Source organism: Thamnophis sirtalis, unplaced genomic scaffold, assembly GCF_051295495.1.
Source record: "Thamnophis sirtalis isolate CommonGarterSnake01/CBP01778 unplaced genomic scaffold, rThaSir2_p1.2 scaffold_6, whole genome shotgun sequence".
Lineage (NCBI taxonomy): Eukaryota > Metazoa > Chordata > Lepidosauria > Squamata > Natricidae > Thamnophis > Thamnophis sirtalis.
Window position 1 is genome coordinate 80,106,836 of NW_028261386.1, and position 72,089 is coordinate 80,178,924.

General features: G+C 40.4%; 2 protein-coding genes across 5 annotated transcripts in view; one reads left to right on the top strand and one right to left on the bottom strand.

The window, feature by feature from the left end:
- Positions 1-720: 720 nt before the first annotated feature.
- IPCEF1 (interaction protein for cytohesin exchange factors 1) lies at positions 721-44,578 on the top strand. 4 transcript variants are annotated; one of them, XM_087718269.1, is made up of 13 exons: positions 721-801; positions 3,370-3,470; positions 5,932-5,993; positions 10,625-10,674; positions 22,121-22,157; positions 22,706-22,875; positions 30,313-30,386; positions 30,694-30,765; positions 32,246-32,307; positions 33,821-33,912; positions 37,383-37,767; positions 42,827-43,017; positions 43,865-44,578. In XM_087718269.1, the coding sequence occupies exons 4-13, from the start codon at positions 10,651-10,653 to the stop codon at positions 44,057-44,059; spliced, it is 1,302 nt and encodes a 433-aa protein (XP_087574395.1). In that variant the 5' UTR covers positions 721-801; positions 3,370-3,470; positions 5,932-5,993; positions 10,625-10,650; the 3' UTR covers positions 44,060-44,578. The 4 variants fall into 4 exon arrangements, with proteins under 4 accessions (XP_087574395.1, XP_087574397.1, XP_087574393.1 ...); XM_087718271.1 differs by lacking the exon at positions 22,121-22,157; XM_087718267.1 differs by lacking the exons at positions 721-801; positions 3,370-3,470; positions 5,932-5,993; positions 10,625-10,674 and having other exon boundaries at positions 21,923-22,157.
- A 13,877-nt stretch (positions 44,579-58,455) lies between these two features.
- The window catches only part of OPRM1 (opioid receptor mu 1), a 20,101-nt gene continuing 6,467 nt past the window's right edge, over positions 58,456-72,089 (bottom strand). Inside the window, exons 2-3 of the mRNA XM_014055144.2 lie at positions 64,779-65,131; positions 58,456-61,737 (exon numbers count right to left, since the gene is read on the bottom strand). Of these exons, the coding sequence (XP_013910619.1) occupies positions 61,211-61,737; positions 64,779-65,131 (880 nt within the window). The 3' untranslated portion in view covers positions 58,456-61,210. The remainder of the gene's footprint in view (positions 61,738-64,778; positions 65,132-72,089) is intronic.

Genomic DNA, 72,089 nt, shown 5'->3' on the forward strand with positions numbered 1-72,089 from the left:
ATATCTAGTTAAATAATACGGGAACCTGCAATCTGTTTGTTTGGTTCTGGGAATAATTGTCCGATAAATAATTGATTATCAAATTGTTTTTCTTAAGACCATACCCTTTATTCAGTGAATTAGTTAAGCCAATTTCTCACAAGTCTAGTGAAAGTGATAAATAACAGATAACACTTCTTCCTTGAGTTCATTATAAAAGCAATGTCCTTTAAAAAAAAAGAAACCTAGAAAATATACCTAGCTGTACCATAGAGCGTGTTACAATCACATTTCTCAATTGTCAAGAAGACTCGCTAAAAGCAGTATAAATTTTGTAGTTCCCAGATTTAGAAGTGATTCACACCTTCGGTGAGCCTGAAAATAAACTGTAGTTTTTCTTAAGAAGTTTGAAACAGAAGTGATCTTAAAATATTTGCAACTTTTTTTTTCCTGGCTCACGTTGAATCCTGAAAAGCATCACTTGTGTTTTAATGAATAATACTGAACTCCGGTGCTTGTTCAAATCTGAAGTGCTTCTTCTGCATCTTTGGGAATAATATGAACATTTCATCTCTGTTAATCTAAGTGAAGTAACGTAATCAGCAACTTCCTTTAATAACATAATGAAGAACAAATATTAAACTCTTGGATTGGATTGTGATCTTAAGCAACCTGCCTTCGTTAGCTCACACAAAAGAACTCTAACAAACAGCACATAAGCAAGGAATGAGAATGCACTTTGAATGCACAGCATGAACCTTGTGTCATTAGGAAGATCACCGCTTGTCCTTTGCTTCCACAGACAGTTTTGCTCTTCCACAGGTTAGCAAATTACTTATCTCTAAGACATTTAACAACAGATGCTTTAGAAGTACTGCCAGGGCACAAAGCCTTGCAGTTCTGGACACATGGCAAGAAAACACAGTGCAGCAGTTTCTAACTGCCGTGCAGTGATTTTTGTCACAGGCTCGGGAAACTGAAGGGCCTCAGATTTTCTGTCTTGGTTAGGGTTAGCACGGGCACGGGGGTGGGGGAACGGCAGCAGGAGCTTACACGGCACAGCCGGTCTCCTAGGACCTCCTAGGCGCCGGCTGCGCCGCTCATTACCGTCAGTCGCCCCGTGTTCATCAAAGCAAACGCAGGGAATTCCTTTGCAGGTGGCTAGAACTGGCCGCCCGCAAAGGATCTCCCCAGACTTGTTTTGATGAGCACGGAGCGACTGATGATAGTTTGCACTGGCCGCGGCCTCTCAAACTAGTGTCAGTCACCCCGTGTTCAGCAAAGCAAGCCCGGGGTGGTCCTTTGTGGGCGGCCAATCCTAGCCGCTTGTGACCAGCGCTGCAGCTGAAATGAACCCCCAAAGCCCCCGCCGCCACCAGAATATCTGCTGCCGCCTCCTCCTCCTCCAACAGCACTGCCGGATTTGCCGCCCGATGCTGCAGCTGAGGTGAAGCCGCCAAAGCTCCCGTCAGCACCCGCGCCCGTGGCAGTGGTGCCTCTCCCTCCACGCGGAGCACCTGAGCTGACCCCCGCATTATCCCTCCCCCTTCCTCCTCTGCCGTGCTTTTGAGGAGCCATGAGGCCGCGAGAGCTAGTAGGAAAGCGGCGGAGGGGGTGGGAGCAGGAAAAAAAGGCCTCATGGCTTCTCAAAAGCACGGCGGAGGTGGAGGCGGTGGCAGGGGTAACCCAGTGCCCAGCTGAGGTGCTCTGAGTGGAGGAGGAGGAGGCACCACCGCCACTGCCATGGGCGGGGCGCCAGCGGGAGCTTTGGTGGCTTCACCTCAGCTGCAGCGCTGGGCAGCAAATGTGGTGGTGCTGTTGGAGGAGGAGGAGGAGGCAGCAGCAGTTATTCTGGTGGCAGCGGGGGCTCGTTGGCATTATCAGTGGCAGCCCTGCCCCCTGTGAAAAAAAACGAAGATGGAGCAGATCCACGCAGATGACGTCTCTGCAACGTGACTGGAGGAGGAATTCTGGGAGTTGAAGTCCACAAGTCTTACAGCTGTCAGGTTTGAAGAACCCTGGTTTTTTTTTTCCTAAAGGGTTAGGGGTGCGAGGGTCTTGTAACTTGACAGCTTTAAGACTTGCATGCTTCAAATGCCAGACTTTCTCAGCCAACATTTTGGTTGCTAAGCAGGAGTGTTGTTAAGTGATACTGATATTATATAACACTTTTAATTAAGCGGGTACCTTGAATAAACATAACTTTGAGTTTCAAATAATACTGATTTTGTTGTTGTCGTAGGTGACATCTGTGAAAAAAATTCAGGTGCTCAGGCATGAAAATATGTCGCTCAAACACTATACTTTTCCGCTCACACTGAAAAAAAAATAGAGGGAACATTGGTCCTGGAAAGCCAGTTGTTGGATACAACTCCAACTTCACAACATTTGGAGAGCTTTTGATCTCCCATCTCTGCCAGGGAGCATATGCTTTTATCCTTCTTCTGTACAAAGTATTTTGATTGCACTTCAAATATTAACAAACCTCTCTGGGTAATTTTAAAATGTTCCCTCATAACTAAATTATGGCAAAATGTGGTTGGAGAAGATGACGCAGCAACATGTTAATTTAAAACCTGAATTGTTTTTGTTGTGTTGCCTACCAGGGAAATATAGTAAAGAAAATGTGCATTTGATTATTCATGTAATAACTGCGACTAGAATTGTATTTGCACAAAATTGGAAAGATGAAGTAATCCCTACAGAGGAAAATGTGATTATGAAAATATTAGAATGTGCAGAAATGAGCAGATTAACACTAGCAATTAAAGGAAAGGAAGAATTTGATTATTATAATATATGGGGGTTGTTTTATCATTGGCTAGAAACTTAATATGAATAAAAACATTATAAAATTAAATAAATTAGGAATGGAAACGTTATAACAGGAGATACGTTATGTTGTAATGTTAAGATAAGAATAGATACACGTAAAGAATATGGTGGTGAACTTTAATTATTATGACACAAAAATTTGGTACTCAGGCGACACACTGATTAATGAATGATGAAATGTTTGTACTAAAGGAAAACAATAAAAAACTTTTACAGAAAAACCCAAAGAAATTATGAAGAGTGGAAGATGACTGTTCTAATCTTAGACAAAAAACTGATTAATAAAACTAGCTGCCAATCTTCTAAAGAAAACTCTTTTTTTGGTCTTAGGTTTGTACCATGAATGTATCATTGAAGTGAATGACAAATGAATTGTTCTTGCATTTGTTTCATCCAACTTTGAATAAGAAAACTCCATGCTATGTCTTCATTTGGAGCAATAAGCTTGTGGGTCAAATGGTTTTCTATGGTTGTTATACCAACGAAACTATTGTCTTTGGTTTGCCTACTCAAGACTTTTCCTCCAGCTTCCTCTTGTGTAATCTTTCATTGCAGAACATTTCTTACTCAAAGAAATGAGTGAAGTTTCCTGTCTCCTTTGAGAAAGAAGAGAAGGTGGGACCTCTGGCAGATTCTTTAGAACTCCTAGCTCTCCGGTATGTGCAATTTGCTCCTTTTAAAACTCAAATGCCATTCTGGTGTTTACTTCAAGTGTAAAATAATTGTTTGGAATTAATGATAGAGAACAGGCATTTGCTCGGTTTTGTTGCTGTTTCCCTTTTTTCAAAGATCAGTGTGACTTCCTCTTTTCCTTTAGTTCTGCAGTGCAGATAAGGAGCGAGAAGATAGGGCATGGCCCAGAAAAAATTATACCTTTTACATTCCCACTGATTTCAAGGAAAGAGATTTAAATAAGTCAGCTTCTTTGAAAAAGGGGCTTATTTCTGAATTACTGCCTTCAATGCACATATTGAAATCTAAGGACATTTACTTTGGGTTTTTATCCTGTTCATTGGACTCAGATGGTGTTTAACATTCATAGTGAAATATAGGAGAAATGCTAACAGAACAGTTCAGGTTCAGAATAAAGATGTTATTATTGCAATCAAAAGAAGTACAAATGAGTATAGTCTTTGTTTTCAGTATCAGTAATTTGCTTTTAAATCTAAATATATGCATATACTCATGTTTTTGAATGATTGTCTACCTCAATTGTATTTAACTGGACTTGTTGCTTGTGTTTTGTGATATGTTTGGCTGATTGGGAAAAGGTCCAACAACTGTGCATTAGAAACTTTGATTAGATGTATAATATTATACATTATTATAATATCCATAGCATAAATATAGAAATATAGCAAGAGCAGCAAACCAGGCCTCACCTGTCAGATTGCACAAAAACAAATTTACACACCAAAGGGCACATCTCAATCTCTCTTGAATTTTGCTTCAAATTGTGGATTGTTTTTCCACTGTGGTTACCTCCAGCCTTGATAGGAGTAAAACTATTCAGAACTCAGAAGGGCTAGGCAGCCTGACATGTTTCTTCATAGATCCTAAGACATCTCATAACAACTGTCCCAAAACTTTATATAAAACATTCCTTAGAAGTTTGGAAAAACTGGGAATGATGTTTGTCACCATTTCCGGTACTCCTATTCCTTGATTACCCCAGTTACTAAGTTAAATATGATCAGTTCACGGGAGGGAGACAGAGAGAGTTTGCCTCCTGATGGGAAATTTGGCTCTGCTTAATGTACTTTGCAGAAGAATTGATTACAAGTTTCAAATGTTTTGGCAAGTTTACAAGAATTAATTCTAAAAATAAAACGTGTGTGGTGCTGTTTCCTTTAAAAATTAAAATCTTTCTAGTTTTCTAATTGGAACATATTATCATATGTTCCAAATTGGAACACATTATCAACTTTTGGGGCATTCTCAATTTTATTTACAATTTTAAATAAGGGAATAAGAAATGAGGAAAAATTAAAAAGTACAGAAGAATTTTTGCTAATCGATTCTAGTGCGATTTTACTGTTCATTTTCATCTGGTTGAATACAGTGGTGCAGTACAAGAGGTTAATTCAATATTTATTGTTATGCGTCAGATTTATTATGTCAGAATATTATGAAACAAAAGTACAGCTTTTCAGCAATCATGCAACACAAAATTTAATTAAAAAATTCTGAAGAATTTTTAAATTATACATTCTTTTATTCAAATTTGTTTTTTTAAATGATATTAATGAAGTAATCTTATACAGATTGCTCCTCTCTATATTATTTTTTCAAGACATAAATACTGATGTTTTGTACTTCTGCTTAAGATTGCAAACATGCTTAGTATTTATAAATATATCTAATTATGCATGCTATTTTTTCTTATGGCCTTTTGTCTAGTTTCTGTTTTCTTGTCTCGTTTTTCTGGGTTTTGTAAAATTTTTAGTTGATCACAGCTTAATTACTCTTCAAGAAACAGAAAAAAATCAGGAGGTCATAATAGTTATTCCAATTAATGAAGCTCATACCTATTTATCTTCTTGGATATAAACTAGCAACTATCTAGTAAAGTAATGAATAGACACCAATTTCTTATGTGTTTGTCAGTTTCACATATTATGTCTGAATTTTTTTTTTACAAATTAAGCAACTGGTGAAAGCCAGCCTCATAGTGCCCTTACTTTTTTTTTTTACCATACAGAAGGAACAAATGAATCAGGAAATAAATGAGATCAATTTTAAATGCACATTTTTGTTTTTAATTCAGTTTTATGTATATGAGTTCATACCCCTCATTTCTTAGATAATCATCTTTTTTCTGGCTTTTGATGGAAAATTCATCTCACTGTATTTATAATAAATTCTTTCTATTTTATGAAGACATTTCATTTTCAGTTCATCAGAATAACCATTGTGATCTGATCGGTGCATCCCAAACCTGAATCTCTTCATTTAGCCAAAGAGTAACTTCAGCATGTGCACAACAATCTTTCACTGTGATGTTGATTTGTGCAATTAACAGGAAATGCGTTATACAAGTTACTTCCTTTCCAGTATTATTATTTCTGATTGTTCCACAATGATTCTTACTCTCTCCTTCACCCCTATTTTTTCCAGGTTTTTACACTGAAGCAAGCATTTTAGATGCAATAACAAAAGCGTATTTAATTTTGTTACAGGTAAGCAATTCATTAATTTGATTTATTCTTTACTATTGACTCTGATTCTTAAGTAGTAGGTCTGTTTAGGAATGTTTGAGTGGCTTCTTCTCAATTCAAGAAAGCTTTTTCTAATTCTGGCATTTTTTTTACTTTATCTGCACCCAAAGATCAACTTTTACTTTCTTTCCAAGTTAGCAGGGGCATTGGATATCAATCACACTTTAGTGGTACATGTACCACTAATCAATAAACCCTACAAAATCACAGATAATTGACTCCTCTTTATCTCATAATAATACTGCATTTCTGCCATCTGTTCAAATACTTTAACAATCTTTTTGTCAGCTTTGCTGAATATAAAAATCAACATGGACTTCTTGACCTAGAAGTAACATCATCTGCCAAAATAGAATTCTTTGCAGGACCGGTAAATGACAATATAAATATCTATTATTATCCACTCCAGTCCCAAATCTGTTTAAATGTTATAGTTGGAAACATGGATCAAAGGGATATGTATAGCTATAGCAATAGCATTTAGTCTTACATACTGCTTCATAGTGCTTTACAGCACTTTCTGGATGGTTTACAAAGTCCTCATTTTACCAACCTTGGAAGGATAGAAGGGTGAGTCAACCTGTGTGTGTCTGTGTGTTTGTTTGTGTGTGTATACATGCATACACACACATATATTAAATACTTACTTTTTATGGAAATGGTGTTTATTAAAAAAGGTTATTCAAAACAGTAACTGTGGATTTCTTAGCCAAAAAAAAAAAAAAAAGCCTGATGAGGCAGGATGATGTTATCTAGGATCATCTTGGAAAGTTTTCAAACAAAACGTCTAAGAAATATCTTCAAGGTTACCACCTGTGTTACAAATGTATACTTTGATGGGAAGTGGGAGTCAGTTGACTTGGATTTAATCTCTGGATAAATATCTTTACCTACTTGTTAAAATTATGCCCCAACCCTAATAGATTGACCCATCTAATATCGTATTGGCAAACAACTATAAATCTGTCTGAAAGGTAGAATAATTTCTAGCTTCTCTTACAAGAGCTGAAACCAATGTTAACAAAACAGTGATAGGTTTCCCTGCCCTTAATAGTTACATAGTGAAGTCCAAATTTCAGTTCTTACCTGAAAATTCATATTTAGATTTGGCAAGGGGATATTTTCAGATGATCCAGGAAACAAAGGCTTTAGTCAGGTCTGGATGGGCAGCTGAAGATTTCGTGTGTCTGAATGTATGGAAGCATTGGAAATTCAGGCAGTTTCAAACATTCCTTACTATTTGAAGGATCTTTCATCATGCTACACTGTTTTATAAATTAGTTACTAATATAGTCAAAGAGCAATGTTCAGAGAATTTTCTCAAAGTTGCACAGGGAAACATATGCATTGTACTTTATTCCAAATGATAATTAGAGAATTATAGGAATGGAATATTTCAAGCCAGGACAAGCAAATGGATGCTCTGGACTGGCATAGCCATAATAGCTGACATTGGCTATGATAACTGGGTTTATGTAATTGTAATAGCAATAGCACTTAGACTTATTGACTGCTTTACAGTGCTTTACAGCTCTCTCTAAGTGGTTTACAAAGTCAGCATATTGCCCCCAATAATCTGGGTTCTCATTTTACCCACCTTAGAATCATGGAAGGCTGAGTCAACCTTGAGCCTGGTGAGATTTGAAGTGCCAAATTTCAGGCAGCCGGCAGGCAGCAGAAATAGCCTGCAGTACTGCACTCGAATCACTGCACCACCGTAATCCCAATCATCTAGATGGCACAATGTTATCTTTCCCCAAGACATATTATACATGCCAGGCTCAGATAAAATTATGGGAGCCTCTGATTTCATAAAGTTACTTACTGACAGTGATCTAATACAGCCCCAAGCAATCCATTGAGTGTTGCTGAAAGCAAAATGGGCTATTTTTCTCCAAACACATCAGACACCAGACACATCACTAGAAGCTAAAATCATAAGGCTACATCTGATTTAGTTTGGCCATGTCAAGCGTGCAAATCCATTGGAGAAGGCAACGATGCTAAGGATGGTTAGTGGAACAAGAAAAAGGGGCAAGCAAAGAACATGCTGGCTTGATAGCATCAAATCTGATACAAAGTTGAACGTCCAACAATCGAAAGAACTGTGCTTGACAGGATAGCTTATAAAGTCATCAAGAGTCAGACACGATGAAATGGCTAAAATAACAACAGATCTACAGAAAGATGTATGCCAACAGAAATGACCAGGTACAGTTTCTCAAGAAAAAAGAAAACAAGTCAAAATGAAGGTTTCACTTAATTACTAAACTTCACAAGATGGACCAGGGATTTTTTCATCTCTCTAAATCTTTTAAAAAGCCTGGTATGCTTCTGGCAGCAAGTGATCTTTTTGCAGATGAGAATCTTCTCTGCATTTCCCGGTTTGGTCATTTGACTTCATGACATTGCAAATTCACATAGTCATTTCAGGAAGGCTTGGAGAAAGGAAGAAACTTCTCTGCAAACAGCTGAGTTTCTAGAGGTTAAGCAAAGCTGAGTTATTTTACATAGTAAAAAAATGTAAATATGATTTCTATCTGCTGCCATGGAGTCTGGGGAATCTTCTTTCAGATTCTTTTGTAGAATTCCAGACAAACATAGCAGATCTGCACTAATCCCCTTATAACATTAAGTAGGAAGTGAGTCCTTGATAAATTGGGAGAAGCTTTAGAACTCTTAGAGCCAGATGCCATCAGGTATGCTAGAAACACACAACTATAAGAGCTGTGGTGGTGCAGTGATTAGAATGCAGTATTGCAGGCTAATTCACTGCTCACTGCCAACAGTTCAATTCTCACCTGCTGAAGGTTGACTCAGCTTTTCATCCTTCTGAGGTTGATAAAATGAGGACTCAGATTGTTGGGGGCAATATGCTAACTCTGCAAACCTCTTAGAGAGGGCTGTAAAGCATTGTAAAGTGGTATATAAGTCTAAGTGCTATTGCTATTGTTGTTTTGGAGGTGGCAGTTGTAACTTCCCTCTCTTGGTTGCAATGGGAATAATACTTCACTATAGTCCACCTTTCTCTTTACTGCTTCTTATAGGTTTTAAGTTATGATAATATTGTTTGTTACATTATATCTCTTTTTCTGTTTAACTTTTGTTCTTCCTTATAATGTATATATCAAAGAAAGGATTTCCTATCTGTCTGCTTGGGATCCAATTTTTATACAGCACTGAAAATGATTTTTATAGCATTCCTCTTCATTTGTTGAAGCCTTATTTATAGCCAAATTTAACATCTCTATTATTTTTAATTAATTATAGTTAAATATGTTAAGCCGAATGTTTTGATCTATTGTTAGCCATGATGATTTTTTAAATTAAAAATAATGCTTCCAAGTTGTCCTCATGAAACTGTCTTCTTCAAATTCAGGGTTTTGAGGTTTGGACGTGTGTGTCTGTGTAAATGTCCATCCATAATTTTCTTTTTTGTTAAGTTAACTTTCCATTCCTTAGGTCAAATATTTTTGAAAAGGCAGAGAGAAATATTTTTATGAAGAATCTTGGAGTAATTGAGGCACCTGTGGTCTATCAAGTTGTGCTTCAATCCTTAATATCAAATTTAACTCATGGGAATTGCTCAAAAACCAGTTGGGTGGATTGGTGCAGTATCAGAGTTATGTCACTAAATAGATGCTGCATCAGTTATGCCTCCTTTCAGTGCCATGGGAGAATTGGAGACAATTTGAAGAAGCACAAAATTAAAATAAAGACATTTCTTCATCAAGGGTGAAGGTGGCAATCAAAGATTTAATTTCTAAACCGTAAAATTTGGAGCCTGCCTTTGCAGAGCTATGGGTGAAAAAAAATACACCCAAGCTTTCTAACATCACAGTGTGCACTGTTGTGTGCCTTGTGCTCCTGTTTTAAGCACAGTGGATATGTACTCTATTTGTTGTTATTGCCCATTGAGCAAAAATTACACTCGGAACAAATATTCCTGCAGCAGTGGCCCCGCACATCAAAGGATTTCCTACTTTGCAATCTGAGCCTTTGGATTCTAACTCAGAGTGTTGGGTGTAGCAGAGAGGAAAATGTCTCATGAAATATTTGATTCCTGTCCGAACAATCAGGGAGTTCTACCAGTGGTATAATTGTGAATCCCTGGAGAACTTTTTCCTCTTCTTTACTGTTTATCCTTTGTCCTTTTCTCCTCATAGGTTTCAGACTCCATATCGTGCTTCCCCAAGCCACATCTTCTATAGTCAATTACCGGAAGTGGAGGGGGCTATTCATTTTTAGCCAATGTATACAAACCCAGTTAGGGCTAATCCATTGCGTATCAACCAAGCAATTTCTAACTACAACAAACTATGATTTAAAGAATTCAAGTTCAGTGCTATGTATGGAAGGAACCCCTTTCTTTCTTTCTGAGCTCTTTCTTTTGGCTGTTTGTGTTTGGTTCCTTAGCTCAATCCTCAACCATGCCTGCAGGCCTGCTATTTAGAGAGCTATTTTCAATTCTGTTGCATGGAATACAGCACAGTGAAACTAGCGACACTCCAATATGTCCATTAAATGCTAATGACAAGCATTTTCCTAGCATTATTAGTTTTTAAAATGTAATTATACCCTTTGTTTTCCAGCTTCACCCTTTATTTCAATACTTTGGATGGCAGCTGATGGCAAAGCCACGGTTAGTATATAATTTTAACGTTAATGAGAAAAAAGAAATTAATATTATCCATTTAGAGAGAAAGTTACTTGGTACGGTTATAAAAGCTTCTTCTGTGTTCTTTTTGGCCACTCACTCATCCAGTAAACTTTCAAGTACCCAAAAGGGATAATGACTTTGGCAGGAACATTGTAAATTGCGAAAAATCTGATTTTTTTTCTGATGACACTTTCCCAACAGGACACTGCCTGATGATACTTAGATACAGTACTTAGTACTGTACATACATATATACAAACTAATTGTTCAAATACAGATGAAGCTGATTAGAAGCTTCATGAGTTCTATTAGAAGCTTCATGGATGGGTTTTCTCGAATCCATTAAAAAAAATTAAGTGGGCTATATAATTGCTAGATTTGTCCCTTCCCAGGCTTTCAGGGTTAATTTAATGCAATAAATCTGAACAAGAGGTTGGAATACAGAATTATTCTGATCAGAATTCTAGATAATCCATTCCATTAATCCATCTCCTTGGTATTCATAACTCAACAAACAATGAAATTTCTAAGTTACTTTCCTCTCAAATAATGTGGGCGTGCAATCCCTCTGGATATTGTAATTACAAAGCCCTTGGCTATGTATTAAGCAATTGACTTAAAAATTCCAACCAAATTTCAGAAATAGAAGACACCAAAGTTTGACAAAGTGGCTCCTGGGCCTCTTCTCTGCCATTCTTTCCAGCCAGCTCCTCCATTTACTGGAAAATTGGAAGTGCTGAAGTAGTCAGGTTTATGGCTGAATTGCTGTTTCACAATGAATATGTCTGTAGTTGATGGCAGTGAAAATTATGATGGCATTGTCCTGGCGGTTTACCGTAGAGCCATTTAAGTTGCAATGATTGGTGGCTGAGTTTTCCCTCGCATTAACATTCTCATTTGCCAGGTGGAAAAAAAATAAGCACAAATTGCTGTCTCTGCTGCTGGTGGGTGGCAGAAGCAATTTTAGGATGTTAACAGGTCTCTCTCTTACTCCTGTCCACTGCAAGAATCGCATGCAATGCTTTAGCCATGGAACAGAGTGATCTCAACCCATTCATGTGGATCTGTTGCTTATAGATGGGCCATAGATGGGTTGGTGTGGGCTGCCAAGCAGGGCATGCTCTATGAATTTGGAACTGGTGAAGACCAAACTTTCCCAGGGGTTCTTTTGGAATGGTGGTTCACCATTGGTATATTCACCTGTGTTCTGTATGAATGTCATTTATTGGTTTTGATATGTTACAAATGTTGTGGTGTTTATTTAGGCTAAGGCTAGTCTTGCCAAGGACATATTAGAATATGTGGCACTGTTGCAAGCTAGCTTGAATGTGAAAGGATACAGTGGAATACAAATTTATCTAACAAGGTTGTTGTCACCACCTCCCTAATCTTGTGGGATGGACTGCGGAGGGAGCACAGACTGAAGTAAGGGAGATATTCCAGATCATGCACAGGTTAACAGAGAAAGTTTCCCTCTTAAGCTACGGTGCACCACTGTGCGCCACGGTGTGCCATGATGGCATCGTGTTTAGAGTGCACTACTGCAGGCTACTTCTGCTGACTGCCAGCTGCCTGCAATTTGGCAGTTCAAATCCCACCAGGCTCAAGGTTGTCTCAGCCTTCCATCTTTCTGAGGTGGGTAAAATGATGACCCAAATTGTTGGGGGAAATATGTTGATTCTGTAAACCACTTAGAGAGGGCTGAAAAGGACTGTAAAGTGGTATATACGTCTAAGCACTATTTCATTTAATTTCATTTTATTTGTCTTGTATGCCGCCCACTCCCAAAGGACTCTGGGTGGCTCACAACAGACAAGGGAAGGGGGGATAAATAGACAAAGACAACATTTTAAAAAAGACGTAACATTCACAATTTCTGTGGGGCTGGATGTCTCACAGCCCCCCCGGCCTGCTGGAGCAGCCAGGACTTGGTGGCTTTACTGAAGGCTGGGAGGGTAGAAAGGGTCCGGATCTCCATGGGGAGGTCATTCCAGAGGGCTGGAGCTGCAACAGAGAAGGCTCTCCCCCGGGGACTCGCCAGCCGGAATTGGCTGGCAGATGGAATCCGGAGGAGACCTAACCTGTGCGATCTAATCGGTCTCTGGGAGATAATCGGCAGGAGGCAGTCTCTCAGGTACCCAGGTCCGATGCCATGTAGAGCTTTATAGGTAACGACCAGCACCTTGAAGCGGGTCCAGAGACTAATGGGTAGCCAGTGCAGCTCGCAGAGGATAGGTGTGACGTGGGTGTACCTAGGTGCACCCACAATCGCTCGCGCGGCTGCATTCTGGACTAACTGAAGTCTTCAAACACTCTTCAAGGGCAGCCCCATGTAGAGCGCGTTACAGTAATCCAGTCTTGAGGTCACAAGGGCGTGAGTGACTGTCTGAAGGGCCTCCCGATCCAGGTAGGGTCGCAATTGGTGCACCAGGCGAACCTGGGCAAAGGTCCCCCTGGTCACAGCCAACAAATGGTGTTCTAAAGTCAGCTGGGGATCCAGGAGGACTCCCAAATTGCGAACCCTCTCTGAGGGGCGTATAATTTCACCCCCCAGCCTGAGAGATGGAATAGTTTGCCAATCTTTGGGAGGGAACATCAGAAGCCACTCGGTCTTGTCTGGATTGAGTGCCAACTTATTTGCTCCCATCCAGACCCTAACAGCCTCCAGGCACTGGCACATCACTTCTACTGCTTCGCTGAGTTGGCACAGGGCGGACAGATACAGCTGCGTATCGTCCGTGTATTGATGGTGCTTAATCCCGTGCCGGCGTATGATCTCACCCAGCGGCTTCATGTAGATGTTAAATAGGAGGGGGGACAGGACCAAGCCCTGCGGCACGCCATAGTTGAGGGGCCTTGGGGTCGACCTCTGCCCTCCGACCAACACCGACTGCGACCTGCCCGAGAGGTAGGAGGAACCACCGGAGGACAGTGCCTCCCACTCCCACCTCTTGCAACCATCGCAGAAGGATACCATTGTCGATGGTATCGAAGGCCGCTGAGAGGTCAAGGAGCACAAGGATAGAGGGGTGACCCCTATCCCTGGCTCGCCAGAGATCATCAATCAGCACGACCAAAGCAGTTTCTGTGCTGTAACCAGGCCTGAAACCCGACTGATAGGAATCTAGATAATCGGTTTCATCCAAGGACCGTCGAAGTTGAGAGGCCACCACTTTCTCAACAACCTTCCCAACTAAGGGCAGGTTGGAGACTGGATGATAGTTTCTCAAAATGGCTGGGTCCAGAGACGGTTTCTTCAGGAGGGGTCTCACCACCGCATCCTTTAGGAGGGGCGGGAAGATTCCCTCCCAGAGAGAGGTGTTAACAATCGTCCGGATCCAGCCACGTGTCACCTCTCTGCTGGTCGAGACCAGCCAGGAGGGGCACGGGTCCAGTATACAAGTGGAGACACTCACTGCTCCCATGGCCTTGTCCACTTCCTCAGGAGAAGCAAGTTGAAACTGAATCCATAAAGTATGCTCAAGACCTTCCCCCGGTACCTCCGCTGTTACCGTGCAATTGGAGTCCAGCTCTGTCCGAATCCGAGCGACTTTATCCGTTAAATACTGAACAAATTCCTCAGCTCTACCTTGTAAAGGGTCATCCGCATCCCTCCCTTTCAAGAGGGAGCGGGTTATTCTAAACAAGGCGGCTGGGCGTGATTCAGCGGATGCAATAAGGGCGCCAAAATGCGAGCATTTCGCCGCCCGTATTGCCACAAGATAGGCTCTGATAAAGGCTTTCATCAGTGCTCGGTCTGACTCAGATTTACTGGTCCTCCAGCGGCGCTCTAGGCGTCTCTTTTGGCGCTTCATCTCCCGGAGTTCCTCGGTAAACCAAGGGGCCCTCCTGGATCCGCTGCCTCGGAGAGGTCGCAAAGGCGCAATCCGGTTTAGAGCCCCTGCCGCCGCTGTATTCCAGGCAGCGACTAAGCACTCCACCGGATTGTGGACGATAGTGTCAGGTATTTCTCCAAGCGCCGTCTGAAATCCCATAGGGTCCATCAGGCGCCTGGGGCGGAGCCACCTAATCGGTTCCCCCTCCCTACAATGGGGGATTGGTTTCCAAAAGTCAAGCCTCAATAGGAAGTGATCAGACCATGACAAGGGCAAGGTTTTAATGCTCTTCAACTCTAGATCACATCTCCACTGCTCCAAAAGGAATACGAGGTCAAGCGTGTGACCTGCTGAATGAGTCGAACCCCAAATTACTTGGGTCAAGTCCATGGCTGTCAAACTCCTGCGCCCCGTTAGAGCGTTCACCAAGTGTAGGCAGGTTGAAATCCCCCAGAACCATAAGCCTGGGGAACTCTACCGCCAACTTGGCTACTGACTCGAGGAGCGAGGGGAGGGCTGTTGCAATGCTGTTGGGAGGTAGGTACATTAGCAACAAACCTACTTGACCACCAAGGTCCAACTTCATCAACAGGGACTCACACCCGACAAGCTCCGGAGCAGGGATCCTATGAGGAACTAAAGACGTTTGGACGATGACAGCCACTCCCCCACCCCTTTCTCTGGGGTTGCGGCTGATGAAGCACCTGAAATCCTTCTGGGCACATTTCAGCGAGGGGGACTCCTCCCTCCGGGCCCAGCCAGGTTTCAGTAATACATGCCAGGTCTGCCCCCTCGTCTAAAATTAGGTCCCGGACAAGGGGAGCTTTGTGAACCACAGACCTGGCATTTAGCAACAACAGCCTGAGACCAGGGCCCTGACAGTTCTCGCCATCTGGCCCTGGAGTGGAACTAGCAGGGCCGGAAGGAGGGATCTCTGTGACGTAGCGAACCCTCCTTCCCCGGTAATGGCTAGCCCTGAAGTTCCCGTCATACCTGCCTCTCCCCATAGTGACTGTAATGCTCCGGCCCACCACCGCACCTGTAGACCCCATATCCCCTCCCACAGCCTCCGCACCATCCAGAGGGCAATCTTTGTCACTCATTCCGGGACGGGAGGTAGGCCTGCGCCCCCTACCACTTCTGCAATAGCACTCAGTGGAGGAGGCACCAGGCTGTACTCTCAGTCCTCTCACACAAACCCAGCCACTCATCCATGCATTCCCCACATAGGTCAATTAAAACACAAAAAATACAACAATAATAAAGTTAAAAAAGTGGGTACAGTCATCAATCAGGCATACCATTCACACCGCATTCCTAAAAATTTATGGCGCACTGTGCAAGTATAGATTAATAACTGTGCAGATAGTTCTTAAAATTTGAGATAGTTGAGCGCCAACAGTGGTATACAAGTGGTATACAGGTGGTAGGCAGGTGGTAGGCAGGTGGTATACCTAGTTCTTGGAAAGGTATAACAAAGGGTCCAGAGTCTAAAGTCCGGGGTGGCCGAGGTGGATCGTGAAAGAGGGGGGGGGTACATTAGAAACATTAAGTCCCCCCTTGTAGTTCTGCCATCTTCCGTCGCTCCCTCCGTTGGACAGATGTACCAAGGAGCAAACCAAGGAGCAGACTATAGATGTTACCGACAAGTCCGAGGGCCTCTGCACTCGTTGTAAGTGCTCCCACCCATCCAGAGTCCAGCGTGCCGCAATGAGATGACTTGAGCGAGCGCTATCCAAGATGATACCCCAAGGGCAATGGCGGGTGATAATGATGATAATGATGGTAATGATGGTAATAGTCAAAGCCAGATGGGGCTGCGCCAGCGAGTCCAGAAGCCCAGAGACCGTGGCCAGAGGAGGCCAGGTGTTGAGAGACCAAAGCAGGGGAGAGCCAGATGCCAGGCAGAAGACACAGGAGGAGAGCCCACAGCAGCGAGGGTGGGCAGAGGAGAAATCGTGCCAGGAGAGCAGCCAGGCCAGGCAAGGAACAAACAAGCCAGGCAAGGAACGGAGGAGGAAAGAGGCAGCGTCGGCAAGGAAGTGGGGCCAAGCAGGGAGGGGGGGCCATCCGGAAGGGCTGCTGCGGCGCCAGGCAAAGCCAGCCGCCCAGTTTGTCCAGTCCCAGTAATAGTCCAGCTCGCTCACCCCCTCTCCGGGGCGACTATTGCTATTGAAGCAGCTTCAACTCCTGTGCATCTTGCAGGGAGGCTGTGCAAGGATGTGGGAAGGGAAAGTAAAGATGACTTCATAAAGATGACTTTCCCTTCCTGTCACATGACCTGCGTGTCAGTTCCTATTCAGCCAATATGACTGTTGGGTACCAGGCATACTAGTGTCCAGCTTATTCAACAGGAAATGAGCAGAGGGCAGCCCCTTTTACGTAATCATCTCCATCACCGCTTAAATACCACAATCAGTAGTAAAGTTTGTGTTGAGAGACAATAAGAGATACTCATTCCACAATGGGTCAGACAGTTACTAGGACTTGACTAAGCATAGGGGATATGAAGAAGACACTGTCATGAGCATCGTATTCTTAAAGAGTGGTTGCAATCCTTGAAGGCTTGGTGTGGTGTGGAATATAATTATTTTTAACTGTTCTGACCTAGAGAGTATCACTAATGCAGTTCCAGGGAAAATGTTCAGGGGAAAAAAATCAAATCGCTTCAATTTTCTGAATCTGTTTAGGAAATTTGTAAATGTGACGAATGCTTCCAGGTTGTTGAAATAGCTTCATTGCATTTAATTTAATAATTTGCTTTGACTTCAAATTCACTGGGGAGGATTGTTTTGATTCAGAGATTTGATTGAATCAATTTCAATTGCAATTTCTAAATTGAAGCTTCACACAGACCCCTTAATCCAGAACACAATACTTTCTGCAAGACTGACTTCAATTGACATAACTAAGGTTGGAGACAAAGATTCTGCTAAACAACTGCATTTTCACCCTTTATTTATACAAAACTGAAATATGTTGATTGGGAAATACAGGAACAGATGCTTTGGATGAAGATTCCCTCTTGACACTTGTAATAATGTAGTAAATGTTGTACAGGCATGGATAGTCTCTTTTGGGGCAAGATATCTGAGAAGCTACTCGATGAAGACCATAACCTAAGCTTCCCCCCCACCTCAGTTTAGGGAAGCAATCAGCACTAAAGTTGCTTTCATTACTTTTATCATTGTCTCTCCAAAGAGAGGGAGAGGGACATGCAGTATATAACTATCGTGTACTCTAAGCTGTTTTCTACATATCTGGACTCAGTGTCCTAACAGTTTCACTATTACCTGCAAGGTCATGTTTAAAAAGTAGTGCCATGGGAATTCTGCTTGAACCCCTAGCATAGAAGTCTTGACGTTCCACTGTATTCTGTGTTTTCTGACTTACATAACAGTCTATTTGGTTTGAACTTTGGATCAATCCATCTGCTGGGTCATTTATAAATTACATAGAGTCTGGTGATAATAATAATTATTAGTCTTATAGATTGGAATGAAAAGCGTTCTACTTGTTGGAAGTGACCTAGAAGTTTCAACTAGCGTAGAGATAATATTGATGTCTTAGCTGGTTTCTTTAGATGAATCCATGTTACATTATTTCCAAAAGAGCTATATTTGTTGTTTATTTGTATCTTTTTAAAGCCAACAGATGAGGCATATGTCTAGTCCTTCCTTCCTTCCTTCCTTCCTTCCTTCCTTCCTTCCTTCCTTCCTTCCTTCCTTCCTTCCTTCCTTCCTTCCTTCCTTCCTTCCTTATAAACTCTGTACAATGAGGTTATCAGGGGGAAGTTCACCTTTTTATTCTGTTTGTGAGAATGACAAAAGGATCTCAGTGATTGTGGCAAATTTTGGACTCCAAAGGGAGTACATTTGGCATCACCAAAGTGTGAATGTGTGTGTGTGTGTGTGTGTGTGTGTGTGTGTGTGTGTTTCAGAGGTGGTATTTAGCAGCTTCTGACCATTCTGGAGAACTGGTAGTGGAAGTTTTGAGTAGTTCGAAGAACTGGTAAATACCACCTCTGACTGGCTCCACCCCTATCTATTCTCTGCCTGCCAAGTCCCAGCTGATTGGGAGGGAATGGAGATTTTACAGTATCCTTCCCTTTCCACCAAGTCACACCACGTCCACCAAGCCACAGAACCGGTAGTAAAAAGAAATTGAATCTCACCACCGGTGTGTTGGCATTAGATGCTCTTTTTTTAGTGCCAATTTACTTTTATTTGGTAGTAACATTAAAAATTTATGTAACAATGATCTCCCTCACGTTAAGTAAATTCAATTGTTTATTTCCAATTGTAGATTTTAAGAAATGCTGAAAGTGTGGCCTCAACATTCTATAAATAGTTTTTGAAAATGAATTCACATAGATCTGGACTAAATTGAAATACATTTTCATGAGGCAACTAAAACTAGGTGAAAGAACAATTTCTGGCTTTGATGTTGCAAATTTTCTTCCCTGTTGACATCCATGTTGCTCCTGTGACAATGTGGTGTGTTGTTTACTCATCAGCAGGATGATGATGAGACAGCATTGTCCTTTCGACACTGTCTTTGAAACAGAGATGATGTGATAGTTCCCTAAGAGAGGGGACAGTTCAATTCATATCAGAATCATTTTAATTTACATTGATTGAGATTCATTTCTAATCTTCCATTCAGTAAAATCAAATTAACTTTTGTTTTTATAGATCTTATGGTAATTTCCAGAACTCCATATGTATTTCCAACTTCCCATGTTTTGAATAGGTTAAGATATAAAATGGATACTTAAGATATATAAGGCACACTAGAAAACTCTAACTTCTCCTGCTTTTGAGGAGAAAAATGAATGTTTAATCTTTTTTACCTATTTTGTCCCTTAAAATGCCCACAAAATCCCACAAGGGTTGGAATATGTTGGCCCTGTCCAAGAGATTGCTCACCTATGTGCACCCCAGGCCAAAAATATTGCTCAAGTCTTTTGACTGAAGTCATTTGAGCTCTGTAACTCCATCATTAGTGGCAATACGGGCGGCAAAATGTACACATTTTTCCGCTCTTATTGCGTCCGCAGAATCTCGCCCAGCCGCCCTGTTTAGGATAACCCGCTCCCTCCTGAAAGGGGAGGACGCGGGGAAGCCCTTACAGGGAAGGGCTGAGGAATTTGCTCAGTTTCTGTCTGACAAAATCACTCAGATTCGGACAGACCTTGACTCCACTTGGACAGTACCAGCGGAGATGCCACGGTAGGGCCTTGATCAGACTTCTTGGAATGAGTTCCAGCTTGTCATCCCAGAGGAAGTGGACAAGGCCATGGGAGCGATGAGTGCCTCCACCTGTTTACTGGACCCGTGCCCCCCCTGGTTGGTCTCGACCAGAAGGCTGGCTCCAGAGGATCACGAACACGTCTCTGCAGGAGGGATCTTTCCTGCAACCTTTGAAGGAAGCGGTGGTAAGACCCCTCCTTAAGAAGCCTTCTCTGGACCCAGCTATCCTTAAAAACTATCGTCCAGTCTCCAACATCCCTTTTTTGGGGAAGGTTGTCGAGAAGGTGGTGGCCCTTCAACTCCGACGGACCTTGGATGAAGCAGATTATCTAGACTCCTTTCAGTCTGGTTTCAGGCCTGGATACTGCATTGAAACCGCCTTGGTCGTGCTGACCGATGATCTCTGGCAGGCCAGGGATAGAGGACATTCCTCTATCCTGGTGCTCCTTGACCTCTCAGCCGCTTTCAATACCATCGACCATGGTATTCTTCTGCGATGGCTGGAAGAGGTGGGAGTGTGAGGCACCGTTTTACGGTGGTTCTCCTCTTACCTCTCCTGCAGGTCGCAGTCGGTGTTGGTTGGAGGACAAAGGTCGACCCCTAGGCCCCTTAAATATGGGGTGCCGCAGGGCTCGGTCTTGTCCCCCCTCCTATTCAATATCTACATGAAGCCACTGGGTGAGATCATTTGCCGGCACGGTATTAAATACCATCAATACGCGGATGATACTCAGTTGTATCTCTCTGCCCCGTGCCAACTCAGTGAAGCGGTGGAAGTGATGTGCCAGTGCCTGGAAGCTGTCAGGGTCTGGATGGGAGTGAACAAACTTGCACTCAATCCTGACAAGACCGAGTGGCTGTGGATGTTGCCCCCCAAGGACAGTCCAGATATTCCATCTCTAAGCCTGGAGGGTGAAACTTTACAACCCTCAGAGAGGGTCCGCAACTTGGGTGTTCTCCTGGACCCACAGCTGACATTAGAACATCACTTGTCAGGGGGGACCAGGGGGGCCTTTGCCCAGGTCCGCCTGGTATACCAGTTGCGGCCCTACCTGGACCGGGAGGCACTTCAAATGGTCGCTCGCGCCCTCGTCACCTCAAGACTTGACTACTGTAACGCGCTCTACATGGGGCTGCCCCTGAAAAGCGTTCGGAGACTACAATTGGTCCAGAATGCAGCCGAGCGAGCAATATTGGGTGTACCAAGGTACACCCATGTTACACCTATCCTCCGCGAGCTGCACTGGCTTCCTATCAGTCTCCGAATGTGTTTCAAGGTGCTGATTATATAACCCACAATGCAATAAAGAAAACTACCATAACTAAAAGATTATGTTATGGGGAACATCTATTTAATTTTTTTTTAAAATTCAACAATAAGACAAAGGGTGATGAATTGAGATACTAAAGTGAAGCATAGCACCCTTTTTTGTCAGGGTTGAACAAAGAACTTACAACTTTGCATATTTACATTGATTAAATGTGTGAATGGCCAGCTGTGTGACATACCAATGAGTTAAAGTTCATTCCAGTTCAAAATCTGCAAATACACGATCACAGTAACCACACTACTTCCACTAGAGATGATTCATATGTTTAACTGAGAGTCCTAAAAGAAGGATTTGCTATGTGATATTTGTCGATTGAACCTTCATATTTATGTCTTATTGATTTCAGTAGGATTACCTTGGCTATGTTGTGGTACAAACTGGTGACAAAAATATAGGTTGACTCTCTCTCTTTCCCCTGATTCTTTGCTATTTGCCGAGCTCTGCCATGGGAATGGCTGCTGAGTGATACAAAGATTAATGGTAGTTATGCCATGTGGGATGGGCAGGTTTTCATACTTTACATACCATTGAGTCCTGGACACACAATGTTTTCTTTTACCCTTTGAATATTAGGGACTGATATAAAGCTGCAAAAGCTTCATTTTCAGATGGCTGCTTTTTGGTTTGTGTTCCTGTATCTAGCTACCCTTACACAGACTAGCTTGCTGCAGGTGTGAAACAGGAAGCTGTACTGAAAGAGAAAGAAGGGAGAGAGAGAGAGAGAGAGAGAGAGAGAGAGGGAGAGGGAGAGGGAAAGAGAGAGAGAGAGAAGAGTGCAGTACTTTTTCTCTAGGAGCTCCACATGAATCAATTTTAATTAGAGCATGTTATGCTTCAGCTCCTGGCTTTCCCATTTGCTGTGTGGCGAGCCTGTTTGAAAGATTGCATTCTATGGCAAGCTCTACCTCCATCTCTTCTTCTTTTTCCTCCTCCTCCTTCTCTGTCTTCTGCAAATGTTACAACATCAATTGAAATTTCCTCTTTTCTTTCTTTTCTGCGTGCCTTGCAGATCCCTTTGCGTCAGAAGACGAGAAAGAAAAATCAAGGTACTGAGTCTGCTTTGTTCCTCTTTTTGTTTACATTGATATCTTACTCATGTGAAGCTGAGGGCTTTTCAAATCAGCTTGTGGTAGTGCTGGTGGCGGTTGCTGTTTCGTACTCTGTTCAATTTTTGGTTTGACAGCAGAAAACAATGACATGCTCTTCATTTGGACTAAACTGCTTTGGTATGTCAATAATGGTGTCTCTGAGTATATCTGTGTGTGTGTGTGTGTGTATGTGTGTGTGTGTGAAGCAAGACAAATGCCTTATCAGCTGTGACCAATAATTTTGAGGCAAATTAGCTTCGAAGGATATTTTAGCCACACATTAATACTTGCTGGAGAGATCTCTAAGGGTAAAAACTAGCAGCTGATTTTCATTGGAAATATATTTCTCACTCTGAGGGAGTTTTCCTGAAAGCGTCGCTTTCACTAATTTAACTCTGTGAACAGTTTGTACCCTGAAAATCCTAGGGTGCATTTAAAAGTAAAAATAATATTCAGCTTGGGGTTTTTTGTGTTTATTAAAGTGACACTTGCTTCTAATCACACAGGTTTTTACACCATGAGTCGCCGAAGGATCTCATGTAAGGATCTCGGACTGGCTGATTGTCAGGGTTGGCTGTATAAAAAAAAGGAAAAAGGAGGCTTTATTGGCAACAAATGGAAAAAGTTTTGGTGTGTCCTGAAGGCTTCGTCTTTATACTGGTATAGCAATCAACTGGTAAGAATGTCAATTTCTTCATTTCTATAAAGAAACCAAAATAGAATTGTACTTCCCTACAATTAAATCCTGCCTAAAACTTAACTATATATATCTGGTGCATTTCGGTGTCATATATGAGGTAATTCAACAATGGTGGGAAAGACACTGTTTCTGACGGGGATAGTGGGGTTGTCTGTTGTTGATAAAAAAATATGTTAATAAACTATATCTCATGTCAATCAACAGCCAGAGAGAAGTTTGGGGTTTGTAAGAAGAGAAGAATGCATTTATTTCCCACTTCTGTGCAATCAATCCTATCCACATTCTTTTTCCCCCTACAGTTTGTAAGGTAGGAAAGGGAAATGTTATGACTGGAGTATGTCAGAATGGCTACAAATGCTACATCTTTCCTCTCTACCCCTCTATGAGGCTGGCACCCACTCTGCTGGCCTTCTGGAAGGCCGTTGAAACATGGTTTTGTGTACCAACTTGGATATAACATGCTAGTGGAACCTGCTTGATGCTATGTATGACAATTAATGGAAAGCATCTTGGGATGTTTCGCTGCTATTTTGTTTTTTAACTGTTTCACCTTTTTTAAAAAAAATCAAATTGGCTGTTTCAATATTTTTGATATATTTAGATTATTATTTTGAATACCGCCCATATTCAAAATAATATGTGAGACGTCAGCTACATCAGCGTGATTGAATCAGTCAACAAATGAAAACTGTTTGTGCTCTTTTTGCCTAATCGTGCTCACTAGCTTGATGCAAATGAACTTATAGATCGACAATCCAAGCAATTTCTTTATTGGATATAAGCATTTATGTCCCACTTTCCTTACACCCATGTACGATTCACAGATGTCCTTTCCATTAGAGCAGTTTTGTTCCGAGATGGCATTTTATAAATAATTTAAATATGTCCTTCATTTTTTTAGGAAGTTACACTGATAAATTAGTGTCAGCAAAGCTTAACATAAATAGTTTCTGTTTCTATTATTGTTATTATGCCAACTGACCTTTATCTGTCTTTTCCACTCTTGTGGTCTCCATATTGCAATATCTATAATTGCAGTTACTGCCTTGTATGGAGATTATAGGACTTGCGTTTCAATATGACTAAATTTTTCTTACCATACTGCATTCATAAAGGTAATCTGGCATAACATTTTTTGAAAAACCAACTAGTTAGGGGGTTACTTATAGTGTAGATGTCTGGACCAGTGGTGGGATTCAGCCCGTTTGCACCGCTTTGGGAGAACTGGTTGTTAAGTTTCTGAGCAGTTTGGTGAATTGGTTGTTGGAAGAAATCATTAAGGCAGAGAAATGGTTATTATATTATTTGAATCCCACGACTGGTAAGTAGGGCAAAACACCAGTTCCCCAAAGTATAATTCATTTGAGATTCCAAGGTGATACTAGAAATATGAATCAATTTAAATGTTGAGATTCTAATCCAATTAGAATACAGAAACAGCTCTTGTTGCCTTCTGGGAGTCAAGGTGCTAAGGTTGTTTTGATATTTTTTTAAAAATAAATCTGACATCAGTATCTCTTTGATCCACTGTAAGGTTTGGTAACTGTGGAGTCCTTGATGCTCTCTTAGATATTTTCTTGGAGACATTTTATTATCAGACTAGATAACATCTTTAGTCCTAGATGGTTCAGTGTCAGAAGTTTTCCTTGATTAAGAAGTTTGTTCTAAGAGAATTCTACTCTTAATCTATGGATATCACAGTATTTTTAGTATCCTATTAAATGATAGCATGGCTACTGTGCATCAAGATTTTGGTGAGGAGTGTGTCCTGATTAGTTTGAAGACATGAAAAGCTGAAGAGGGTTTATCCTTTTGCCTTTGTTTTAACTGTGTTGTTAAACAAATAGTTTCAATTTTGGTTCACTACTGCCTCTGAGGTTTTACTGAAAAGAAGAATGAAAAACCATTAAATAGAATTGACAACAATCATTTTAAACTTGATTCTAAAACAGTTGGATATATTCATGGGGAAATCCACTCAACATTAATTAGCATGATTTGCTTGTTAAAAATGGAATCACGGTCTTCATTAATGATCACTCAATTTAATTGATTCCTATGTTATTCTTGGATGTGTGTATATATATATATATATATATATATATATATATATATATATATATATATATATATATATATATATATATATGCATGCATGCATGCATACATACATACATACATACGTGTGTGTGTGTGTGTGTGTGTGTGTGTGTGTGTATGGTTATGGTTAGCTCAATGGTTAACACATCTGCCTAAAAGGCAATAGAGCACAGGTTCGATTCCCAGCAAGGATATGGCTAGCTGATGAGAGCTAAATAGCTTGAAATAGATCTATACTAGTCTCCCTTTATTTATTTATCAGCACAAATATAACTAACTAACTAACTAACATACATACATACATACATGCATGCATGCATGCATGCATACATACATACATACATACATACATACATACATACATACATATATATATATATATATATATATATATATATATATACACACACACACACACACACACACACACACACACACACACTCAAGCATTTAGCAGCTATTTCCATAGAAAAGCTAGAATGAATTAGTGCATTACAATCTACTTAGGGTTTCCCATTAGGATTCAGACTATAGCAAGTCTTATGAATGATAACTCAACACTTCTGAAAGCATTTTGCTCTTTTCTGTTCACAGTTTTGTTCCTTATAATCCTTTGGGATTTGATTTGTTACCATTGTCATGACATATGTCATCAACAATCAAACTACGGTTTTTATTCCACAGTGGTTCTCAACCTGTGGTCTGTGGATGCTAGGTTCACAAAGGCTTGAAAGGGGGTTCGTGATGAAGAAAAGTTTGAGAACCACTGTACAACCATTAGCATATAGTCCTCCCCATCCATATCTTACTGAACTACCATTTTCGGCAGACACTGTTTTTCTTGCTAATTCCTGAGAGTTCTAATTCCTGAGAGAGTCCTGCTACAGGTTCTTCACATCCCATGTGATAGATGGGATGATATTGATTACCACCTGATGATCCCCAAAGGTATCTCCTTGGGCATTGTGCGAAAAGAATGCAGGACTTGGTAGGCTTTTGTCTTAGTCTAGTATGGCTTTTCTTATATTTTCATTGCCCTGTAGCAAGAATGATAAGAAGAATTCCATCTGCTGTATGTTTTTTCTCAGTTTATTTATTTAATATCCCACTTTTATTGTTATTTTTTTATAAATAACTTAACACACACAATACTCCTTTCTAATTCTATTTTCTCCACAACAACAATCCTGTGAGATGATTTGGGCTGAAAAAGAGTGACTGGCCCAAAGTCACACATAGTCAGATAGAGCTCCAGAATATTTTGTACAGCAACAGAATAGTTCAATGATGGCCATTGAGTAAGACAGTGAAATGTATGAATTTGGAAAAAAAAATTATACATCTGTTGATTAGACTATAGAAAATGTATGATTTATTCATTACCTGTATTTCTAAACTGCCCTACTCCTCACAACAACTCAAGGCAATTTATTAAATATACGATACATTTAATAGGCTGGAAGTAGAAAATATTTTGTGCTAATATAGCATTCAACTATCAAAATCTCTTTACTGAATAGTGAAGGGAAAAGAGATTTTGATAGTTGAATTTTGTCTAATCATGAAGGCTGTGTAAATAAAAATCTCTTAGTTGATCCATAGAAGTCTTGCTCTTTTTAAGTTATTACTCCACAATGATTTTTCATGAATAAAGAGCAATAAAAAGTTCAGCCATCTTACCTAAGAAATGCTCTTACAAGTGGACACGTGTGGTGCTCCAAGTACTTAAGGCACCAGTCACATGTGCAGACATGTGTCTCTCCCACCTAATAGTCACATAGTGGAAAACAATAGATTTCTTTGGTCATGTGGGTATCCTCAGGCTCTCTAAACCCAGCATAAAATAAGATCTCGAAATTACATAACCTCACAATTATAGAATAATCTTTTATGCCCAAGGGAAAGAGATTGATTATCTGTGAGAAGGAAAAAGTTTTTCCACGAATGCCTGTCAGTGGAAGACCATAGACCTCAGGAGCAAAGAAATTATTTGTAGTACTATAAACAGAACTTATGATTCAGGTTTCACTTCCACATGGAAACAGTCAGTTAACTGCCAAGAAAAAACAATTGCTGTGCAAGCATTCACTTTCTTTGTACCACTATGAGATGAAATGCTCTAATGCATTCATAATGTCTTTGACTAAGGAAGATAGTTCTAATAATGAGAATGCATTCTTGAATCAAGTGTCATGTTGAGGTCTTAAATTCCATTGTTTTTGTTTATCAGGGATGGAGACAGCTCAAACCCAAACTCTCTTGGTTGAGAAAGAATATGCATTGTATTCTAACCATGTTGACTAGATATAAGTTTTGGGTTTCAGATAGGGGTTAAGCATCTGACCAGCATTTGCTAGCATTTATTTTTCTTGGGGCTTCCCTATAATCAGGTGGCTTCTGTTAGCAAAAGTGCACTGGATGTAAAAATGGCAAGGCTGTTTTATGTCTCCCAATAGAAATAGAGTTTTCAAGATCAAAAGCTTTTTCTGCAAGAAGAAATTGTAATTGCAACCTAGCACCCATTATTTCCTGGGGTTTTAGGAATATGGTGATTTGTAACCTTCACTATTCTCTGCAATCCTATCCTCACTTCACATTCTAATTTTATAAATGGAAATTTTAGTCACTGATCTGTTTGTTGAGGCAGATACCTTCGTCTCAGAAACAATGTTCATCCTTTGATTGCTTGGCCAGCCATGCTTGCTTTATGCTTCTTCAGGATGGGAAATAATATTTTTATGAAGGAAGAAGACTATTATCTTTGAACAATATCTTTTGTTGCCCAGAGATTCTGGGGTATGTAACTTAGCAACAGCAGATTTGTGCTGTATATCTCCTAGTCTATCAGTGAGCTTTCAGAGAATATAAGTATTCGTTAGGCTTTTAAATTAATTCAGCCTACATTTTGCCCTTTCCACACATGTTTGCCAATTACAGGAGAGTCAATTCTCCTTGAATCACACAGGCTGTTAGCAAATAGGGATCTACTTTAGTTTTTATTAAATCCTGAAATGAACCGTGCAAAGTCAGACAGATTGATTGATTGATTATTACTATCAAGTTGTTTTTGAATCCTAGCAACCGCCACCTGGATAGACTTTCTCCAGGGTGATTTATCCTGTTCATCCATCATCACTGTAACACAGTCCATCCACTTTGCTGCTGGTCATTCTTTTCTTCCCTTGCCTCCTGCCTTTACCTGTGTTGAATTCTTTCCCAGAGAACTAAGAATTCTTTTCAAAAATGCACAAATGTGAATCTGAATCCTCCTAAAGTAATGTTAATGATTCAGAATATGTAAAATAATAGAGAAAGGGATATATAGCCTCCAAAACTCTTTATATTTGGAGAAAACATCATAATTAGATTAGGAGAAAGAGTTTTGTTGCTGATGGATCTACTTTCTAATTATGGTAAATGGTTTACCACAAAACTGTCCAGCAGTGCTGCTATAGAGGGTTGCAATCTTACACGGGAAAAGACCCGAATACAACAAGACCAGCATATATATATATGTGTGTGTGTGTGTGTGTGTGTGTGTGTGTGTTTTATGAAATTTGTATTATGGCACATGCTTGTTCATGTTCTTCTGTTTATACCAGGGTTTGTTCCATATCCATCTAGCCTCTTTTCCCTAACTGACAATAGGGACAGTTTAACAGACTGCACGAAAGGTATTGAATAGTCTTTAGTTCACTAGCACCTGAACCAGTTTTTCTTAACTTTTGTTTGCTAATGTTTTTGACCAAGGAATGGGCAGCTGACTCACACTCCATTTGCATTTGAAGATAATAAAAATTAATGAACTGATCTTTCTAAAACCTTGCAGGCTTCTTACTTGGTGCCATTTATGTGAGAAATGCAGCTTTCATAAGTACAAAAATCCACTCCTGGGAAGAATGGATTTTATAGCATACTCACTATACTATACTCTCTACTAGAACATACTCTAATATAAAATTTGGAAATGAGAATTATTTTTGCAACTTTCACTAGAAAGATACAAGTCAATGGTATATCAGTCACCAATCTTCTTCTTTACTTCTCCTTTTGAAATATCTTAGAAGCAGATGACTTAGCAGCTCTCTGATAATGGGAATGGTATTTACTGTCTAAATGTTCAGAAAACCACCTATTGAAGGATGTGCTCATATACATCCATGGTCCCTTCATACTGATAGCCTTGACTTACGACCACATTTGAGCCCAAAATTTCTGTTGTTAAGTGAAACATTTGTTAAGTGAGTTTTACCCCATTTTATGACTTTCTTTCCACAGTTGTTAAGTGAATCATTCCCATTGATAAGTTAATAATCCAGTTGTTAAGTGAATCTTGCTTCCCCATTGACTTTGTTTGTGAGCAGGTCTCAAAAGGTGATCACACGACCTTGGGACGCAGCAATGGTCATAAATATGAACCAGTTGCCAAACATCTGAATTTTGATCACGCGATCATGGGGATGCTGCAAAGGTTGTACCTGAAAAAAGGTCACTTTTTTCAGTGCCGTTGTAACTTTGAACAATCACTAAATGAACTGTTTTAAGTTGAGGACTATCTATGTTTGTTTGTCTATGTTTGTTTTATTTAAACCTGAATTTATCTGAATTTCTGCAGCTCTATTTCTGCAGAGAACACAGTTATTTCAGATTTTACAGCTGTCTAGAATCCTATGAGCTAGTGATAGAAAATAAACCCCTGTCTTGTCCAATTAAATAACTGCTAAACATTTGAGTATAAGAATGCAGGAAGACAACGTAGAATAAAGAAATATGAAAGCTAAATAAGTAAGCTTATACAGAAGGCTATAAAACTATTTTATATTGTTATGTGTTTTGTTTTTTTCTGTATGTGTTGGGTTTTTTCTTTTCTGTTTTTAAAGGTTAAAGTGCTTAATAAAAATTATTTTTTAAAAAAGAATGCAGGGAGCAAAGCAGTGGTGGGTTTCAATTTATTTTACTACCAGTTCGCTTATGCGCGCTTGCTTGTGCGACACTTCTGCGCATGCGCAGAAGCGTCCGGGCTGGTGGGCGGAGCCTCCCACTGCTGCCACTACCAGTTTGCCTGATCTGGGGTGAACCAGCAGAAACCCACCTCTGGAGCAAAGGTCCTGTATATTTTGTCCTTATTTGTTATATACTACTAGAAATAATTCCTCAGAATATATTATGGTTTACAATTTAGCTCAAGCAGCTAAAAATATATTTTCCATAATGTGAAGTGTGATACAAAGTTCAATCAATTTCCAATATCCATTTTTTATGAATAACATGGCATACATTAATCTTTTGTGGGTTTCTCCTCCCCCCCCTTAGGCAGAGAAAGCAGAAGGCTTCCTCAACCTTCCCAACTTCACAGTGGATCAAGCAACAGAATGCAAGAAAAAACAGTAAGTCTAGCATTCTGTTTTGGTCTTTGGGAAAGTTACAAATTATTTTGAAGTTACAGCGAATTAAGAAGAATAAAGCAGAATAAAGCTGGGATTGAACATTGCTTAAATAGTAATCCACCCAAATGCATGATATTACTTTATTCTGGAAAAAGGAGAGCACAACATTGCAGCCTGATGGATTTTCAAAAAGTTTGTATTTCATTACAGGGATATTTTCACTGTATTGAAATGTTTCTGATTCTTTTATTCAGCCTAACTTTTAGAAAGTCTAATATTTTCCCATATGTTTTAATTTGTTTGGAAGCGCGATGAAGATCACACATCCACAAATCAAGACATTCTATTTTGCAGCAGAAAATGTACACGAAATGAATAGGTAAGTAAAAATAAATACCCAACTTCAGTTTCTTTCAGTGGATTAATTGTATTGTTTTGATTATTATTTCTATATAGACTGTTGTCTAAAGTGTCAGTTCAATGGCTTTTGTTAAGGTGGTGGCCTAGAAATCAGAAGACTGTGAGGTCTAGTCCCACTTTAGGCTTGAAAACTAACTGGGTGACTTTGGGCCACTCACTTTCTCTCTCAGTCCAACTTACCTCACAGGACTGTTGTGACCAAAATAGGTGAGGAAGGAGTATTATGTATGTTCACTGTGTGGAGTTACTTATAAAGTAATCAAGGCAAGAATCCCCAAAGAAGACTGTGGAAAATCTGTTGTCAAGAAAACTGTACAATTATATCTCTGATGCCACCAGGAGTTGGTTGAAGGCCATTTTTGCCTTTATCCTAGTGTATGGAATACAGCTGGCAGAGGGATTCCTGCTCAAAGAAAGTTGTGTCCCAAAAACAACTATCTGTGCAAATGAGAAATTGAATGTAGCCTATACTTGAAGGTTTGTTTTGAGATATACAGCAGTGGAAGTGCAAATAAATATCTTCAATTATTTCCATTTGAGTGAAGAACTTTAATAGGGATTATGTCTGCTTGGTAGGTTTGATTCAGTTTACTTTAATACATACTCTAGTAAATTATCAGTTTACATGAACACATATTAGTCTACGCTGTTCTAAGACACACTTGATATGACATTCAAGGTTGATTCAGCCTTCCATTCTTCCGAGGTTGGTAAAATGAGGACCCAGATTGTTGGGGGCAATATGCTGACTCTGTAAAACCCCTTTGTTGTAGCCCGCTGGTAGCCAGTGCAGTCAGACAATAAAGAGGTTGGGGAGGAACATGGGCCAGTCCTGGGGATTAAGGAAAGCTCAGACGAGGGCTCTGCCTCAGAGACAGAGAGGGACAGCAGTGAGGCAGAAGAACAGCTGGAACTTGTTCCCAGTTTGCGCATGTGCAGAGCTGCCAGAAGACAAGAACAACTAAGAAAGCAGGGTCGAATTAGGAGTAAAGCCATACCTTGGAGGTGATTGGCCTCTCCCATAGGAAACAAAAGAGGAATGAACAGGGAGTGGGCTTTTGCAGGAAACAATTCATTCATTTGGTTGGTTGGCCAACCAAGATTGGCCAAGTTCTGTGTGTGACTTTAAGAAACTCTGTGCCAGGTTTGCCTTGCTGTGCATTTGGAAACTAGTTATCTGGCAGCACTGCAAACGAGATAAGGTGTGTGTGGATAAACATTCCTCTGAAATACTGTTTACTAAACCTTGCTAACTGTGAATGAAAGGAATTCACACTCATGTAAATAAAAGAGATTTTGCAGGGACTAAGACTTTGCTTCTTGCTTTCTAAGGAAGCCTGGGTCAGAACACTCTTAGAGATGGGTGTAAGCACCGTGAAGCAGTATATAAGTATTGCTATTGCTATTCTATTCAAATGTATCTCCATTTTAAATTTCAGATGGCTAAATAAATTAGGCGTGGCAGTCTTAGACCAACAGGCTAATAAAAAAAATGAAGAAGGTAAGTTCAGATGTCAACTTTTTACAAGGAATCTCATTGTGCTTTTGTATATGAAGATTACTTTTTTTGTGGGGTGGGGGGGAAACAGTAGGGAATTTAAATATTTGATTAGACCAAAATGAATCCTTAGTATTGAACAACTTCAAACATTTTGCAGGATAGGGACAGGATTAGTTCTGGGATATGGGTGGACTTGGTTCAGTATGCATTCTTAAACCATCTGACTTGATTTCTATTTGTATCAACAGAAAGAATAAAGCAGTTTCCTTCAGTTTTCATGCTGGGATATCAGCTAAAAAACGCACAAAAACATAAATGAGCATGCACATCTTAGATTAAAATGTGTGCAAACATTCATTAATAGGATCAAATGAGTACAAAATGCTCATTTAAGGTGAAATGTATCAGACCGCATATTTTATGGGCAAATGCACTAAAATTATATGAATGGTTGCGTAATATTCTTTTTTAAATCACAGGGTTAGGTCTTTGCAAGAGCACAGAGCAGATTCAGCAATGAAAAGGCTTAAAATGTTAGGCTGTTTCAAAATATATCAGTTTCTTCATTCCTATTCAAGGCTTTTGCCATTGTGCCAATTCAATTAATCCATGTAGAAGATGCCCAAAATACTGAGTGTCTTGTGGCTACAAACTATTGCTGAACTTAACCTCTTAATAGCCCAGCCAATAAGCCTAATGAAGAAGGATGTTTGAATTGGAGCCGTAAAATCCCTAAGATATGAAATCTATATAAAGGCTTTATATATAGCTTTTATATAAGGCTTACACGAACCTTTATGTAAGCCTTTTTTCTCTCCTCAAGTAGTAGTCCAGATATGAAACAGACTGACAATTGAGTTAAGGATAGGTTGCAACAATACAAACACAGCTTTGTGTATTCTCTTCTCTTCTCTTCTCTTCTCTTCTCTTCTCTTCTCTTCTCTTCTCTTCTCTTCTCTTCTCTTCTCTTCTCTTCTCTTCTCCTCTCCTCTCCTCTCCTCTCCTCTCCTCTCCTCTCCTCTCTATTCTTATTCCTATTCCTATTCCTATTCCTATTCCTATTCCTATTCCTATTCCTATTCCTATTCCTATTCCATCCCATCCCATCCCATCCCACCCCATCCCACCCCACCCCATCCCATCCCACCCCACCCCTCCCCTCCATTCTATTCTATTCTATTCTATTCTATTCTATTCTATTCTATTCTATTCTATTCTATTCTATTCTATTCTATTCTATTCTTTCTAGGAGAGAATAGAATAGAATAGAATAGAATAGAATGGAATAGCTATTGCTATTCCTAATTTTATTCTATTCTGAAAGTGGGTTTTTAGGAAAAACAAGAAGTTGCTCTTCAAGAAAGTTGCTTGCATTCAAAATTCCCTTTCTGAATGATAGGGTCAGAAATCAATATGTTCTGCTTTCAATTAAAGTAATCATGAAATGTGCTTTATTTTACTGGACATTAAATAGAATGTCTTCCACATTTTAATGGTTGCAATCTTGTTTCAGAATGCTATAGTGAAAGTGAGCATGAAGATCCAGAAATAAATGCAGAGACACCACCCCCTCCATATTCAGATCAATTGCTGCTGTCTGATTTGGTATGAATTATAGTAATTAACTTGCTACCATTTGCTAAATGGCTTGTCCAAATGTCACCCTGTATAGTTTAAAAAATAGCTTCCAAGATAGGCAATCCGTAGAAAGAGTTGTGAATTGTTTATCCTTTTTAAAGTCATGTGACAAAAGAAATGTTAAGCAAATCACTAGGGTTTTTTGTTTCTTTTAAGGAATCATTTATTTTAAACATTTTATACTACCAGTCATGTAATCCTCTCCAAGCAGTTTATAATTGCAAAATGCATAAAAAATTCAAGATGATGGACTTTTGATCAAACATCAAGGGATGCAACCTGTTGGCTTAAAAAAAAACTTGCACAGTGGGATTTAGTGTAAAAGTTTAAAGGATAATCACACAAGCCTCTTGCCTTACAATGGATTGATTTATTTCTCAAAGAATTAAAAGACAAAAAAAGGCCAGATGCACATCATGGATTTTATGGACTGCAATGCCCCTTATCCTAATGGGCTACCTTCTTTCTTACCCAGTCGAGAATACCACTCCCCACTGAATTCCCTTTCACAAAGTTTCTGATTTTGCTTTGCTTTTCCCTTCTCCAATAATAAGGACCATTATGGTTGTTTTACTGTTGTGCTTGAATGTCCCTGCTGATCTTCCCTTGAGTTGATCCTTGGAGAAGTATTTAAGAGCACCATTAGGAAGGGTAGCTCTCTTTTTCTGTTCTCCTTTCACCATGTTTTCTTTCCTTGGGGAAGAAAAAGTAAAAAAAAACCAAAAACACCAAGTAGACACATTAGGGACTGGGAAATGATGCAGCCTGACCCCCAGAGCATCAGGAAAGGAACATAAAAATGGCATCTTCATTTGAAGAGAAGATTAGAGATGATGGGAGCTAGGAAGGAAGCTAGAGGAAACAGTAAAAGGGTAAAAGTAAAGGTTCCCCTCGCACATATGTGCTAATCATTCCCAACTCTAGGGGGCGGTGCTCATCTCCATTTCAAAACCAAAGAGCCAGCGCTGTCTGAAGATGTTTCTGTGGTCATGTGGCTGGCATGACTAGGTGCCAAAGGTGCACAGAAAGCTGTTACCTTCCCACCAAAGTGGTCCCTATTTTTCTACTTGCATTTTTGCTTTTGAACAGCTAGGTTGGCTGAAGCTGGGACAAGTAACAAGAGCTTACTCAGTTACATAGCACTAGGGATTCAAACCGCCGAACTGCCAACATTTCTGATCGACAAGCTCAGTGTCTTAGCTACTATTCTCCAGCTCTCAAGGGAATACAATAAGATATTTGGGTTGTGCTTCTTCTGGAAGCCAATCAGCATCTACAATGAGTTTCTCAACCTCAACAATTTTAAGTTGTTTGGACCTCAAGCCCCAGAATTCCCCAGCAAGTGTGTTGACTGGGAAATTCTTGGAGTTGAGGTCTCTGTATGTTAAAATTGCTGAAGTTGAGAAATACCCGGGATATGTAATAGAACAAAGAGGCTCTGTGGAAAGAATATTTTAGCCAGCATTAGTAAGAACTTACCAAAGAACCACAGTCAGACAAACTTCTCATTCTTGATTTAGAGAACAAACCTTTCAAAATAACATCTTCTGGACTATGTACCTGATTATTCTAGTTCCAGTGAGACAGAAATGTTGTTTGAAACCTCTATGGTTCCTTTTAAAAAATAAATGTAATGTATTGAGGATTAAAATGATTTGAGCTGCCTCAGTGTTTATCCTGAATAATGGTTCCACGTAATTCAGACAGTCTAGAGTCTAGTTGTTATCCCCAAACCATGACTTCAAAATATTCACCGGTGAGGTATTTTACATATAATTAATGGCCTTTTGCTGGGGGAATGGAGAGATGCAGGTTTTAGCCTTGTCAAGTTTGCAAATATCAAATAAGGAATTATGGTATTAGAACAGAGGGCCATGCAAGGCACAATATTTTCTCCTAATGGTTTTCTGCTGTTTTAGTAAGATAAGGTAATCCTTTCCAACTGCCTCCAACTCAGTTGAATTCTGTGGTGAGGAACAAGTGCATATGTGTGCCGACATGCACAGACATGCATCCATACATAAGTGTGCACACATACATACATGCACATTGACTATGCAAGTCCATGGTAGAAAAAAATAAATGCAATTAAACACATATTTCTATTTTAAGGTGAAAAAGGCCTGTAATTCTGAAAGCCTTCTTAGCAGAGGAAGAGGCTATTGTTGCCTGTTTTCATCTTTTAACCTGCCGTCTTCCTATACTCTTCTGAGAGGACCTCCAACCTTCAGAACAGATGGCAAAAATGTACAGGTGGTCCTTGACTTATGACCACAATTGAGCCCAACATATCTGTTGTTAAGTGAGACATTTGTTAAGATGCCCATTTTGCGACTTTTCTTGCCACAGTCATTAAGAGAATCACTGAATTAGTTAAGTCAGTAACATGATTGCTAAGTAAATCTGGCTTCCCCATTGACTTTACTTGTCAGAAGGTCACAAGAGGGGATCACGTCCAGGACACCGCAACTGTTATAAATATGAACCAGTTGCCAAGCGTCTGAATTTTGATCACATGACCACAGGGATGCTGCAATGGTCATAAGTGATGGAAAATGGTCATAAGTTGCTTTTTTTCCAATCCTGTTTTAATTTCAAACAGTCACTAAATGACTGGTTGTAAGCTGAGGATAACCTGCACCAATAAAAAGAAATAAACTTGCCCTTGAGAAGAGCACTTCCTGTAGAAACCCTGGGCCTAAACCTGAAAATACTCTCTAAAAATATTGGTTCAGTGTAAAGTATGGTGGCCAACCAATTCTTGAGGAGGCCCCAAACTTAACAAGGGAACATATTGTAGGAAATGAATGTCTTTCTTGGCCAAGGTGCTTAGAGTCACGCCATACATGCATACGAGGCTGGATATTTTTGTCCATTTTTTAAGGGACGGGGTATTATTTTTCTTCGTTTTTAAAATTATTAAGCCTAGCTCAGAATTAATATTGTAGTTTTCATTTGCCTCAGAATTACTGCAAGGGGTGGTTAGTTAGGCTACAGTTGTCTCCAGAAATATTGGAAGTATGAAATGAGAGTAGTCATAAGTTCCAGACATCTAGTTGCCAGTGATGGGCTGCTGCATGGTTGCAAGGGTTCAGGTGAACCCTTAGCCTGAGCTCTGGCTGGGCTCAGCCCGCCCTCCCCCCATGTTCTAAACTATCCATTTATAACTTACTTTCTGGCTCGTTGGCTGGCCCAGCTGCATTTCCCGCCCCGCCCCCTGCTGTTCTCACCGGAGCTGCCTGAGCTGATTAGGACTCTGTTTCTCTCCCAAAGGGGCGTGCGCACGCTCACAACCAGCAAACCCTTTGTTAAAGAAAGTACAGCCCACCTCTGCTAGATACCCAAGGAGCTGTATGAAAGCGAATTTATTGATTCTTGGTAATAACAATAATACAACCCTTTCTCTTTTACTTATTTTTATTTGTTCTGGGAAACAGGCCCAGCAAGAGCTTTCCTCAACATCACATTTTTTAAATGAACTACCACAGTCCTTATCTTCCCCAGAAAGTAGTACGATGAAATCCACAGGCTCCTCTTCTTCCTCACTGTGCAACCTATTGCATTCAGAGAGACAGTCGTGGCTGGACTTAATTAACAGCTCTTCTCCTCAAGAAGAAGTGGACAATCAACCTCCAGCTGCCTCCGGTGACTCTTCAGACACTGATTGCTGGTTGACAGACTGTAATGAAAGAGTGGAAAGCGGTACCAACAGATCCAAGGAAAACAGTCCGATTACAGTGAATGAAGACAAATCTTCATTAGGCAAGGCCAATGATAACTTAGCTGTACCTGGAAAAATAGCATCGGCAACTCTAAGTAAAGGTGAGTAAAACAAAAAAGCAACCCTATACATTGTTCTAGTATACCCCTCACTTTTGCTTTTAATCTATCTTTTAAATCAAAATTGTCTCACAAAACTAAAAGGTAGTGTGAAAACACAATACAGTCAGTCAGTGACATTTGAAATTATGATGGACATCCCCCCTCACACCCAAGGTACTTACAATCCAGTTCCGGAGGTCCAAATATGCCCTCCCCCTTAGTCAAGTGGGTGGTACTTGGCAAATGGCCCATATTGCCATTTGCCACATGCCATGGTTACATGAGCCTGCAGGATCCCTGGTGGTGCAGTGGTTAGAATGCAGTATTGCAGGCAAACTCGGCTCACAGTCTGGGCTTTGATTCTGTTGGAGATTGACTCTTGAGATTCACTCAGCCTTCCATCCCTCCAAGGTTGGAGAACCTAGATCAGTGATGGTGAACCTTTTTGGCACCAAGTGCCCAAACTGGAAGGTGTGTGCATATGTGTGTGCCAGAGCATTGGAAACCAAAAATCCAGCTGGTCTTTGGGTTTCCCATGCACATATGGCTGTTTTTGGCTGTTTTTCAGGATGTTTTTCTTCCATTTTCCTGGCTGTTTTCCGGACCGTTTTAGTCCAAAAATGGCCTGAAAACAGCCCAGAAAATGGAACAGAAAATGGCCTGTTTTTTGGCTGTTTTCAGGCTGTTTTCCAGTGCACTGGCACCCGGGAAGAGCAGCTGGTCAGCACGCAAGTCTGCGCCAAAAACCAGAAGAGCAGCTGCCGACAGCGCGCATGCCCAAAAAGAGGGCGCTGCGGGCCTCCTCTGGCACGTGTGCCATACATTCGCCATCAGGGACCTAGATAGTTGGGAGCAATATTTTAAACTGTCCAGAGAGTGCTGTAAAGCACCATGGGGTGGTATATAAGTCTAAGTGCTATCACTATTACATGGTCATAATATTCAGAAGTTTTTGCTGGTTTCTGATTTTCTGGTTTCTGGCCAAAGAACCGCACATTGCAAAAATGTGTTTGTTTAACAGCCACACATTCACTTAATGACCACCAGTAAAAAGATCATAAAATTGAGTATGGTTACATAGTGACTTGCTTAACAACTCCCACAACTTGTATAATTTCAGGCTCAATTGCAGCTGTAAGTTGAGGCCTACCAGCAAAAGAGCTAGCAAATAAAAAAAAGAAAGCATTAGTAAGAATCAGAAATACTTATGCAGGTAGGAAGACAAAATAGGTACTGAAATAAAAATAAACATTTCCAAGAATGCACATTATTTTGCTGGACAGAAAGTGTTGTTCAAAGCTTCCCAGGAGGTGATTTAATATCTGAGTCATCGCAGCTAAAATATTTTTCTCTGGTTGGAAGCAGGCAGGCACCCTATAAAATTGTCTGAACTTTAATGAAATGTAGTCCAATAATCTTGTACTTTCAAAATCCAGTTAGTTGTATTGTTTTTCCAATCATTTTGAAAAATAGCCTTCACATTTATTGTAATTCAGCCGAGATCCAAATCCTTTGGCTTCTGAGTTAAGAAAAGAGTTATACCTATTATCTGGAAAGAAAGCGCTCTCCTTGAATTTTGAGGACCTGGCTTTTATTCAGGTCTGAAGTTAAATTGGAATCGCTCTTGATTTCTCACTTTTTCCAAGACATCTGTAGTTGGATGTACAGATATACTTAAGAGAAGCCAATGACCAAGAGCCATTTCACTTTCATTTCAGACCAATATAAAGCACTAAAACTGCTTTGGTTACCACGACTGGCAGCCTTAATTGGAGGAGAGATGGGAAGAAAACTAATGTTTGTGGGTAATCCTAGATTTTCTATATTAATACAACTCCCTAGGGATGGTATATATCAGAATTTTCAGTGTGTGTGTTTCTTTTTCTATTTAGAATAATCACATACGTGTATTCATACCTTCAGTCTATATAAATAAACTGGATTGAATCAATCCAGATGCTGCTTCTTCCACACAACTGCATTTCTACTATCAGTTTAACAATTCTTAACAACATGCCAAAATTCCCACAGTAATATATTTTCTATACATGCTCCGTTCTTGATTTAAAAATAACTTGGTTTAGCAGACTTCAAATATAGCAGACAAAGTTTCCCTCTAGACATCAAGTCAAAATAATGAATAATTACAGCATAGACAGTTTACATCAATTATGACCATTCATGACGAATGTCCTTTCTGCCTTCTGAATTGTCTGTTTAAACGGAGGGTTTACTGCATTTTTGAACATGAGATAACAAAATCCCGATCGATCTTTATTCTGTTGGCAAGCTTTAAGTAGTTTCTTACAGAATAGAATCATTTGCATGTTGTCTTCTGAAAGTAAAAAGTGTGAAATGATTTTAGAAGCCTTTCAAGAAGCAGGAAACCAAATACTAGTATCACAGGAGTTTCACACGCTATTGAATGTTCATTTTCACACACATTATTGCCTATTTTTAAACTTAAAATTCAAATGTTTGCATGTATTAAAATACAACCTTTTATTTTTTTAAATTGAAAACAGGTACTTAATTAAAATACACACACACACATCAATACATGCAAACATTTATGTGGCCTCTATTATTTCCTTCTGTGAAAAAAAAAATACTGGATAAATGATGTGAGAAAAAAGAGGGTAAATCAGCCTGCCATGATTGACTAGCTATCTTTATTAAAAGAAGAAGACAATAACAAAGGAGTAACCCAAGGTAAAAAATAACCAGAATTCCCAGTTGCACATTGTTTGACTATACAACTATAAACAAGGATTGGCACATGAATTGTCAATCCAGAGGTTTGCTTCTAATCTAAAAAGTAGGTAGACAGAAGCAACAACTAGTCACTGTAATTTTTCTTACATTTGAGGGAGTTTCATATGCTTAGTTTTACCAGGAGGCTATAAAAAACTAATAACAAAGTGAAAATTGCAGAGCATGAAACAGAGCTACAACAGAATGGGCCTTACTTATGTTGTATTGTTCATCTATGATAGCAATCACACCCTCTTTTCTGAGATATTTATAGACCTCTTGCAGACAATTGCTATAGGGAGGTCCAATGCATTTTATGTCCAATCATTTTTTTCTGTATTTTATTGCCTCATTAGAAGATATCTATATTTGGTAGATAATGACTATAGGTAATTTTAAAACTTGATTTTCAGAAATTAATGGACGCAAACGAGATAGACAGAAGCTTCTAGGTATCCTTGAAATGCAGAAGTATGGGAGTAGTGTTCAAAATATCTAGAATTTAAGAATGGCTCTTCTATCCAAGTGGGATATCATCCTGGTCTTCCATTTAAAAAAAATTGTGGCCAAAACGTTTTCCTAGTGATAAGGGCACTTCCTGAAGGCCTAAAGGAAAAAAGTGGGAATAAATTAGATCCAAAGTCATCCAATGTCTAGAAATCCTTAGAGAGTCACTAGAAATGCTCAATCCTGGTTAAAATCATGTTGAAATAATTTGTTCTAATGTTTTTACACATTGTCAGTGGAGAATTGGCTGTTTGAATGTCTAGAACCATGATAGCAAACTATGGCACGCGTGCCCAAAGCGGCACACAAAGCCATGTAACCCAGCATGCGTGGCCTTGCCTGTTTGCCTTCTGGGTTTCTGGCATGCCTGCCCATGTGCCAATCAGCTGTTCATGCTTACGGCAGTGCCAAAAACCAGTGTGTGCATGTGCGTCGGCGAACTGATTATGGGGTGCACATGTGCGCCAGAACCCAGAGGTTTGGCTTTTCTGAAGCATGATCCCTATGCATGTGCAGCAGTACTGAAAACTGGCCTGTGCATGCATCCTGGCCAGCTGATCGTCAGGTGTACGTTCCGCTAGAACCTGGAAGTTTAGCTTTTCCAGAGTGATGTCCTGATAAGTGCACATGCGCATGACGTTCCCATGCAACCTTTTCAGCATTCGGTGTTGAAAAGGTTTGCTATCACTGGTCTAGAAGAAAGGCATTCCAAAGTACAGAGATTAGAATCACCTTGATTTCACTAGATTTTGATGAGATCTTTCTAAGAATTCCAGTTGAAAAATAAGGCTTTAATATATCAATGTCATCGACTCCCTTTTGGAGGATTCTAGAGATCTTTGAAAGAAATTAAAATTATTGATTATATCAGAGAAAAGACCTAAAAAAAACTTGGCATACTTCAAATGAAGACAGTGGCTCATAAAGGTTATAAAGATAACTGCCTCATAGTTCTTTAACTGTGAACTTTAGAAAGATGTTCAGTAAAAGTTGAAATTAACATCATGCAGAGAAATACTACATTTTCCCCTACCTATTCTCATTCAAGCCGTGGAGATAAAATTTGCCTGACTGGGTCTTGCTTAATTAACTCTAGCTTACATTGGCTTTTTTCCTACAACAAACGGAGTCACATTTAATGAGGTGATCAGTCAGAACGAAACAACAAAATAGCATATTGGCTATTAGTCTATAGAGATTCTCAATCCTCCAGGTCATATTAGCTATTGTAACAGGCTATTTTGCTAGAGTCCAGGCAGTTTCTTCAGCATTGGGCTTAAGTAGTAACCCAAATTTAGCATTTATTCAAGGACAATTATGGCATGTTTATATTTGCATAATTCTATAAAATATATGAAACAGGCATATTAGGGATTATTTAATTACAAATGTTTGAAGTGCACCATTGTATTATAACATTACTGTTAAAAATAAAATAGTAGACCTGGTACAATCACATGCCCAGTTATACTGCTAGGTTCCCTATACAGATCCAGACAATTCAATCATAAGTTGCTGGAATAGAGACATCCATCATTAATGCATCATATCGGATATGTGTACATTTTGGCTATTACACCTGAAATCCTGAGTCCTGTTTTTAATATTCTTCATCCAGTATGCTCGCAGAGCAACTCATGGGTGAGAATGTCAAAATAGTTCATGTATTATGCTTCCCCCTAATTTCCTCCAGGTCACCAGAAAAAGCCCTCTCCCATTCACCGACCATGCTTTACTTAAAAAAAAAATAGCTCATCTGCACTCTAACACAGATTCCTCTCTTTTATCTCCCATGCAGATCGTACCAAATGTTCTGTGGATGAAATGGAGAAACTATACAAGTCTTTAGAGCAAGCAAGTTTATCTCCCATTGGGGACCGGCGACCTTCTACTAAAAAAGAGTTGAGAAAGTCCTTTATCAAAAGGAGCAAAAACCCTTCTGTAAATGAGAAACTTCATAAAATCCGAGCTCTGAATAGTACCTTAAAGGTAAAGGTTGATGGAGGAAAGATGTTCTACTGTTTTGGATTTAGAAGGAAAACTTTTGGATGTATTCACATGAACAGCTTAATCAGACTAGTGAAAACAGTGATGGTTGCAATCACCCGGTGGACTGCTTGTAGTTAGTTTTAGTTCTGGTTAGTGAATATGGGCATACATGTATGGTTATAGCTTAGCTTTTTGTATAAACCCAATTACTTAGTTATTTTGTAATGCATTCTATTATTTATATAATGAAAATCTAACTATTACGACTAGTAGGATATTTAGCAACTGTTAAAAAATATTTTTCTCTACTGTGAAATGATTACTTTTATGAAACAATTAGTAATTATGAGAAATAGTTTTTCTTTGAAAAAAAGTAGTGGAAAGACCAGGAGACTTGACATTTGAGAGATAGTTTTCTCAGTTTTCTGAATGTTGGGTATGTAAACAAGAAGACTTAGAATAGCGTAGAATAACAAAGTTGGAAGGGACCTTGGAGGTCTTCTATTCCAATCCCCTGCCTAGGCAGGAAACCACTTCATCCAACATCTTCTTAAAAACTTCCAGTGTTGGAGCACCCACAACTTCTGGAGGCAAATTGTTCCATTGTTTAATTGTTCTGTCAGGAAATTTATCCTCAGTTCTAAGTTGTTTCTCTCCTTGACCAGTTTTATGCATTGCTTCTTGTTCTACCCTCAGGTGCTTTGGAGAATAGTTTGACTCTCTCTTCTTTGTGGCAACCCTGAGATATTGGAACACTGCTATCATATCTCCCCTAGTCCTTCTTGAATTATTTATCTGTCCCAAGGTCTACTTCTAGTAATTTGTTTTTTCTTCTTGTATTGACTAGTGCAAAGAACATGACTTGGCCATGATAAACCAGCTACTGGAGGACCATAAGCTAACAGCAACAAAGTATAGAGAATGGAAGAATACAAACTCCATTTTGATTCAAGATTTCTATCAGCCACCAGACACTATGTCTACAACTGATGGAGACAACACAGAATCAGAAATGACCCCACAATCATCTTTCATTGGATAAATAGTATTCACTGGAAATACTATCTGAGGACAGTGAACTTTCCATCACTGATCTCTTCAGTCATTCAGTTTGAACTGCCACATCTTCAGGTTTTGCTTCCATAGGTACTCATACTTTCTGAACTGGAACAGACCAGTCCTGAATTAACCAATAAGAAAAATAAGCACATGCTTAGGGTACTAAGTAAGTGGGGTCACCATAGAGGTTTTTTCCCCTAACGATCATGTCTTTAATTCTTTCACTGCTACACTCAACTTTAGTTTTCAGCACTTACTAAGTCTTAATGTCTTGTCAATTAAGCAATGGAAACGTTGAGGAGCAGTATTATTAGAGTATTATTATTATCAGGTTTAGAGCATCAGTTGACCTTAATCTGGCCCTGGAACACAGAGACTGCTGTCTAGAGCATGACTTCCCCTTTCCATATTCGATAAAGATAGGAAAAATCTCCTCTAATGATCCCATCATGATACAACTCTTGTTACAGTTCTAAGAAGAACTTTTATCTGGTGGATGAGATTGGGACTTTGCTCCCGGCTTACTTAACCATTAGGAGGAGTAGGATTGTGGCTGAGCTGGCAGGGAGCGATAGAGGATGGCGGCTGCAGTGGCGAGGGCTGAGCCCCGAAAACACCAGTACTTTTCCCTCCATCTGCTAGAGTGGCACAAGTCAGCCTCGAACTCTGGCCCCCTACATTGGGGCCCTTATCCATCTTTAGGAAAGAAACTTTTGAATATACAGCCCGCTAACCTTCACCAGCAGGGTAAGACTATATGGTTGCCGCCCATGAATTTTGGATCTTCACATTCAATCCTGCTTGTATATAGCCACCTTATATATTATGCACTTTTGACTTGGTGGCCAAGGACATCTCCCCAGGACATAAGAAGGGAGAGGAGCGGATCACCGCTTCCTCCACCGTTTCCACATTACTATACATTATAACTGCGCAATTTTAAAATAGTATGATGAGTGTATGGGAGTTGGCTGGAATTGAATGAATGGCCCACTTTTATTAATTGTTACTATTGTATTTTTATATGTTTTAAATATTACGTGGGAATTGTTAGAGTGGATAAATGAGAATGTTTGACTCGGAGGGCCTGCCGGGGAAGGCGGGGGTCAGTGGGGTGGTTGGGGGGACTACTGTCACGGGAGTGGGTCGGAGCATTACGGTCATTACGGGGAGGGGCAGATATGGCGGGGACTCTAGGGCTGGCCATTACCGGGGAAGGAGGGTTCGCTACATCACAGAGATCCCTCCTTCCGGCCCTATGAGCCCCACTCCAAGACCAGATGGCGCGAGTAGTCAGGACCCTGGTCTCAGGCTGTTGTCGCTAAATGCCAGGTCTGTTGTACACAAAGCTCCTCTCATCCGGGACTTAATTGTTGATGAGAGGGCAGACCTGGCATGTATTACTGAAACCTGGCTGGGCACAGAAGGAGGAGTCCCCCTTGTAGAGATGTGCCCAGAGGGATTTCAGGTGCTTCATCAGCCGAGAGCCCAGAGAAGGGGTGGCGGTGTGGCTATTGTTATCCGGGAGTCTCTGTTACCTCATAGGGTCCCTGCTCCGGAGCTTGTCGGGTGTGAGTCCCTGCTGATAAAGTTGGACCTCAAGGGTCAAGTGGGTTTGCTGCTAACGTACCTGCCTCCCAACTGCGTTGCAGCATCCCTCCCCTCGCTCCTCGAGTCAGTAGCCGAGCTGGCAGTTGAGTTCCCCAGGCTTATAGTTCTGGGGGACTTCAATTTGCCATCGCTCGGTGAATGCTCTGATGGGGCGCAGGAGTTCATGGCTTCCATGACAGCCATGGGCTTGACCCAGGTAATTCGGGGGCCAACCCATGCAGCGGGTCACATGCTCGACCTCGTATTCCTCTCGGAGCAGTGGATGTGTGATCTTGGTCTGAGGGGTAATGAGATCATACCCCTGTCGTGGTCAGACCACTGCCTACTGAGGCTTGACTTCCGGAGGCCAAACCCCCACCGTAGGGAGGAGGAACCGACCAGGTGGTTCCGCCCCAGGCGACTTATGGACCCGTTGAGGTTCCAGACGGAGCTTGGGGTCATTCCTGATACTCTCGCCCACAGTTCGGCGGAGACTCTGGTTGCCGCCTGGCACTCGGCGGCGTCGGAGTCTCTTGATCGGATTGCGCCACTACGGCCCCTCCGGGTCAGTGGATCCCGGAGGCCTCCTTGGTTCACCGAGGAGCTCCGGGAGAAGAAACGCCGGAGGAGATGCCTAGAGCACCTGTGGAGGTCCGATAAGTCCGAGGCGAACCGAGCACTTCTGACTACCTGCACCAAGGACTATGTCCGGGCATTAAGAACTGCCAAAAGATCATACATTTCTGCCTTGGTTGCGTCCGCCGAGTCACGCCCAGCCGCCCTGTTTAGGATAACCCGCTCCCTCCTGAACAGGAGGGATGCGGGAGACCCCTTGCAGGGTAGGGCTGAGGACTATGCTCAATTCTTGGCGGACAAAGTAGCTCGGTTTCGGTCGGACTTGGACTCCACCGCAGTAGATCCAGCCGAGACACAGGAGGACTACTTGGCAAATCATCTCTGGGTTGAGTTCCAGGATGTTGCCTCTGGGGACGTGGACAAGGCCATTCGAGCTGTAAGTGCCTCCACCTGCATTCTGGACCCGTGTCCCTCCTGGCTGGTTGCCAACAGCAGGGAGGTGACACATGGCTGGATCCAGGCGGTCGTGACCGCCTCCCTTCGGGAGGGGCACTTCCCCGCCGTACTTAAAACGGCGGTGGTGAGACCCCTCCTGAAGAAACCATCCTTGGATCCAGCCATTTTAAACAACTTTCGTCCTGTCTCCAACCTCCCCTTTATCGGGAAGGTTGTTGAAAAGGTGGTGGCCTTCCAGCTTCAACGGGCCTTGGAGGAAGCTAGTTATCTTGACCCCTTCCAGTCTGGCTTCAGACCTGGTTACAGCACAGAAACCGCTTTGGTCGCATTGACCGATGATCTCTGGAGGGCCAGAGATGGAGGCTATGCGTCCATCCTGGTTCTCCTTGACCTCTCAGCGGCTTTCGATAACATCGACCATGGTATCCTTCTGCGACGACTGCAGGAGGTGGGAGTGGGAGGCACTGTTTTGCAGTGGTTCTCCTCCTACCTCTCGGACAGGTCGCAGTCGGTGTTGGTCGGGGGGCAGAGATCGTCCCTGAGGCCCCTAACATGTGGGGTGCCGCAGGGTTCGGTCTTATCCCCCCTACTATTTAACATATACATGAAACCGCTGGGCGAGATCATTCGGAGGCACGGGATAAAATACCACCAATATGCGGACGATACGCAACTGTATCTGTCCGCCCCGTGCCAACTCAATGAAGCGGTGGACGTGATGAACCAGGGTCTTGAGGCCGTTAAGAACTGGATGAGCGCTAACAAACTGGTACTCAACCCGGACAAGACCGAGTGGCTGTTGTGCTTCCCTCCCAATAATTTGGCTAATGTACCAACACTTAGGCTGGGGGGTCAAATTTTATACCCCTCAGATAGGGTCCGCAACTTAGGAGTCCTCCTGGACCCACAGCTGACTTTTGACCACCAGCTGTCAGCTGTGACCAGGGGGGCATTTGCCCAGGTTCGCCTGGTCCGCCAGTTGCGGCCCTACCTAGACCGGGAGGCTCTCACAACAGTCACTCGAGCCCTTGTGATCTCTAGGCTGGAATACTGCAATGGGCTCTACATGGGGTTGCCCTTGAAGTGCATCCGGCGACTACAGTTAGTCCAGAATGCAGCCGCGCGAGTGATAGTGGGCGCACCGCGGTTCACCCACGTTATACCCGTCCTCCGCGAGCTGCACTGGCTATCTGTTGGTCTCCGGGTGCGCTTCAGGGTACTGATGACCACCTTTAAAGCACTCCATGGTAGTGGATCTGGGTACTTGAGAGACCGCCTTCTGCCGATTACCTCCCTTCGACCAATTAGATCGCACAGACTGGGCCTCCTCCGAATCCCATCTGCCAGTCAATGCCGACTGGCGACTACACGGAGGAGAGCCTTTTCTGTTGCAGCTCCGACCCTGTGGAACGATCTCCCCGTTGAGATCCGTACCCTCACCACCATCCAGACCTTCCGCGCAGCCCTCAAGATCTGGCTCTCCCAGCAGGCCTGGGGATAGGTTCCCAATTCACCCGCCCGAGTGTTGATTGCTGAACGAAAGTTGTGTTTTATTATTTTTCTTTGTTCACATTTTTCTTTGTTTTTTTGATACTGCACCCCCCTCCCTCGTGATTGTAAGCCGCCCTGAGTCCCCTCAGGGAAAAGGGCGGCCTATAAATTTTAATAAATGACAAAATGACAAATGGGATTACCTTTTGTAAAATCAACCAACTTTACAATAAGAATAATATTTTAGAAAATATATTTCTCAGTTTTCTTAATGTAAGGTACATACACAATAAGACTTGGGCCATTTTAAATTTGGTTGAGAGAGAGAAGCAGAACAACTTCAGGTTGGGGAAAAAAAAACCTACCAGGGTAAGAATTATACAAAATGCACTATTTTGCCACAGCTCATCAATATTTTAATTGTTTCTGCTGATGGATGGTTTTGAGTCACAGAAGAAATAAATAAAAGAGGGTTGGTGTTTGTATTCTATATAACCTTCTCATGATCTATTCAAAGGACATAGTTGCGGCCATAATAAGCTTCAGGTTTATGGGGAAAAAATCAATTTATCATGTCTGCAAAGTTGTGTTTGAATTGGTTTTTATGAGCAAATAAATTCATTGGGCAAAATGTATGTGTCCGTCTTACCTCAATGTTTTATGGAGCATAAACCTAACAGTAAATGAAAACAAATATAAAACACAGACATATAAGCTTTGCTTCTGCTTTTTGTGAAAAGGTAGCTATTTTTTCAGTCTCACTTAGTCATATGTGACTGATCTCAAAAAGCTAAGCCAACCCAAATTGTCCTTGGATAGAAGATCACAAGGAAAGTCAAGTGGTATAAATTAGATTTAGAAGCTAAAAACAAAACAGCCCACAGACAGGCAATGGCAGGTTTTCTGCAGGTTGTGTAGATTTTTTTTTAATAGCTTCTGCTTATTGGTAAAATGACTTTGGGATGATACTGTGTGAGACAACATATATGTGCCAAGGTTTGTATTTGTTGCCATGAAAACTACTTAGATATAGCAATAGCAATAGAACTTAGACTTATATGCCACTTCATAGTGCTTTACAGCAGTTTACAGAGTCAGCATAGTGGCCCCAACAATCTGGGTTCTCATTTTACCCACCTCGGAAGGGTGAAAAGCTGAGTCAATCTTGTGCCGGTGAGACTATTGGCAGTGGGCAGAATTAGCCTGCAATACTGCATTCTAACAACTATGCCACCACGACTCTTAAGTCCCAATACATATGACAGGCATGTCTTGACAGTTCTTCTCAAATATGAATCCTTTCCAATTTGCATGCATACATATATCTTTAGTATATTTATTAGCTGGATAAAATAGAAGCAAGTTAACAAAGCCTAGCACTTCAATATTGCCTTTTTTTCTTTCAGGAAGTCCCTATAAAAATACACAACATTGGTCATTCAACTGCCACCACATTTTGCAGTTTCCTTTCTGGTCCCAGTCCCCTGTTTTAAATTATTCCTAATTTTGACATGCACAAATGGTTAAATCATGAACTGGCCACTGATCGAGGAAAAGCAACATTTTCATCTGGTGAAAGGGTCCTATTGCTTTTGGAAAATCAGAGTATGCAGCTATATGTTTATTAGCTTCAATGTTTGGTTTGAAGTGAAGTAATTTCAGTGAAAATCCTTTACCACCACTACAACCCCATCAAGCCCCCAAATCAACTTGTTCAAATGCTTCAACTTATAGTTACTGTTTTCATGGTTGAATGTTTCTTCCTCTTTCTTGGATTAGTGAGATGGTATCATCTACACTGCAATTTTGCCACGAGCAGAATAATACTCCAATATAAAATCTGTAAATGAATAGTATGTGTCAACCCAGCCAAATCCTGAGATAGGAAATAGCATGGTTTATTTACAAGATAGAAGGGAGCGCTCTTGTGAAGACAGCAATATTTACTTATTAATCAAATGTATGCAGCAGAGAGTTGTGCAAGTAATCCATTTTACACTAAGTAGGGAAGTAGAGGATTGCTTTTCCCAACCTTTTGCCTGCCAAAATTCCTGGTAAGTCTCTTAAAGTCATGTGTGAATGGGTGGCCCTAAAAAATGAGATGTCTATCGTTTTGAACAGTTATTAAAAACTCTTGTAATTATATGTGTTTTTTACTTTATCGGATGGGTGAATTTTCTAACAACAGGAAGAAGGTTCTGTGGTTTCTATTATTGTGGCATGAATCTGCCTTAAGAGAGAGAAAGAAAACCAGTTAAACAAAAATTAAATTTAAAAAATGGTTCTGCATTGGCCAACCAAATGACCATGTTCAGAATGCTAAGAGTGGAATTGAATTGTTAGGGCTGTGTTGGTTGCAGCATCTGCTTCTGCCCAGAAAGTGTGATACTGGCACACAATTGCCAAGTTAACCCTTGTGGCCAAACTGGAAATTAAGGGAATGCTTGTGCAGAATAGCTGCAGGTTCAAATGTTTAAGCATGTAGGGTGGGATTTATCCATCACCTTGCATATAACAGTATCCAATGGTGTCCTGATTCCCGGGGCCCAATATTCTCTCTTGCTAAAAGATTGATCATGTGTCAATTTTATGTAGGATTATAGGATTACAGTTCCCAAAGTACCGTTACATGATTAATAGATATGGAATTATTTCTTTCTTATCCTAACTTCAATGCAGCCTGAATTCATCACCATTTTGGATGAATGATGTAATAATATCTATGGTAGAAAAATAAATCCCCACTTTAAAAAAATATTCAGGCAAATTCTTTTTCAGAAGAACGAAAATGTATTTCCCAACATCATCATTTCCTCCATCTCATTTCCAGGTTATTCAAGGAAAGAATCTAATTTATTTATTTCAAACTAAGCTACATATAAGCTTCTGCAGCATGTAAGTGCTATGAAACTGATCTGGTACATGAGTGCAACCTTGTGGCTTTTCAGGGTGTTACAAATACCAGTTACTGTATTTTCCTACTGTATTCATTTTTTTGAAATTTCAATAGTATTTAAACACTTGAAGATGCTAAAACCATAACTTAGTTAGATCTGCAAACATTTTGAGGTATCTCTCTTTTCTATCATCTATCTACAGTATCTGTCTATCTATCTATCTATCTATCTATCTATCTATCTATCTATCTATCTATCTATCTATCTATCTATCTATCTATCTATCCATCCATCCATCCATCCATCCATCCATCCATCCATCCATCCATCCATCCATCTATCCATATATATATATATATATCACCTATCATCTAGGATTAGGATTTATTTCATTTATATACCGCCCTTTTCCCCGAAGGGGACTCAGGGCGGCTCACAACTCGGTCAGGGAAGGTGGTACAGACAGGGGATAAAAAGACGAAACATAACAATACACAATTTAAAAACACACAACAACCATACCATTCGAGGAGGGGGGCAAAAGCTCTTTAGCCCCAGGCCTGTCGGAACAGCCAGGTTTTAAGGGCTTTGCGGAAGGCCTGGAGGGTGGTGAGGGTTCGAATCTCCACGGGGAGCTCGTTCCAGAGGGTCGGAGCAGCCACAGAGAAGGCTCTCCTCCGGGTAGTCGCCAGTCGGCATTGGCCGGCAGATGGAATTCGGAGGAGGCCTAATCTGTGGGATCTGATCGGTCTATTGGAGGCAATTGGCAGCAGGTGGTCTCTCAAGAACCCAGGTCCAATACCATGAAGGGCTTTATAAGTGACGACTAGCGCCTTGAAGCATATCCGAAGACCAATAGGCAGCCAGTGCAGCTCGCGGAGGATAGGTGTTACGTGGGTGAACCAAGGTACACCCACGATCGCTCGCGCAGCTGCATTCTGGACAAGCTGAAGTCTCCGAATGCTCTTCAAGGGCTGCCCCATGTAGAGCACGTTGCAGTAGTCCAGTCTAGAGATCACAAGGGCATGAGTGACTGTTGTGAGGGCCTCCCGGTTCAGGTAGGGGCGCAACTGGTGCACCAGGTGAACCTGGGCAAATGCCCCCCTGGTCACAGCCGATAGGTGGTGTTCGAAAGTCAGCTGTGGGTCCAGGAGGACTCCCAAATTGCGAACCCTGTCTGAGGGGCGTACTGTTTGACCCCCCAGCCTGAGAGATGGAAAACTTGGCCAATTAGTAGGAGGAAAACACACCAGCCACTTGGTCTTATCCGGATTGAGTACAAGCTTGTTAACCCCCATCCAGGCCCTAACAGCCTCGAGGCACTGGCACATCACATCAACCGCTTCACTGAGTTGTCATGGGGCGGACAGATACAACTGTGTATCGTCCGCATACTGGTGGTATTTTATCCCGTGCCGTCGAATGATCTCACCCAGCGGCTTCATGTAGATATTAAACAGGAGGGAGGACAGGACCGAACCCTGCGGCACCCCATAATTCAGGGGCCTAGGGGTCGATCTCTGCCCTCCGACCAACACCGACTGCGACCTGTCCGAGAGGTAAGAGGAGAACCACCGTAGAACAGTGCCTCCCACCCCCACCTCCCGCAGTCGTTGCAGAAGGATACCATGGTCAATGGTATCGAAGGCCGCTGAGAGGTCAAGGAGCACTAGGACAGAGGCGTAACCTCCATCCCTGGCTCTCCAGAGATCATCGATCAGTGCGACCAAAGCGGTTTCCGTGCTGTAGCCAGGCCTAAATCCCGACTGGAAGGGATCTAGATAATCTATCTATCATCTCTATCATCACGTACCAATGGAGAGAGAGAGATGTATTTAGCAGGGGGGGAAAAGAAATTTAGTTGTAAGGCACTCTGCTGAAAGAAAGCAGTATCCACTATAAAGAAAAGAAAAAAGAATTCAAGAAAAAAAAGAAAACTGGCTGTAACAATTGGAAAGAGAAATAAATAAATAAAAACATTGGATTTTGCTTCAGTACAAAATCATTCCATCCTTTGTTTAAAGCCATGAGTTCATATCTATCAGTACATGCAACAGTTAGATCACAATTTTTCATGCTTAGGCAATGTCCTTAACATTTCCCTGCCATTGTTTTCTTTTCTAGTACCATAAATCAGGGGTGGGCTTCAAAAATTTAAGCAACGGGTTCTCTGCCCGGTTGCTGGGTGGGCGTGGCTATAAGGCTTTCCTTGAGCCTCTGGGAGGGCAAAAATGGAGTGCCTTAAGCCTTGCAGATATTAACTCCCCATCAATCCCAGCAGCCTCCCATTGGAGGGAAGATTTTAATTCTCTATTTTGAAAATTCTAATCCTCCCCCAAGGAGCAAAAATGTGGCCATACCTATTAAAACTATAGAAGAACAAATCCAATGTGATACTCCAAAAGGATACAAAATGGTAGTTGTGCCTGGGAATTCCTGTTTTGACATGTTTCTATGTGGGAAAATCCATTCTAAGTGGTTAGGCTCAAGATAAATTGTGAATGAATTTATTTTGAGAGAATATAGCTTCCTTCAATACAGGAGCTCACTATATAGGGAAATGCAAAGAAAAAAAAAAGTAACCTTCCCTGATTTTTCATAGAAGTAAAGGTAAAGGTTCCCTCGTTAGTCGTTCCCAACTCTAGGGAGCAGTGCTCATCTCAATTTCAAAGCTGAAGAGCCAGCACTGTCCAAAGATGTCTCCATGGTCACGTGGCCAGCTTGACTAAATGCCGAAGGCACACGGAGCGCTGTTACCTTCCCACCAAAGGTGGTTCCTATTTTTTCTACTTGTATTTTTTACATGCTTTCAAACTGCTAGGTTGGCAGAAGCTGGGACAAGTAATGGGAGATCACTCCGTTATGTGGCATTAGAGATTCAAACTGCTGAACTGCCGACCTTCTGATTGACAAGCTCAGCCTCTTAGCCACTGAGCCACTGCGTTCCCTTTTATAGAAGTACCATACTATATAAACATCTTGAACCTGGTGCCTCTAGATATTTTGGAATTCAGTGACTATTTTCCCCATTCTATTTGCACCTGATTCTTGAGAAATGAAACATGAGTACTGTATATGATTGATGCAGAGACTACCAAAACTCAGGAATAGGGAAATGTGTCTTGATCGATAGTTGCTGAAAACATGTCATAACCTATTGACTGAGCCTGCAAAACTCTAAGCATTTCACAGCTTAGTAGTTTAGCACTTAGCAGTATTCTGTTAGCAACCTTCATTTCAGCTACACATCTCAGGCAGACCATTATCTAGACTAATGTTTTTCAGACTTGGTAACTTTAAGATGTGTGAATGTCAATTGCCAGAATTCCCCAGCCAGCACCTTTCTCAGCTACTTTTGCTATTTAGTGGGTTTGTCTCTTTAACTAGGTTAGTTTAAAACTTAGCAGCATTCCTATTGCATGCTATTGCAATGAGTTAGTTTTAGTCTTTGGTAAATTCTTTGAAGATTTGGCATTGAAGAAATGCACATTATGATTTAATACACTGTGCAATCTTGCAAAACAAATGAAAGGCATTGGATGAACCTATCTATAGAACCAATCTATGTTTAGCATCAATTTTTTCTTCTTCTGACTGCTCTGAGAAATTTATCTACAATATTTCAAATATCAAATAATGAGGGGGGAAATAGAAGACTGCATTGCTCATTTGTCTCCTCCAAATTTTTCAAGGGCATTTTGGGCAGTTTTCTCTGGAGAGATTGGTAGTTCTTGGAAGAAGAGAGTAAAAATCTTTGAATTGTCTCCCCATGTTTGAAGGCAAAGTTGCCTGCTGCAGTTGTTATATGATCACTTCAAATTGTTCTTAATACATCTTAAACGAAGCTCAGAGAAAATTACTTGTGTGCTGCTTTTATCTATTCCTAATTATTGGTATGGAGCAGTGACCTGCGGTGAGGTTTATGGCTGGTGAGGCAGCAATTTTTTTAGATTTGTGGACTTCAATTTCGAGAATTCCACAGCCAGGCATGCTCAGTTCTGATTTAAAGCAACAGCATTTGTTTTTCTCCTTTGCTAAATAAGTTTCCTTCTTTCTTTTTCTTCTCCCTTCCCCTCCTTCCTCCATCTCGCCCTCCCTCCCCTCTCTCTAAAACACACACACACACACACACACACACACAAATAAAAACACAAAGTTGCACCAGGATTAAGAAAATTTAGGTTTTCCTCCTCAGCCCATGTTAGCAATACCACTAGCAGCATTTTGGCTGGCAGGTATAAGTAGAAGTGGAAATTAATTCTACTGAAAACATTGTTTTTGCTTATGATTGGATAATTAAAATTTCAGAAGACCCAAAGGCATAGTATTAGAGTGTTACATAGTACATAAACTAAAGAACTGCCTCAAAATGCTCCCTCCCCTCCCGCCCCCCCTCTCACACACACAAAGTTGCACCAGGAGGATGAAGTTTGAATTCCTCCCCCTCCCTCTGACCCACACATACCTTTTCCAGCTGTTTCAGAGAGGATTTCAACTCTGCTCTTGCCTGCCATCATGAAAAGAAAAAAATTTAAAAGGAAAAAGGCAAGAGCTGGGTCAGGCTCAGCTAGTTGCTGCCAGAGTCACCATGGATGACTCTGCTTAGTGCTTTACTGTTTAAAAAAGCCTCTAAAAAAGCACCCTCTACAGGAGGAGGTGGGAGAACGACGTGCCTCATTTACATCAGGAATTTTTCGGCTTTTAACCCTTGCTTAACTCTGCTCGGGTGATCATAAAATGCCAAACTAGATGAGGCACATCATTCTCCCTCCGCCTCCTGTAGAGGGCACTTTTTTAGAGGCTTTTTTAAACAGTTAAGCATTAAGCAGAGTCATCCATAGTGACTCTGGCAGCAACTAGCTCAGCCTGACTTCAGCTCTTGCCTTTTTCCTTTTACATTTTTTTTTCTTTTCATGATAACAGTGGTGAGGCTCTGCCTCCCCTGCCTCCCCTGACTGCATGTCCCTGGTATGGAGTTATTCACTTTGTTGTTTTGCTTTTCTTTTTTTTCTTCTTCGAAGGCAGAATTGATCCAAATATTGGAAATGGGTTAATTAAGCAACTTCTGAAAAGTAAGGGTCAGAACATGTGAATTGGTTAGGGTAGAGTGAACTGTTTTCAGATGCTGGCCAGATGGCCAGTGAGGGTGGAAATACAGGTAGCCCTTGACTTATGACCACATTTTTGTTGCTAAGTGAGACATTTTAAAGTGAATTTTGTCCCATTTTGTGACCTTTCTTGCCACAGTTGTTAAGTGAATAAAGCAGTTGTTAAATTAGTAATGCCGTTGTTAAATGAAGCTGGCTTTCTGATTGACTTTGCTTGTCAGAAGGTTGCAAAAGATTATCACATCACCCCAGGACACTGCAATGGCCATAAATATGAGTCAGTTGCCAAGCCTCTGAGATTTGATCACATGACCATGGGGAAGCTGCAATGGTCATAAGTGTCAAAAACAGTCATAAGTAACTTTTTCAGTGCTGCTGTAACTTCAAATGGCACCTAAATGAACTTTTGTAAGTAAAGGACTACCTGTATGACTTTATGATATCAATTACATCAGTGATAAATTAACAGAAAAGTGATTTGCTAATTGTTGAAGCTGGTAAGAGCATGATTTCAGAAAGAGAGTCTCCATGCATAAATACATGGGCTTTTTATAATTTGATCTCATTTATTGAACTCATATTTTTACTCAAGATGAGTAGAAATGTTCTTCCTACAAACTTTTTCTTTCGCAAACCAGCAGTGTAAATGCAGTGCTAGACATTTTTAAAAGAGAGCAATGGATAAGATTTTCTTTACAATCAGAACAAAATTACTCCTTTATTTTTTGCTTCCTATGTGCATTTTGAAAATTTAATTGCAGGAACACTAAACAAGTATAACATATTATTTAATTACAAATGATCTGTATGATTATTTCTCTTTCTTGTTCCAAAAACTATTGTTATTTTGACTTGAGTATATGTTTGTAAGTTAATTACTCCAGTGGCAATCACACAGAGACAAATGAAAACATTTGCAATGATGTAAAAAAACTGTGTATAACACATTGCATGTGTTATATATATTATATACATAAAGCTATTTTGAAACATATTGTTTAATTTCATGCTGCGTCAACATTTCTTAACATATATGTAGAAATGCTTCACTACTTTACATATACAATTACACTCACATTTTTGCACACATTTACACATAATGACATTATTTTAGAAGAGGCATAACATATACATGTAACCTTATTCTATTACTCAGATTTTGAAACACAAATGTATTATTTAAATATCTGGCATAAAATCAAATTGTATGAATATATTTCTTTAAAAATGAAGTACTGTCATATATTTCATTGCCCAAATGTTAGCACTGTAGAGATATTGACAATAGTATTTACAGAACTGGCTATTGCTAGCCATTTTTGATACAAAATGTAAGATTAATGTGAATTACTACTCTTCGCTATTATTCACATGCCATGTGTCTGAAAAAGAATATTACATAATCTGACACCTCTAGTAATATTGGAATTGTATCTGGCTGGGGAAGATGGTTCACACTATTTTTCCACAGGTAACAAAGAAGTTTTGTCTGGTGTTTAAGGGGATATGGACAATCTAGATAGAAGCTTCAATTATTATGAAAGGGTGATCTTCAGTTGATATGGATTGTACTTTTAGTGAATGAATGTCTTTTTTCAATATCTCAGAAATAGCATTGACCTATTTTATCATTGCAGCTAACTTGTACTTCCCCCTTCCCACAAAGGATTAGATGCTAAGAATATTTTCATCAACAAAAAATTCTTTACAATTGTTTATACCTAAAGGGATTTGTTTCAAACTCCTATACACAAATGCACTTAATATGTTAATAGGTTTTTATCATATATTTGTTTTCCATGTCACACATTATTTTACGGGGTGAGATAGAAGTGGAATTTGCTTGCATTGCATGTAGTTTTGTATAAAATAGTAATCTCTAACCGTTTGGTCCAGAAAGAAGATTCCCAGCTCCAAGACTAAATATCTTTCCAGAGTTATATTAAAATACTTGCTTCTTAGCTTCCAAAGAATTAGCAATAGAACACCAATCTTTGTTATCTCCCTCAAATCAGCTCTGATTATTAGAATTAATCTGTAATTCTTACCACCTTCATTATCCTCACTCATCTGACTCCCTCATGTTCAACAGTCTTTGAGATCTCTCCAGCAATAGTTTCAAAGTTTTATTTCTCTTCTAACAAATTCTCCTGCGCAGCTTTTGAACTTTAAGAGTTTTGTGTATGGCTGGAGATGCAAGAAGTCTTTGAAAATGGGTTCATGTTTACCTAGAGAGTTCTGTCATCAAGGTAACACTGTTTTGCTTTAATTCAGTCTATTCCTGAAGATCTGCATGAATATAATACCAGTACATTTGAAGAATGTCATTTCTTAAGGACAGCTAACATATACCCAATCCAAATTTTTGCACATTCTGATAATGTTTATTACTGGAGGCTTTTCTACAGGTTAGAATAGAGGGATCTAGTTAGCGGTGTGGTGGCTTAGAGGTGGAGTTCTCACCTCACAATCAGTCAGGAGGCTTGTGTGATCGATCCCAGGTAGTGGTAGATATCTCTCTCTCTGTGTGAGTAATTGTCTGCTGTGAACTCCACATAGGAGTCAGGAAGGGCATCCGGTCTGTAAACACTCAACTCCAATCAGTCGCCCTGACCGCCCCACTGAAGCAAGGGATTGTAGCATTGGTGGGATTCAGCCAGTTCGCACCTATTCGGGAGAACCTGTTGGTAACTTTCTAAGCAGCTCGGAGAACCGGTTGTTGGAAGAAATCTTTTGTTTTTTCCCACTTTACAGGGCTAATCCTGTAAGGAAGGCAGGAAGGAAACATTCTGGTGTTGTTTCTAGCCTGATCTTTATTGCCCTACTTACAGAAACTGCCTCTCCAGTTAACCCTTATTACCATTGTAACAACTAAGGCGAAGTACCCATCGACCTGAGTGACATTTACTTGATCACATGACCACTGAGCCCCACCTACCCCGCTAGTCATTAGGGCAGAGAACTGGTTGGTAAGTTCTTTGAATCCCACCACTGGATTGTAGGGTCATTAAAAGAATACAAGATAAAGAGATCAGCTTTAATTGATTCTTCCCACTCTCTGTTTAAGAAGATGCAGAGAAAGGGTCAGCACCATTTACCAGTCAAACCCACAAAGCGCCTTCTTAACAGTCTTGGTTGGAAATTTAACCAAGAAACACTCACAAGGGACAGTTTTTGTGAGGTGCTAAATAACTTAAGCCTGAGTCTTTCAGTAGATTTAAAGAGTGTTAGGTGATAGAAATAAACAATGTCAAGAAAACAAAAGGACAAAAAGCCATATTTTAGTTTTAGCAAGTCACTCTAACGTCTTTTAGTTTATCTGTGAGTTACATTTGGAATAAGGTATATTTCTTGTCTTGAATCCTGGCTCTGCTGTAGAAATAAAAGTAATCAATAAAACAATGTGTTAATTTATAGAAATACATGATGTACTATATACATTTATGTCTGGTTATCTCTTCTTATGGGGGGGGGCTTTATTGTATATTATTAATGTCACAAAATATTATTTAAAAAGTTAATGATAGACATACTAACAACAGCTATGGTATTACTAACAATTGACATACTGCATTCCAAAGACATTATGATTTGAAATGTGGGTCCAAGTATTGCATGTGTGAGTGTGTTGAACACCACACAATAGCAAAGATAATAATGTAATGTATTGATATTTGCCTTTAATTTGATACACTACACTACTGCAACAGTAGGCATGGTTTAAAAGTCGCTGTCATCTGCTTGGCAAATTGTATACAATTGAAACTTTCATTATGTTGGTTGGCCCAAAGAGCAGGAGGAAAATCCAAGGAATTTACTGGTCTTAAAGAAGAATGTATGATAACATAATATGAATTATCAAATCTTCAATTATTAAGTTCAGGTTTGAAAAATAAAACAATGGTGAATTTAGCAGATCCTTATTAGCCTAGAGATTTCCATTTTTGGAATAGGAGAGACAATGAAAACAATATTCTGAATATATTTTTTTCTCAAGCTTGTTACCTGTATGAGTTCTTTTGATCATGAGCTGAAATATTGCTGTTTATTATGCCCAGGATAATTTGTTTTTCTCAGACATGCATTTGCAAAACAGAAGTGAGAGAAGATTGTCCAGTCCTCATACTTACGACTGTCATAGCATTCCCACGGTCAATGGGGGAAGCTGGATTATCTTAACAACCACGGCATTCACTTAACAATTGCAATGATTTGCTTAACAACCATAGCAAAAATGTTCATAAAATCGGACATGATTCACTTAACAACTACATTGCTTAGCAATGGGAATTCTGGTCCCGATTGTGATCGCAAATTGAGGACTGCATGTATATATTTGCACTAACTTTCTATTACAGGTAGTCCTTGACTTATGACCACAACTGCAGTTGCAAAAGGAAATGACTTTGGGACACAGCAATGGTCATAAGTATGAATCTGAATTTTGGTTACTTAATCATGGGGATGCTACAAAAGTTGTAATATGAAAAATGGTCATAAGTCACTTTTTTCGGTGACTAAATGAACTATTGTAAGTTGAGGACTACCTGTAATTGCAGGACTACTAAATATTGGAGAACTGGTTATGAGGCAGCAACTAGTTCATATAGGTCACATAGCCCAATGCTCTGATTTGGTATAAGAATTTTCTAAATATACAAAGTTCTAGAATGCTAAAGTAGCAAGCATTCAGTAAGCAAAGACAATTGAAGCATCTCTTCTGTTTTCAGCATATTGAATATATATAACACAATGATATCCAGACTCAGTCTGGCCATGCAAGAAGCAACTTGAGGGGTTCTCTAGCTCCCCATCATCATAGTCGGACTGGTACAACCTCCCTAGTGCATCTGGATAAGTCTTTCCATCTTTGTGTATCACCTCAGCCAGGGAACATAAATTGGAAGAATTTTATAAAACTTCCAGAAGCTACAATTCAGTCAAGACCGTGACTTCAGAATTCATGTCATCTCCAGGAGGAATTCTTGTTTCCAAGGTTGACATCTCCACTTCTAGTCATACTTGCTGGTTAGTCCTATCCATTGTATGGGCACTGGAGGCATGATCACGGGTGTGCTGGCGGATGCGGGTGGAGTTTTGCTGTTCGATGGTTGAAGTGGTTGGGATACAGAATTCTCTGAAGCATCTTTTGAAGTTTTCATCTAGGAAGGCATAAAGGATGGGATTGAGACAACTATTTGTGTAGCCTAATGCAATGCAGAAGTGCCAGGAGATGGTTTGGAAAGTAGTTTCTGGAATGTGGATTAAGGCTTTGATGATGACGTAAATATGGATTGGAGTCCAGCAGACAATGAAAACAGCCACAACCACAAGGACCATCCTGGTGATCCTCCGAAGATTTCTGTCCTTTTCCTTGGAGCCGGAGAGCATTCGGACGCTCTTCAGACGTAAAATCATCAATCCATAGCAGACCGTTATGATTAAGATGGGCATGATGAAGGCAAAGATGAAAACACAGATTTTCAGTAGGTTCTCCCAATACCAGGCTGGATGCGAGAACTTAAGTGTACAATCAATGGATCCTATGGAAATTAAAAGAAAACAAATGAATTTAAGCAAATCAGGGCAATTTCTTTCAGTGTTGTTATCCCTTCACCTCCTCACAAGCACAAAGATAACTAACAATTGCTTTTATGTAACATAACATGAAACCTACTTGTAATCTTTGTTTTGTGAAAACCTATTCCCGTTAGAAAAGTGTTCAGACTTTTACTGTCACCATTAAGAGGAAAGGTAACAGTTTGCATAATCTAAAAATGCATATGTATGTATATATGTATATGTCAGCATTCCTGAAAACCCCAACACCAATGAAACTGCGAGACAGGCATTTTCTCAAAGTCCTATTTATGAGAGTAGGTATGCAGGAACATCAAACCTGAATCTGAGAATACCAGGCTTTCCCTCAATAAGTCAAAAGTCCCTATCCATCCGCTGCATCCATCAGTCATCCATCACATGGTCCAATTCCAATTCATCCCAACTTGAGACATCACTCCAACCACTCCTCCTCCAGTTGCATGAATGCCATGACCTTGACTGAAAAGAAGAATGTTATGTCTAGGGTTTTAGGGTTTTAGGGTTTTATTAACATTTATAGGCCGCCCTTTTCCCTGAGGGGACTCAGGGCGGCTTACATAAAATCAAGGGAGGGATATAAAAACAATAACACAGACAAAACATAGAATAAAATAATGAGCAACATTCATTCATCATTCGGGTGGGGGCAATTATCTTTGTCCCCAGGCCTGACGGGCTAGCCAGGTCTTAAGGGCTATGCGGAAGGCCTGGACGGTGGTGAGGGTACGAATCTCCACGGGGAGATCGTTCCAAAGGGTCGGAGCTACTACTGAGAAGGCTCTCCTCCTTGTAGTTGCCAGCCGGCACTGGCTGGCAGATGGAACTCGGAGGAGGCCTAGTCTATGAGATCTAATTGGTCGCAGGGAGGTAATTGGCAGAAGGCGGTCTCTCAAGTACGCAGACCCACTACCATGGAGGGCTTTATGGGTGACAAGTAGCACCTTGAAGCGCACCCGGAGATCGACAGGTAGCCAGCGCAGCTCGCGGAGGATAGGTGTTATGTGGGTGAACCGAGGTGCACCCACGATCACTCGCGCGGCTGCGTTCTGGACTAGCTGAAGTCGTCGGATGCTCTTCAAGGGCAGCCCCATGTAGAGCACATTGCAGTATTCCAGCCTAGAGGTCACAAGGGCCCGAGTGACTGTTGTGAGAGCCTCCCGATTCAGGTAGGGTCGCAACTGGCGCACCAGGCGAACCTGGGCAAATGCCCCCCTGGTCACAGCCGTCAAATGATGGTCGAAAGTCAGCTGTGGGTCCAGGAGGACTCCCAAGTTGCGAACCCTCTCTGAGGGGTGTAGAATTTGACCCCCCAGCCTGAGCGATGGAGCACTGGTCGAATTATTGGGAGGAAAACACAACAGCCACTCGGTCTTCTCCGGGTTGAGTACAAGCTTGTTAGCCCTCATCCAGTCCATAACGGCCTCAAGGCCCCGGTTCATCACATCCACCACTTCATTGAGTTGGCACGGGGCGGACAGATACAACTGGGTATCGTCCGCATATTGATGGTATCCCGTGCCTTCGAATGATCTCACCCAGCGGTTTCATGTAGATGTTGAATAGTAGGGGGGATAAGACCGAACCCTGCGGCACCCCATATGTTAGGGGCCTAGGGGTCGATCTCTGCCCCCCCACTAACACCGACTGCGATCTGTCCGAGAGGTAGGAGGAGAACCACCGTAACACAGTGCCTCCCACTCCCACCTCCCGCAGTCGTAGCAGAAGGATACCATGGTCGATGGTATCGAAAGCCGTCTAACTACATTCCCTCTACTAAATCCCCACTCCTACTTTCCCAGGCGCAAGAATGTGGCAGTGTGGAAGCATCTGGTGTTAATATGGCTTCCAAAGCTGACTGACTGTATGTATGTATGAATGTATGCACCATATTTTTCAGAGTATAAGATGCACCTTTTTCAAAAAAGAGGCTGAAAATCTGGCTGCCTCTTATACACTGAATACAGCAATTTTGGCCTCCTGCCCCCCCCCCCCTTTTGCAAAAATGGCTGTGCATAGCCTTTAGGATGCTTCCAAAGTGCTCCTGGGGGCTGGGGAAGGAAGTATGCAGTGAGGTATCCCAAGGATCTGTTTTAGGCCCAGTACTCTTCAACATCTTTATCAATGATTTGGACAAGGGGATAGATGGGGAACTCATCAAATATTCAGACAACACCAAGCTAGCAGGAATAGCCAACAGTCCGGAAGGTAGGCTTAAGATACAGAAGGACCTTGACAGACTTGAACAGGTACAGTATATGTAGTACCTTGATCAATAGTAGTAACTGTAAGAGGAATCTTGGAATCCTAGTGGACAAATAGTTATTTAAATATGAGTCAGCAGTGTGCAGCAGCTGCCAAAAAAGCCAACACAGTTCTAGGCTACATAAACAGAGGGATAGAATCAAGATCACGTGAAGTGTTAATACCACTTTTTAATGCCTTGGTAAGGCCACACTTGGAATACTGCATTCAGTTAAGGTTGCCACAATGTAGAAAAGATGTGGAGACTCTAGAATGAGTGCAGAGAAGAGCAACAAAGATGATTAGGAGACTGGAGACTAAAACATATGAAGAACGGTTGCAGGAAGTGGGTATGTCTAGTTTAATTAAAAAAAAAGGACTAGGGGAGACATGATAGCAGTGTTCCAATATCTTAGAGGTTGCCACAAAGAAGACAGAGTCAAACTATTCTCCAAAGCACCTGAGGGTAGAACAAGAAGCAATGGGTGGAAACTAATCAAGGAGAGAAGAACCTTAGAACTGAGGAGAAATTTCCTGACAGTTAGAACAATTAATCAGTGGAACAGCTTGCTTCCAGAAGTTTTGAATGCCCCAACACTGAAAGTCTTTAAGAAGATGTTGGACATCCATTTGTCTGATGTGGTGTAGGGGGTTGGACTAGAAGACCTCCAAGGTCCCTTCCAACTCTGCTATTGTATTGTATAGTGTCCATTCGAAGTCAGGAAAAGAAATTCTAACTCACCATTGCTCTCTTTGGTTGTTGCCATCACCATCACTGGTATACCAATTGCTGAAGAAATAATCCAGTTACAGACATTGACAATCTTGGCATTTCGAGGGGTGCGTAAATCCAAAGCCTTGACCGGGTGGCAAACTGCAATGTAGCGATCCACACTCATGGTGCAGAGGGTGAAAATACTTGTGAACATGTTATAATAATCTATGGATATTACAATCTTACAAATAGTGGTACCAAATGGCCATGTTCCCAGAAGATAATTCACACTCTGAAATGGCAGCGTACTTGTTGCTAAGGCATCGGCCAAGGCAAGGTTGAAAATATAAATGTTGGTGGCAGTCTTCATTTTGGTATATCTAAAAAAAAATCAACAAAGTTGAGGCATGAAACTCTGAACAGAGATCACATGAAATTGCTACAATAGGCTAGTAATTCGCCATGATGGCGAACCTATAGCACGCATGACAGAAACGGCAAGCAGAGCCATCTCTCTGGGCACGCGAGCTGTCCCCGTTGCTCTTCCAGGTTCCAGTGCACTGGTCTTCATGCACACAGGAGTGCTGAAAAGCAGAAGAGCAACCACTCTTCCGGTTTCTGGCATGCACCTGCACACTGGCCAGCTGGTCTTTGCGTGCATATGTGTGCCAAAAACCAGAAGACCAGGTGGCTGGTGCACATGCCTGCACCATAAACTGGAAGATCATCTTCCTGGTGCACATGCTCCTGTTTCGGAACTCAGTGCCGAAAAGTTTTGCCAACACTGAGTTAACACAACTGCAAAAGGCAGAGCTTCCCTTGAGTTAAGCATCTCACTGTATTTTTGTATAAAGAATCAACAACATGGTTTTTAATTAACACAGAAAGTTTAATAAGAAGGGTCTTTCCACCATGTAAATATGCCAGTTCTTTCTCTATTTCAGGAAAAAAAAATTAAAAATACTTCATTGTTTTCCTTTGTCTAACGATATCTTAAATACACAGTACTTTAACATTAAATCATCTCTTAAGGCAAAAAAAGTTTTTGTGTCATGATATTAAAACCCAGATCTTCAATAGGATGTGTAGCAAGCAAAACTAGTATCAAAAGATCATAAAAATTGGTTTATCTCAGCACAGCATTTGCACAAAGAATTAAGCACATTTATATACAACCCCCCCTGTAAAATAATTTGTTTAACAATTACTGCAAAGAATAAGAAACTGAATTGCCTATTTCTTACAATTGAAGTGGCTTCATAGCAACACAAGTCTAGGCATTAAGCACCTTAATATAGAAGGGTTCCACCACAAAACCACGAAGCCCTTATCCGCGCCGACATAAGTGCGGAGGGCAAATCCGCGCCATTCGAAGCGCTAAGGAAAAATGCGACCCTACCGCAATGACATAATTGCAGAGGGCAAATCTGCGCCTTCCGAAGCACTCAGCACCCTAACCCTAACCCTAACCCTAACCCTAACCCTAACCCTAACCCTAACCCTAAACCTAAACCTAAACCTAAACCTAAACCTAACCCTAAAGCAAACCCCTAAACCTAATCCTAACCCTTACCTTAATTTAAATCGGCTTTCTGCCGCCACGCTGTTTTAAAGAGCCCTTCTGTTGCCGCGCTGTTGTCGCGGCGATGATGACACACAGTGATGACGTCGCGGCTTTAGCAGCACAGTTTTATCACCGCTATTTTGATGAGCGTGGTTTTGTCATGCCACGATATAGAAGCACCTTAATATAGGCATATAGAAGCAGGTCTTTACCACATCAGACAGGATAATATTAGTACTATATTAAGGTGCTTATAATATTAAGCACCTTAATATAGGATATAGAAGCAGGTCTTTACCACACCAGACAGGATCTGGTGCAGACTGTGTAGAAAGACCTCAAAGACAATCCAACAAATAGTGGCAGGGTGTAAGATACAAGCAGGAAGACTATAAGTTGGTATTTTGTACAGGAACATCTGCATAGGGGCTAGTCCCTCCCAAGTCCAGATGGAAGATTCTGCAGAAGTTCATGGAGAATAACAAGACTATGGTAGCCTTTCAGAGACAGGCACACAGGCAGGTATATTGTGGTAGAAGCAGGGTGTTACCACACAAGACAAACATGATGGTAGTAAATAAGGAGCAGAAGACAGTGGTTGTGATTGATGTAGTGATGCCAAGAGACTTCTTCTCAGGAAGAAGAAGTATAAGAAGGTCAAAGTGGTCCTAGTGAACTCAAGGTTGTGACTCTTAAGTTGAGAGAGTGGCTCCAATAGATCCAAGGATCAACATTAGACCTCTCTGTCCAAAAGATTGCAGTGCTAGGAACAGCTAAGATACTACAGAGAACCTTCAAACTCCCAGGCAGAGAACATGAGATTGACGAAGACATATACCACCCACAGGAATGAGAAGGGTTTGTTTTTATGATTGACATATATTTTTAAATAGACAAACAGAGATAACACCACATTCTACTAGCAAGAAATTTTTAAAATCAATACCTATATTCCCCGAGTTAGATTTACATAGATAAAATCTTATTCTAAAATCTGAATATTTATGAAGCCTTCTTTAACAGCATTTTTGTCAGTTTCCTGAGGTTTTCTAATCTAAGAATAAATTTATGGTTGGAACATTTCATCCTTCCTAGCTCTAAGATCCACAAATATGTTTTCACTGCATTATAATATAGGAATTAGGGTCAGCAGTACAGTTTGCATCTTAACAACTTAGCTGTTGGTCCTCTTCCCTGAATCCTTCTTGTTTCATTGCCCTATGCTTTGTCTTGAATCATTAATATTCTTATTCAAATTAAATTGTGCAGGTGTTGTCTCATCTTGACCCAATGCAAATTAATTTGACTGCATCCTTCAGTTCTTCAGTCTTTAAGAGAAGAAAAACCAATTTCACTTTGGAGCAATAAGAAATTAACTGCTTTAAAGTCTAAGGTTAACTTTTTCACTAGCATAGGAAAAGTACACCTTGTTTTAATTTATTTTGTTTGCTTTTCAACAGAATGAGAATATTCAGATGTTCTCTCATCTTTAGAGAAAAATATATTTTTCTTTAGAGAAAAAAAGTAGGTTGGCTTGCACAGGAGACTTTTATCATCACCACCACCATCTTATCACCATCTCCTCTTCCTCCCCCACCTTTCTTGTTTTATGATACCTAGAAATTTCATCCTGCTATAGAAATGGTTTTTTAAAAAACATCAGATAGTTAAGCTGAAGTATTTTTACACACAGCAAAAAAAAGTGGGAGAGGGATTCACAAAATCTACTGGACAGTGTTAGAATCATAGAATGGATGGTTGGAAGGGACGTTGGAGATTTCAATTTAAACATCTCTAGCAAAGGGAACCCTTCATCTACTGACACAGTCATATCCACTATTGAATAGCTTTTATTGTTAGAAAAATATTCCTGTTCTCCAACCAAAATCTATTTCCTTGTAATTTAAACTTTTTGTTTCTCGTCCTGTAGATAAATTACTATGGTAGGTAGATTGGATTGGAGGAGGCTTTCTACTTTCCTTGGAATCTTGCCTGAAATTAGTGGGTTGAAAAGAAATACATTATGTCTGCAATTGGGGAAATCCTTATTTAACAAGCTTGCCATTATTCCATTACTTGCCATATCCATTTCCTAGTTACTTGAGACTCTGCAAAGTTATGATGCATCAATTGACCCATTTCCCCTTAGCCCTTTCTTAAGTCATAAAACTGAATTCATTACATACACAAGACAAAGAAGCAAGCAAACCTATTTTGCAAAATCAATTCCATTTAATATGAAAGGAATAGCATCTATCACAACTCACTAGCCAAAGTAGCTAATTATGTCTATGCTGGTATAACTGAGGGTTAAGAATATATAATGTATATCTATATATATATATCTATATCTATCTATCTATCTATCTATATCTATATCTATATCTATATCTATCTCTATCTCTATCTCTATCTCTATCTCTATCTCTATCTCTATCTCTATCTCTATCTCTATCTCTATCTCTATCTCTATCTCTATCTCTATCTCTATCTCTATCTCTATCTAATCTATATCTATATCTATATCTATATCTATATCTATATCTATATCTATATCTATATCTATATCTATATCTATATCTATATCTATATCTATATCTATATCTATATCTATATCTATATCTATATCTAATCTATATCTATCTATCTATCTATCTATCTATCTATCTATCTATCTATATCTATATCTATATCTATATCTATATCTATATCTATATCTATATCTATATCTATATCTATATCTATATCTATATATATATATATATATATATATATATATATATATATATATATATATATATATATATATCATCTCTATTTATTATAATAATACTTTTGACTTTTGGCTTAGTGTGTGTTGCACTAAAAGAAATCTACCCTAAGCTATAAAAGTTGGTGACTTTGGGCTAATCAACTCTTTTTCAGCTCAACCTACCTATTAGTTTAGTGGATTTTTGGGGGTGGGTGGGTGTAGGATGAAGCTGCTGGAGGAAAAAATAGAACATAAATCTAACAAATATATGGATAAATACCATTTTAATGCTCTTCCCCATTTTCTCCATATTGCATTTTATATAATTGGTTCAGACGTATTCCATTTGTCTGTTTTATATTAGTAAACTGTCCTTTTTTTCTCCTAGAAAGAATTGTGGCAGTCTGTTAAGGTAGATATGACTTCCTCTTTGTAAAGCAATGCATATATTATTTTATTGCTGCCAGGTTGGAATAGGAAAAGATAAGGAAGCCAAGAGTTGTATTTGAAAATGGGTATCCTATGAGCAGAGTTTTTATATAAAGAAATACACTTTTTCTTCATTACTTTCTCACAATTTTGTTTCATGGGTCTTGTTGTGTATTTATGACAGGAGCTAAATGACAGGCAATATTTCTTCAATGTATTTATTCATTGAAATTGTAGCAGTGCAGTCATGCACTGAGGGAAATCTGGCAAGATCCTCAAAAGGATAATCAAGCAATGGATCTGCAAAAACCTATGTAGAAATCATGAATTCGCCAAAAACATATCATGTCAGACCAACCTTATTGGAGTCTTCGACAAAATGACCACATTAGTGGACCACAAAGAGACCTTTGTGATAAGAATTAAAAAAAATGTGCTAGTTAATATCATCACCAGATAGATTCATAAGTGGATGACCAACAAAACTTAATATGAATTCCTCAATTGAACTACATCTACATGGAGGGAGGCCAATGCCAGTTTGAGTCACCCTGATACCAAAAAATCTGTTGAGACTCTAGAATGAATATAGAGAATAACAATAACAATGACTGGAGGATAATACACACAATAAAATGTTTCAGGCACTTGGTATATTAGGCCACCCCACCCCCCAAAAAAAGACTAGGAATGACTTGACAGCAGTCTTCCAATATTTGAGGGGCTGCCAGAGTGGAGGGGTTATTCTATTCTCTGAAGCCCCTGAGAAAAGTACAAGAGTATCAGTTGGGACCTTATCAAAGAGAGATTTAACCTAGAACTAAGGAGAAATTTCCTGACAGTGAGAACAATTAATGAATTAATAATTAATCAGTGGAACAACTTGCCTCCAGAAGCTTTTGTGGTGAGGCATAGAAACTTTGTTATGCTTATCCAATAAGTTGTACAATGAACTTTATGTGTGACTTCCGCGGAAGATGACTAAAAGGAAAAAAAAACAAGGCAGAAGGCTTTAATGCTGGTCTCCTAGTCCCAGGAAATGACAAGATACTGACCGTATTTGAAATAAGTCCTTGGAAATACTTTTTTTTATAGTGCTTCATGTTTTAGGAATGACCTGCTTTAGAGAATCTTCCTGTACAATTTTAAGCAGTGTATCACACAGTATAAGGGCCCATTCAGTTTCATTAGTCCATATTTCAGATCATCTTTTTCCAAATCTCATAATGTAAACCTTTGCCTAAACCTTGCCATAAATAGTCTTTCAAAGGCCTATTTATTTTGGAAGACTTTGTGTGTTGATGCAATTAGTAAGTTGTCCTTAATTTAAGTGGATTGAGCCCCCCCACCCCAAATGGACAGTAGATTCATCAGATCAAAGAGAGAGAGAAAGAGTGAGTGAAAGAGACAGAGAGAGAGAGACAGAGACAGACAGACAGACAGAAACAAAGAGAGACACAGACAGAAACACAGACAGAATGACAGAGACATGTCGGTAATAATTCAAGTTTCAAGATTGTGCTAAGCCAGATTTTGTTTGTTTTCTGAAATAAATTGCAATATTGTGGAATCCTACAACACTTTAAATCATAAAATATCGTTTAGAAACTACAGTTGCTCTGCCAAAAGCATAACAGTTTAACATGATGCATGAATTCAGCCATCAAAATTGTTACTACAAGATATGCTTATAGCTTTTGCCTCAGAAGGCTTTAAAAAGGTATGATATAAATTGATGGAAGATGAGTCCATGATTTGCTATTACTATCTGGAAATTTTATACACAGAATTATCCTCTTTATCATTTGGGGATAAAATCAGTTGTGTGGGTCATAAATATCATGCTTTACTTGTGAGATTTCAAGAGACATTTGGATACATGTCCTTGCAAACGTAATATTGGATGAAATGGCCTATGTAACTCATCAATATATCTTCCTGTCTTATAAAATGTTACCCTGTAATGGAATGCCAAGAACTAAACTTCCCTTAGATTCAAATTATCTTTTCCTGACTCACAGAACCTCTATGAATAAAGAACTGAGTTGCAATGGAGGCTTTAACAATGAAAGGTGACTTCCCCAATCCTTCCATTCTATACAGTTCTGCACCAGTATTGTTCCAAAAGCTTCTTCATTCAACAAGAACAATTTGTGAGGAAGCACAAATCTGTGAAATTCCCTTCCGCTCTGTTTGAATGGGTGTGTCCCATGAGTAGAATTTCATTCATTGGAACTCTGGATGCCATCCATATAATTTGCATTCTCTGTCCTTAGCTGAACTCCTCTCCCAAGTTAGTATGGTTCAGTTTTGAGCCAAGGCATGTACATGCAAAACAAGAGGGTGGTGGTGGTGGTGGTGGTGGTGGTGGTGGTGGTGGTGGTGGTGGTGGTGGTGGTGGTGGAATGACATTTTAGCCATGGTGTCCATGTCTATTTGAAACCTATATTCTCTGCAATTTATAACGGGAAATCAAGTTCAGAATTCTCAGTAGGCTGCAATGCTGTCATTAAAACCTAACATTTAAATATCATTGGAATTATTTGAAATCTGAGATCTTCTAAAAAGTGTCTTTAAATATAGCCATGAATTA

Bases quoted from the DNA above. Each gene is read 5' to 3' on its own strand.
- IPCEF1 (XM_087718267.1), top strand. From the start codon at position 21,941: ATGCTTCAGCTCCTGGCTTTCCCATTTGCTGTGTGGCGAGCCTGTTTG. The intron at 33,913-37,382 runs GTATGAATTATA...TCTGGGAAACAG, and splicing joins AATTGCTGCTGTCTGATTTG to GCCCAGCAAGAGCTTTCCTC. The intron at 43,018-43,864 runs GTAAAGGTTGAT...TGTATTGACTAG, and splicing joins CTCTGAATAGTACCTTAAAG to TGCAAAGAACATGACTTGGC.